The sequence below is a fragment of the Tripterygium wilfordii genome, chromosome 22 (assembly GCF_013401445.1).
Source record: "Tripterygium wilfordii isolate XIE 37 chromosome 22, ASM1340144v1, whole genome shotgun sequence".
In the NCBI taxonomy this organism is placed as follows: Eukaryota; Viridiplantae; Streptophyta; class Magnoliopsida; order Celastrales; family Celastraceae; genus Tripterygium; species Tripterygium wilfordii.
The window spans coordinates 9,442,579-9,503,526 of NC_052253.1; the positions used below are offsets into that span (position 1 = coordinate 9,442,579).

At 39.1% G+C, this 60,948-nt stretch overlaps 4 protein-coding genes, 1 long non-coding RNA gene and 1 other non-coding gene across 8 annotated transcripts; 1 reads left to right on the plus strand and 5 right to left on the minus strand.

Annotated features, from left to right (window-relative positions):
* Positions 1-8,765: 8,765 nt before the first annotated feature.
* Positions 8,766-9,634, minus strand: LOC119991502. The gene is made up of 2 exons (XM_038837848.1): positions 9,373-9,634; positions 8,766-9,007 (listed from the first exon to the last, which is right to left on the minus strand). Exons 1-2 carry the CDS (start codon positions 9,632-9,634, stop codon positions 8,766-8,768), a joined length of 504 nt encoding a protein of 167 aa, XP_038693776.1.
* An 8,421-nt stretch (positions 9,635-18,055) lies between these two features.
* Positions 18,056-19,613, minus strand: LOC119992236. The gene is made up of 4 exons (XR_005466330.1): positions 19,563-19,613; positions 19,374-19,448; positions 19,109-19,170; positions 18,056-18,275 (listed from the first exon to the last, which is right to left on the minus strand). It is a non-coding gene; the product is annotated as an uncharacterized LOC119992236 (long non-coding RNA).
* A 16,470-nt stretch (positions 19,614-36,083) lies between these two features.
* On the minus strand, positions 36,084-38,500 carry LOC119992213 (UDP-glycosyltransferase 87A2-like). The gene is made up of 3 exons (XM_038838887.1): positions 37,921-38,500; positions 36,893-37,819; positions 36,084-36,786 (listed from the first exon to the last, which is right to left on the minus strand). The coding sequence occupies exons 1-2, from the start codon at positions 38,423-38,425 to the stop codon at positions 36,918-36,920; spliced, it is 1,407 nt and encodes a 468-aa protein (XP_038694815.1). The 5' UTR covers positions 38,426-38,500; the 3' UTR covers positions 36,084-36,786; positions 36,893-36,917.
* Positions 38,501-40,773: 2,273 nt separating this feature from the next.
* On the minus strand, positions 40,774-43,841 carry LOC119991503 (glutathione S-transferase T2-like). Its single transcript, XM_038837849.1, has 3 exons — positions 43,744-43,841; positions 41,845-42,172; positions 40,774-41,512 (listed from the first exon to the last, which is right to left on the minus strand). The coding sequence occupies exons 1-3, from the start codon at positions 43,839-43,841 to the stop codon at positions 41,123-41,125; spliced, it is 816 nt and encodes a 271-aa protein (XP_038693777.1). The 3' UTR covers positions 40,774-41,122.
* A 1,534-nt stretch (positions 43,842-45,375) lies between these two features.
* Positions 45,376-50,647, minus strand: LOC119991234 (transcription initiation factor TFIID subunit 15b-like). 3 transcript variants are annotated; one of them, XR_005466195.1, is made up of 8 exons: positions 50,309-50,647; positions 50,012-50,147; positions 49,109-49,811; positions 48,678-48,828; positions 48,518-48,596; positions 46,602-46,807; positions 46,427-46,483; positions 45,376-45,825 (listed from the first exon to the last, which is right to left on the minus strand). XR_005466195.1 is itself a non-coding variant. In XM_038837523.1 (6 exons), exons 1-6 carry the CDS (start codon positions 50,523-50,525, stop codon positions 46,696-46,698), a joined length of 1,398 nt encoding a protein of 465 aa, XP_038693451.1. In that variant the 5' UTR covers positions 50,526-50,646; the 3' UTR covers positions 46,309-46,695. The 3 variants fall into 3 exon arrangements, 1 of the variants encoding a protein (XP_038693451.1); XR_005466194.1 differs by lacking the exon at positions 45,376-45,825 and having other exon boundaries at positions 46,309-46,483; XM_038837523.1 differs by lacking the exon at positions 45,376-45,825 and having other exon boundaries at positions 46,309-46,807; positions 50,309-50,646.
* Positions 50,648-59,677: 9,030 nt separating this feature from the next.
* LOC119992339 lies at positions 59,678-59,784 on the plus strand. The gene has a single exon (XR_005466344.1). It is a non-coding gene; the product is annotated as a small nucleolar RNA R71 (small nucleolar RNA).
* The last annotated feature ends 1,164 nt before the right edge of the window (positions 59,785-60,948 follow it).

Below are 60,948 nucleotides of genomic sequence, written 5' to 3' on the forward strand. Positions count from 1 at the left end.
CGTATAAAGACAACGCAATTTACCAATTCGATCTAAAATTATAAATTTGGACTAAATTCACAATTCTAAAAAATAATAGAATTTCCAAAATCAATTGAATTTCACTATTTTTTTTAAAAAATAAAATTTAGTAAAACATTGAAATTAGGCTTAAAAGGTGAGGAGGACTAGCAAACAATGGAATTGAGTCCTAGAAGAGACTAGTAATCATGATGAGGTCTTCACAATAACATCTCCAAATGTGTGAAATTAGGACTAAATTCAAATTTCAAAAAAATAATGATATTCCAAAAATTGTGAGATTAAGCCTAAAAACGTGAAATTTAAACTAAATTCACAATTTTTGAAAACACAATAGAATTACAAAAAATAATGGATATTGTAGGGGTAAAATCTACAATCATTGAATAGTCAACTTTTGATACGTGGAGGCTCGTCTGCACCTTCGAATCCTGTAAACAACATAACAAGAGCAACTGTGAAAACTCTTAGACCGGACTGGGGGTGCCAGTCTTAAAGGCTCTGACGATCAAGTTAGATTGGAGATGGGAGACCGGCGATGGCAAAGTGTTTGTGGTTGAGTATTTTTGTAAGGGGTAGGAAAGTTTATGTCTCTGGTTTGCAATGTCCGAATCGATCGCTTCTCCAAGGTAGGAGAAGGGTATTTTTATGAAAGTGAGGATAGGTCTCTGGAGTTGTGTCACCCACTTGTGTCATTTTTGGTAAAACCCAAGGGGTATATGCATGAAAGTAAAGTATATCGGACGTGTCAGAGTTGGTAGGCGAAAAGTGTGGTGATGGTGTTAGGACATATGATGGGACTATAACACATGTTGGTAAGAGTATGGAGAGTAATGTAGGCGACCATTAATGAACTGATTTTGTATGGTATAAGATCATACTTGGGGATACGTACCTGTCAAGTCCGAGGATGTTGGTGTGAACGGGATTAGATGATGCTCCCTTAGAGGTAAAGATTCCCTAGCTAGGTAGGAACTATGGTGTGGCGACGCCTTTATTGTGGTAACGCCAATGTTGTGGCGGTGCCAACATTAGCTAAGAGATATTCCCTGTCATGTAATGACATTATGAATACAGTAAAGTAGATATAAGAGGGGACGTTAGCCGTTGCTGTCAGATATAGTGTCAGGACCACTGTTTGATATTACGTGACTGTGTTGTCAACGGATAAAGCCTCGAACATCGTGAGTGGGCCTTTAGCATGGGCCCCAGTGTGCCGATTGGGCCTGTGAAGTTGGGTGTTCGTGGAGTGTGTATAGTCTATATAAAACGAGAGATTGTTAAGTAAATGTAGCCTGAAAAGGCCTGTATAGCTGAACACAACTTTGTTTTGCCTGAAGAGGCGTGTATAGCTGGGAACAACTTCTTTTTGTCGTAAGAGGCCCATATAGCTAAAAAGCTAGTGTGTTGCCTAAAAAGGAGTGTATAAGCATACGTAGCCTGAAAAGGTGTGTATAAGTATATGTAGCCTGAAAAGGCGTGTATAGCTGGGAACAACTTCTTTTTGCCTGAAGAGGCGTGTATAGCTGGGCACAGCTTTGTTTTGCCTGAAAAGGCGTGCATAGCAAGGAACAACTTCTTTGTCTTTGTCTGTTTACGTGATCCTTGTTGAGAACTTTGAAACAACATCAGCCTCATGAACAATAATATAACTGATAGTCAATAAATGAAATTATCATGATCAAAGGTATAAATGATGAGTGAGTAATTGAATGCTCGTAACAGAGAATGTAATCAAATCGGATAGTTCATTAAATGAAACTATGTAAGAACTAAGGTTCTTTGCGGTAGACATTGGAATTAATTGCGTCGCAGGATGTGTGTGTTTAAATAAAGAGGAAAGGAGAATTTTTAATGCCACGTGTGAAAAAGGAAATAGCAGGCATTAAATGGTCTGAAACATATTTTGAAATTTACAGCCATCGTTTCTTGGGGAGCACGTTTCGTGAATCGTGCGACGTGATGATTAGGGTCATTTCATGAGTCATGTGTCTCTTAAACCAGGGTTTGAGGTTTAGTTGGTACTTTGCTGTTTTAGCAAGAACCTGCGTGTTGAGACTCATAGAGAGCTTTCTGGATTTTGTAAGAGTGCTGTGAAGAGAGGAACGATTGTTTGCTTCTGATTTCTTGAAGGTAACTCTCGTTATTTTTCGTTTCGGATTTTTGTTTTTAGAACAGCTTGATAGAGTGACCATGATTCCGAGAATGAGGAAAGAACCAGAAGCGGTAGGGCCTTCACCGGTGAAGCGGGGGGTGCGAAGGAACCAAATGTTAACTTCTCATGGTCTGGCTCAGAGGCTCAGCGGGCCGATGGTGATGAAGTAGAGGCTGATGCTACCAATGAAGTTAATAGGAACGGGCATATTGAAGGGCCTCTATTGTTAAATAAGTTAAACCCCAAATCTACTCTAGCATTGAGCGACATGGGTTATCTGAGAGAGATGTATAGGATACACTAGTATATTAAAATCAGGCCCGGGGTTGATACAGAGGGGGTAGACCATGAGATTTTTGGATGGTCCCCATTTTATGTGTTTATGTTTACATTAGGGCTTAGGTTCCTGATTCTAGACTTGCTTGTAGATGCTTGTAGGGTATGGAAAGTGTCTCCAAGCCAATGGATGGCCAATAGCCTTAAAATTATGCTGAGCATACAGTGTCTGGCTCAAATGGAAGGTTTGGATTTCGGTATAGAGGAACTGGCAATGGTATACTATGCCAAAGTGAGCGGGCCTAGTAGGTATACCCTAGTTCGTCGGAGAGGAAAGGAGGATTTGATCTTGGACACAGTATCAAATGACCATAGTGGCAGTTGGAAAAGTAAATACTTCTTCGCCAAGGGCACCCTAGTGTATGGGCGTCACGGAGATCTAAATTTTGATTGACGGAAAGCCGACTTTAAGTTCTAACTTAGTGAATACACCAGTTTAATGTTATTGAATATTATATGGTTTTTTTTGGCAGTGTCATGGAATACGAAGAAGTCGTGGAAGAAGAGCACGACAGTTGCTGAGCGGGTGAACGCGTTCAAGCGTAGAAGATCTTGCAAGACCATCTTGTCATAATAAAACTTAGAGAGATTGATCTTGTGGAGATATATAAGTTCGTTCTTTGAAGTGCAACGAGTTAATAATATTTTTGTGAGTTTCTTTTTCGTTATAGCTCTCCTCTTCTTTCTGTTTCTTGTAAGTGATGAGATGTTCAACAACGTGCTTGCTGACATAGTTGAGGTGGATGCATTGTACGATGCTTTGTACAGGATGCTGAACTCCTAAAGAGTAGCCAAGGGATCTACAGTGGTAGGGGATTTGCTGCAGCGAAGCGTGCAGCCAAGGCTTCCAAGGCTGGTAGAGATGAAGAGAGCAGAAAGAGGAAAATGGCTTAGGACAACACAGAGCTTAGGACGAAGAAGAAAGAGGATCCTACTGGAAAAGAGAAGCAGAAAACCATAGAAGTCCATAAGAAGTCTATACATGAAGTAGCGGCACCAGAGGCTGGCGCTAGGACGGAAGCTCCCAAAAAAATTATGCATGATGCAATCTTAGCTATGCTCAGGGGTTGTCGAGGTGTTCCCTTGATGCCCTTTCAACGTCTGTTGCGATAGTCTTGGATGAGGAGACGGATGAAGATGTAGAGGACAATTCCTTTGATAAGACGGATCCCAAGCATCAGGGTGTCGAAGGATGCAAGGGTTGTCGTGCCCGAGCCTGAAAAGGTTATTGAGACTGGAGATCACGAGGATTTTGACCCCAGGGAGGCTGATTTTATTGAGACGGTGATGGACACCGGTGTTGCTCGAGAGGATGTCGTGGCCAGTGGTTCAAGGGATGAAATACCACCACATTTTGAGCAAGAGGAGAACGCTACCAAAGGAGGACACCGGTGTTGCTCTAGAGGATGTCCGGCCTAAGGTCAGACTGGATGTTTTGGGGAGGGAAATGGATGAGATTTCCTTGTGGGTCCCCAAGTCATTATCTGTGACTTCCACTCCTGTTTTTCTCCCAGTGGTGGGCATTATAAAATTTGTCTTTGTAGAGGATGCAAAGAAAGTGGATGCTATGCCATTGCCCAACCAATTCAACTACTCGGTGGTCCATTGCTTCACTGTAAGGGTCTTTATGTATTTTATTTACACATTTACGAAAGATTGTCTCAACGTTTATCGCTTATAGTCATGTTTTTTTATGGAACTGTAGACTTTGCAGGGAGTATTATGGTCTGGAGAGAACGCTATTGAAGACTTGCCCAAGGAGAGGGTCGAAAAAGAGAGGCTTGAGGGCATGGTAAAGTCCCTAAAAGAGAAGTTGGTCCAAGCTGACGCCTCTATGACTGAACTGAGAACCCAATTGAATGATGAGAAGAGGAAGAGTTCAGAGGTGTCAGCTTAGGTGGTTGACCTGGAGGGGAAACTCAAGGAGTCAGATGAGCAGATAGTACGCTCGACTGAGATGCTGAGTGCCCTGGAGAAAAGAATTAATGATGATGCTAATAGGGTCACTCAATTTGAATTGAGGATCTCAAAATTCTCAAGTGATGCGAAATTTTATCAAAACTGTTGGGAGGGCGCTACCAAACACTTAGAGGAGGCGGAAGGAAAGCTGAAGGGTATAGAGGTTGAAATGTTGGGTAAATCCTCCGAATTAGTGTCTGTATCAAAAGAGAGGGATGAGCTAAAAATTTCCCTGGCTGCTCAGCGCGAAAAGACTACAGAGAGGGTGGCGCTGGCAAAGAAAATAGAAGATGATTATATAATCAAGCTCTGGGCCATTGGTAGCGTTGGTGGAGCTAGGGAAAGGTTCAAACTATTGACCTAGTATAAGAATAAAGAGCACTATAAATGGGATATGGATTTGATGCTTAAGAAAGTTGCTCTAGTGCTGACCCATTACCAGCCAAATGAGAACTGGGTCATTGAAGATGAAGGAATCGAGAATAGAGAAAAAGTGGCGCCACCACAGTAAGGCACTAAGATCCTTTCTCCCGCGGAGTTGCCAGCACATGAAACAGATATCCAGAGTGTTACTGAAACTAGAGTGGATACGACAGTGGGAGATGAAGTTCCTGTTGAGATCCCAACTGATGTTGAAGCTGGCACATAGACGGCGGTGGGAGATGAAGCTCCTGTTAAGATTTCAGCTGATCAACAAGCTGTGGCGCGTACAATATTGGACAGAGATTTTTGGAACTTATAATTCTTAATATTTCTACCTTTGAATTATGATTTCATATTGTTTGGTTTTGTTAGAAAATTTTATTATCTAGATAGGATTTTGAGTTGACTGACTTCCAATATATCTACAGTATGAGCTCTAGAACATAAACTATGGTTTCTGTCCCCCAATTTAAGTTCATATTCTGTTACGTCCAGGGAATATGGACTTAAACTTTAAAGAGCGTATTATCGTGTTATGGCGCATACAGGATACGTCTGCACGTTCCTAAAGTATGCGAAGGATATTCCTACAATCGAAAGAGAGCGAATTGTGTAGCTCACTAGAGCTCTACAATCGACTGGGAGCGTACTGTCCTAGCTTCAAGAAATGGCTGAAAAGACGGCTATGGAAAAGGATCCCCAGAAACTGCAAGACTCCCTCCTAGACCTCTCTGTCCTAATCAAGGAGATCATGGACAAGATGAGTGACAGTTTGACCGTCTGGTCTTAGGAAAATTTTAAAGTTGATCCTTGTCCCGACAAACTTTTATTATCAATAAAAATTTTGAATTGTGGTTTATTTTGGTTTATCTTTTAGATTATTTTACGCTGCTCCTACTTACTATCTAACGGCTCAATCCGGGGAATATCACAACCTTCTTATAGTAAGCAAGAAAAACAATAATAATAATAAAAAAGGCTAACTTAAAAGTAACTCATCTGTGATGCGCCAAGCAGTTTTGGCACTTGAATGATCGAATGTTTGGGCGTTCCAACATTTTATCGTTCCCAACACCTAACCTGTTAAGTCATGCGCTCAGAGCAACAATGAGAGGTAGTCGATGGGATTCCCATCGACCCTCCGATGCTTAAGTCAATATATATTTCTTTCAGACAAAACTGCAGCAGAAGTACACTTGAATATTTAGAAAGCATATATAAAACTAAAGCATACAGAATATGTTAAAAAGCAAAGACAAAATAGGAAAGTTGAGGAATGATACAACTTTAGGTGGACGGTGTTCCATGGATGTAAATGACTTCCCCACTCTCCCTGCTTAGCTTGTAAGCGTCGTTACCCAGTACTTCAAAAATCAGATATGGTCCTTCTCAGTTTGGTCCCAATTTCCCTACATTCAGCTCTATGGCGTTCTCAAAAACATTACGAAGCACTCTATCCCCTTCTTTAAATGCTCTGGCACAAACATTTATGTTGAAGTATCTAGCTACTCAGTCATGGTACGCCACTATTCTTAAGAGCGCCCGGTCTCTGAGTTCATCAATTGTATCCAGCTAATCATTCTACTCCTGCAAGTTTAACTATTCACTTGCCCATGGGAACCTTGTAGAGGGGAAGCCAACTTCAACTGGTATAACTCTGGTCGAAGTTCGTGTAGTAGTCTTGTAGGACCACAATACCCCTGATAATTTGTCATCCCAAGCTCCCTTAACTTTCTCCAAGCGCTTCTCCAGAGTCTTCATCAGCGTCTTGTTTGATGCTTCGGCTTGCCCGTTGCACTATGGGTGCCTTGGCATCGCGAAGTTTACTTTTATTCCTCAGTTCTGACAAAACTTTTGGAACTTATAGGCTAGCAAACTGTGGCCCGTTATCAGGTACAATCTCCTTGGGTACCCCAAACATGCAGATAATGCTTTTCCAAACGAACTTGTTCACATCAGAGTCTTTGATTAGCGAATAAGCCTCCGCTTCTATCCATTTGGTGAAATAGTCAGTCATGGCCAAAAAGTATTGCTACTACCTCGACGCCTTAGGTAAGAGGCCAACTATGTCCACCCCTAGTTCATGAAAGACCAGGGTGATATGATTGGAGTGAGTTTCTTAGATGGCAGATGAGGGATTTGAGCAAATCTTTGACATTTGTCACATCGCTTCACATAATCAATTGAATCTTATCTCATCGTTGGCCAGTAGTATGCAGTTGTCAATGGACGATGCGTCAGGCTTCTACCTCTTGAGTGGTTGTCACATTCTCCCTCATGCAACTCTACAAGGACATATTAGGCTTGTTCTGGGGTAACACAACGCAATAGAGGGCCTGAAAAAGATTTCCTATATAGCTTTCCATCATGCACCACGTACTGCGCCGCTTTGGCTACCAGATGTCTTGATTCGTTTCTATGTTCAGGCAGGATTCCTTCAGTAATATATTGGATGAACGAGGTTATCCATGCATGTTCTGAACTAACTAAGAAGACTTCAATACTGCTCTGCCCTTCTAACTCTTCTTCTTTCCTGATCGAGGGCCACTTTAAGTAGACCAAAGGGATAGATTGTCCTTGAGCAGTCTGGATTGACGACCCAAGGTTGGCTAGTGCATCAGCATATGAATTTTCCGCACGTGGAATCTGAGTTATGGAAAACTCTCCAAATGTCAATTGTAATTCTTTTACCAACTTCAGATAACAGGTAATCGTAGGGTCTTTAGCTTGGTAAGAGTCTAGGGACTGGTTCACTACCAACTATGAATTCGAATGAACCTACAAGTTTGTCACTCCAAGCACTTTAGCAAGAGTCAGACCGATGACCAAAGCTTCGTACTCTGCCTAATTATTAGTTGTAAGGAAACCACATCTGACTGCTCTTTGGATAACACTTCCCTCTGGAGAAATCAATACAATTCCCAAACCACTGCCTCTAACGTTGCTGGAGCCGTCCACATACAGAGTCCAAACATTGAGCATTCACTCTGTCATGCTAAGTAATTCTTTATCTACTTCAGACTGCATCGTTGGAGCGAAATCCGTTACGAAATCTGCCAGAACCTGTGATTTTATTGTTGTTTTGGGCTGATAGGAGATGTCATACTCACTGAGCTCCACTGTCTATTTAATAATTCCTCCAGAGAGCTCAGGCTTGTGTAAGATGCTCCTAAAAGGGAAATTTGTCACGACCGCAACTGAATGGCATTGGAAGTAAGGCCTAAGCTTCCTAGCCGCCTCCACCAAAGCTAATGCCAACTTCTCAAGTAAGCTATAGCGGGTCTCGACATCTAATAAACTTTTGCTCACATAGTACATCGACTACTATTTTTTATCTTCCTCCCTAACTAAGACTACGCTAATCGTCACTACTGAAATGGCAAGATAGATAAACAATTGCTTCCCAGTCTTTGGTTTGGACAACAAATGAGGGGAAGTAAGATATGCCTTCCACTGTTGCATCCTCACATTCCGACATCCACTCGTAACTAACTGACTTCTTCAATATTGAGAAAAAGTGACGACATTTGTCTAATGATCTGAAAATAAAACGACTGAGTGCTTTTACCCTCCCATTAAGACTCTGAATATCTTTAATGCAACGTGGAGAGGTGATGTTGAGAATATAATGAATCTGATCTAGGTTCAACTCTATACCTCCTACATCACTATGTACCCCAAAAACTTCCCAGACGCCACCCTGAAAGAACACTTGGTGGGGGTTCGGCTTCATGTTATACTTAATCAATATATTAAAAGCTTGTTGGAGGTGTGTAAGATATTGTTCTGCTACTAAGGACTTCACCAGCATGTCGTCGATATAGACTTCCATGGTGTCCCCCAAATATTTGGAGAACATCTTATTGACCAATCACTCATAAGTGGATTCGACATTTTTCAAATGAAAGGGCATCACCTTATAGTAGTAAATCACTCTCTCCGTGATAAATGCCATCTTTTCTTGATCCTCTGGATGCATGAGGATTTGGTTGTACCCAGAAAAGGCGTCCATAAAGCTCAAAAGCCCATGTCCGGCTGTCAGGTCTACCATCATGTCTATGTGCGACAATGGGAATGGAAGTCGATGCATACTCTCCACTTTCCGTTCTTCTTCTTGACAACAATAACATTAGCTAGCCACTCGGGGTATTGCACTTATTTGACAGAGCCATTATCTATCAATTTCTGAACTTCCTAGTTTATTATTTTGTTCCACTCGGAGGCAAACTTCTTTCTCTTTTGCCTAATTGGTGGATGTTCAGGGTCGACTCTGAGTTGGTGCATCACAACCTCCGGGTCTATTCTTGTCATGTCCATGCGAAGCAATCATGATGTTGGGTCAAAAATTGAATAATTCTTTCTCACATCTCCGGAGATAGCTGCACGCCAATTTGCACTTTGTGGTCTGGAAAATTAAGGTGGATTTGTATCTTATCAAGCTTCTCCATCCTTGGTTCATCTGGTTCTAGATCAAGTACTTGGCTCTTTAACGCCACTCTTCGTTGGGTAGCGTAATACTTGATAATAAGTGGAGGGGACGACCCCAATGGAGTGTAACCAGGGGCGGCCCAAAATAATATTGTAAGCAGATGGTGAGTCTAAGACTGAGAACTTAGTCTGTTTGTTCACCCCATTAGCATAAACTGGCAAAGTAATTTCTCCAATCGTGTGGCTCACTTCGCCATTGAACCTGACAAGCACAGTAGCCCTAGGCACAATTAGAGCCTCGTCTAAATCCATTCACTTCGAGGAACATGACATTAGCCGAGCTACATTTATAAATCAAGATCTGCTTGATGTTGTATTTCGTAATCTGAAGCGTGAGCACTAATGCATCGTGATGCGGGTGCAGGAGTTTGGTGGTCTCATCATCAGTAAAGATTAGAACTCGATCGGTGAAGGTTCCCAAGTTCCATGCCATCTTGGCAGCTGGGTTCGTAGCATCTTTTTACTCCTTTTTAGTCACGGTGTGGGAGAGTCCACTTCCCATTCATGGTAGCTATTGGCTTCGGTGGTGGCGGACCTTCATCCTCCTTCTTGTTGTTCCACATAGTCTTGGCCTTTTCGGACAACAGATCTCTCAAGTGACCCTTCTTGAGCAAGTCATGGACTTCATATCGAAGACCCTTGTAATCCGGGGTCGTATGCTAATGTCTTGATGAAAATCACACCATTGGTTAGGATCTTTCTAACTGCCACTCTCTCGTTTCATGGGCCACTTCATATTACTTCCCATTTTTTTAGTACTGCAACAACCTCGACTTGGGTTATCCAGAGAGGGTACTCTGGGCAGTTCTTTTCATATTCTGACTTATCAAACTTGTGGGGATGCCATTTACCACTTGAATCACTGGCGTCAAACTGTTCCTTTTTTTACGCTTATCCTCGCACTTCTCTTCTTTGACTGAGGTAAGGGACATTCTCCTTGCATCCTCTTCCTGCCTGACGTAGACTGTTGCTTTCATGAGGGCTTCGTCATAATCTCTCATATCACATTTAGTGAGCTCTTCGTACAACTCTCCATTCGGAAGTAGATAGCTCTTGAGTGCTTATATGGCGATCTCTGGGTTACAACTCGGGATAGATACTTTCTCTGCATTGAATTGGTATAGGAAATCATGCAAGGATTCACCCACCCTCTGGGTAACCTGTAAAGATCATCTAAGCCCTTGTGTATCTTCCTACTGCTTAAGAACTGCACCATGAAAGTTTCCACTAGTCTCTCAAAGGAAGCAATACTGCCATTAGGCAGGTTGATATACCAATGTAAGGCTAGACCCGCAAAAGTCGACCCAAAACTTTTGCACATGCAAGTTTCGTGCAGACCATGGGGAATAGCTGTGGCATTCATTTTTAACTTGTAATGGGCCACATGATCCTCCGGATCATCGGTACCGTTGTAAAGCTTCATATTTGGAACATTAAACCTGTGCGGCAACTCTGTTTGGGAAATATCATCAACAAATGGCGACCCTACATACTCTTACACCATGCAGTTCCATCCAATAGGGCACAAATGGGCAATATAACTCCCGAGGTCAATCCTCACTTTCATATAAATGCTCTTCTCCTACCTTAGAGAGAGGAATTGATCCGAACATTGCAAGCTAGAAACCAAAACTCTTTGACCCCTCACTAAAGATACTCAGACCTAAACACTTAGACCATCACCGGTCTTCCACCCCTGATTTATACTAACGTGATCGTCAGAGCCTCTACGATCGGCACCCCCCAGTCTTTTCAAGAGCTTTCACGGTTGTTCTTGTTGTGACGTTTGTAGGATTCAAAGGTGCAAACGAACCCCTTGAAGATAAACATTGACTATTCAATGATTGTAGAATTTACCCCTATAATTTGGTGCACCAGATGGGGGTCATTTGCAGTCAATTGATCAGAAAACTTCACGACAGATATAGCCATGGCCAATACCGATGAAGCTACAATGAAACAATTAATGGATCTTATGTTGGCCAAGAAAGATGAGATGTCTAAAGGCAGTGAACTGACTAACGCACATTTGGAATCATTGACTAACGATAGTGCGGCTCTACGGGAAGAGGTGCAGTAGTTGAAAAGCCAGAACACTTCCCAACTCCAAGACCCAACTCAGGTCCAAATTCCACCTATCCAACCTTTCGACCAAACACCACCTCAAAATACTTTAAACTATCCACTTGATACTCATTTCGTTCCTAGATCTACCCTTGGCCAGTACAACGCCTCCACCTCAAAGAGTAAAGGGCTTGAGACAGTGGAAATACCTCCTAATGTCAATGGAGGTTTGCCTATCGATCTAACCAGTTCTCCTAGGTACGTACCTCCACTACCAACACGCTTTCCTACTCTTTTTGTGGGATCCGCTGTCAATGCAGAAATGGCCCATTAGATTGTTAAGATGGGAGTAAAGTTAGATAAACTTGCAAATGCTACTTCTCTTTCAAATAAGATTAATGTCAAATATTATGCTGGGTCGCCATTTTTTGACAGTATTTCCCAATCAGAGCTGCCCCATAGGTTTAGTATTTCGAACATGAAGCTATACAATGACACAGACGATCGTGAAAACCACGTGGCCCATTATAAGTTAAAAATGAATGCAATCGCTATTCCCTATGGGCTGTAGGAGACGAGCATATGTAAAGGTTTTGGGTCGACACTCACTAGCTTGGCCCTACGATGGTATATCAACTTGCCGAATGATAGCATCGCTTCCTTTGAGAAGCTGATTGAGACGTTTATGGTACAGTTCTAGAGTAGTCGAAAGATTCATAAGTGCTCGGATAACCTGTATAGGTTACCACAGAGGGTGGGGGAATCTCTAAGAGATTTCCTAGCTAGGTTCAATACAGAGAAGGTATTAATCCCACGTTACGACCCGAGAACCGCCATCCAAGCACTTAGGAGCTATTTGCTCCCTGATGCGGAGTTATATAAGGAGCTCACCAAGTTTGATGAAGCCCTCATAAAAGCAACAATGTATGTTAGATGGGAAGAGGATTCAAGAAGAAGACCCTATAATCCCTCCAAAGAAGAAAAGCGTGATGACGAACGCCAAAAGAAAGAACAATCTAGCGCCGGTGAGTCAAGTAATAATTGGCGCCCACTTCGAATACACCAAGTCGAGGCAGTATCAGTCTTGAAGAAAATGGGAAATAGCGTGAAGTGGCCACCCAAGAAGGAAACTGGCAAGTGAAGGATCCTAACAAATGGTGTGACTTCCACCAGGACACAGGGAATACTACTCAAGATTGTTTTGGTCTTAAGTACGAGGTGAATGACCTACTAAAAAAGGGTCATCTAAGAGACCTGCTGTCTGAAAAGGCCAAGGCAATTTGGGAGAAGAGGAAGATTGATGGCTGAAAGGCGCCACCACCAGAGCCCATTGATACTTACAACATGATTTTTGGAGGGTTAGAAATCAGTGGACTTTCACTATTCAAGTGATAGTCTTTACTGACGATGAAGCCACACAGCTTCTGCACCCACATCATGATGCTTTAATGCTTATGCTTTAAATTGTAAATTTTAATATGAAGCGGATCTTAGTTGATAACGGCAGCTCAGATAATGTTATGTTTTTGGAAACTTACAAGGGGATCGGGTTAGATGAGACTCTGATTCTCCAGGAGTCAATAACACTGTTCGGCTTCAATGGCGAGGTGAACCATTCATTGGGAGAAGTCACTTTGTCAGTTTTTACTAAAGGAATAAATAAGCAGACCTAATTTTCGATCTTGGACTCGCCACCTGCTTGTAATGCTATTTTGGGTCGCCCATGGTTGCACTCTATAAGGGTTGTTCCCTCCACTTATCATCAGGTACTATGCTATCCCACAGGGAATGACATCAAGAAAATCAAGGGAGATCAACATTCTTCTAGAAGCTGCTATAGAACTACCACAAAGGATAAAATTTTCGTAGCAGTTATAGAGCCAAGTGCCTAGACTGGAACCAGATGAGCCAGAGATGGAGAAGCTTGATGAGATACAAATCCACTATGACTTTCCAGACCACAAAGTGTTAATCGATGCGTAGCTGCCTATCGAAATGAGGGAAAAGATGATTCATTTCCTGGTTCGTCACTACGTTTGCTTTGCATGGACTTATGCAGATATGACGGGACTAAACCCCGAAGTTGTGATGCACCAGCTTAGGGTTGACCCTGAACATCCTCCAGTCAAGCAAAAGAGAAGGAACTTCACTCCCAAGCGGAACAGAATAAGCAATGAGGAAGTTCAGATGTTGATAGATAATGGCTCTATGAAGGAAGTGGAATATCCTGAATGGTTGGAAAATGTTGTTGTTGTCAAGAAGAAGAACGAGAAGTGGAGAGTATGCATCGACTTCACTGACCTAAACAAAGTCTGCCCTAAGGATTCATTCCCGCTATCGCATATAAACATGATGGTAGACGCGACAGCCAGACATGAGCTTTTGAGCTTTATGGATGCTTTTTTTGGATACAATCAAATCCTCATGCATCCGGAGGACCAAGAGAAGATAACATTTATTACAGAGAGAGTGGTTTATTGCTATAAAGTGATGTCGTTTGGTCTAAAGAATGCTGGAGCCACCTACCAGAGGTTGGTTAACAAAATGTTCTCCAAGTACTTGGGGGATACCATGGAGGTCTATATCGATGATATGTTGGTGAAGTCATTGGTAGTAGAACAACATCTGGAACACATCCAATAGGCATTTGTTCTCTTGATTAAATACAACATGAAGTTAAACCCTACCAAGTGTTTTTTCGGGGTGGCGTCAGGGAAGTTTGTGGGTTATATGGCCACATAAGGAGGTATTGAGGCCAACCCAGATTAGATCCGATCCATTCTCAACATCCCCTCTCCAACCTGTATTAAAGATATTCAGAGGCTCAATGAGAGGGTAGCAACACTTAGTCGTTTTATATCCAGATCATCTGATAAGTGCCGTCACTTTTTCTCCATTTTGAAAAAGTCGATCAATTACAAGTGGATGCCAGAGTGCGAAGATGCCCTAAACCAGTTAAAGGCATACCTTACTTCCCCTCCTCTGTTATCAAAGCCAAAGACAGGGGAGCAATTGTTCATCTATCTTGTTGTTTTAGGAGTGGCAGTCAGTGCAGTTTAGTTAGGGAGGAGGATAAAGTACAGCTGCCAATTTATTACGTAAGCAAAATTCTGTTAGATGTTGAAACTCGCTACAGCTTCCTCTAGAAATTGGCGTTAGCATTGGTGGTAGCTACTAGGAAGCTTCGACCTTACTTCCAATGTCATTCGATTACAGTTGTAATGAATTTCCCTCTGAGCATTTTGCGTAAGCCTGAGCTTTCTGAAAGAATTATCAAGTGGACAGTGGAGCTTAGTGAGTATGACATCTCATATCAGCCCCGAACAACAATAAAGTCTCAGGTACTAGTAGATTTTGTAGTTGATTTTACTCCAACAGAACTGGTCGAAGCAGATAGAGAAGTACTTTGCATGAAAGAGCGGGCTCCCGGTGCTTGGGAATTGTGGACAGCTCTAGCAACGTTAGAGGCAATGGTTTGGGAATTGTGTTGATTTCTCCAGAAGGAAGTATTATCCAGAGAGTGGTCGTATGTGGTCTCCACACTACCAACAACGAAGTAGAATACGAAGCTTTGGTCATCGGTTTGACACTTGCCAAAGAACTTGGAGTGACAAATTTGAAAGTTCATTCGGATTCACAGTTGATAGTGAACCAGTCCCTAGGCTCTTACCAAGCTAAAGACCCTACGATGACCTGTTATTTGGAGTTAGTGAAAGAATTACGGTTGGCATTTGGAGAGTTTTCCATAACTCAGATTCCACGTGTAGAAAATTTGTATGCTGACGCACTAGCCAACCTTGGGTCGTCAGTCCATACAACTTAAGGGCAATCTATCCCGTTGGGCTACTTAAGGTGGCCTTCGATCAGAACTGGAGAAGATCGTGAATAACAGAGCGACATCGAAATCTTCCCAATTAGTCCCGATCCGACATGGATGACTCCGTTCATCCAATATATCACTGAAAGTGTTCTGTCTGCAGACAAAAATGAGTCAAGACGTCTGGTGGCTAAGTCAGCATGTTACATGATATATGACAGATAGCTATATAGGAAATCTTATTCGGGTCCACTGTTGCGTTGTGTTAGCCCAGAACAAGCCCAGTATGTACTTGTAGAGTTGCACGAGGGAGAATGTGGCAATCACTCCGGTGGTAGAAGCTTGACACATCGCACATTGACAACCGGGTACTATTGGCCTACGATGAGATCAGATGCGATCGATTATGTGAAGCGGTGTGATAAATGCCAAAGATTTGCACAAATCCCTCATCAACCTTCTGAGAGACTCGCTCCAATTGCTGCACCTTGGCCTTTCATGAAATGGGGAATGGATATAATTGGCCCCTTACCTAAGGCGTAAGGGCAGCGACAGTATTTTTTGGCTATGACATACTACTTCACCAAGTGGATAGAAGTTGAGGCTTATTCTTTTATCAAAAATGTTGATGTGAAGAAGTTCGTCTAGAAAAACATTATATGCAGATTTGGGGTGCCCAAGGAGATTGTGACTAACAATGGGCCATAATTTGCTAGCCATAAATTCCAAGATTATGTGCCAATTGGGGAATAAGAGTAGACTTCATAACGCCAAGGCACCCACAGTGCAACAGACAAGCTGAAGTGTCCAATAAAACGTTGATCAAGACTCTAGAGAAGCGTCTGGAGAAGGCTAAAGAAGCTTGGGTTGATGAGTTACTAGGAGTACTATGGTCTTACAGGACTACTGCTCGAACTTCAACTGGAGAGACACCCTTCTCTCTCATTTACGGATCATAAGCAGTTATACCAATTGAAGCTGGCCTCCCCTCTGCAAGGAGCTAAATGAGCAGTTGAATTGGCAGGAGCTAAATGATTAGTTGGAGATAATTGACGAACTCAGAGACCGGGCGTTTAAAAGAATAGCGGCGTACCATGACAGAGTAGCTAGATACTTCAATAAGAATGTTCGTACCAGGGCATTTGAAGAAGGGGATAAAGTGCTCTGTAAGGTCTTTGAGAACACTAGAGAGCTTAATGCTGGGATGCTAGGTCCAAACTGGGAAGGATCATATTTGATTGACAAAGTTTTGGGTAATGGCGCCTACAAGCTGCGAAGGGAAAGTGATGAAGTCATCCTGCATCCCTGGAATGTCATACATTTAAAGTTGTACCATTCTTAAACTTTCACTTTTTGTCTTTACATTTTCATATCCTCTGTATGCTTTGGTTTATACATCTTTCATATTCGAAGTGTAATTCTGTTGTAATTATATGTTCCAATGATATATGAACTAACTTAAGCATCGGAGTGTCGATGGGAGTCCCATCGACTACTACCTCTCGTTGTTGTTTTGAGTGCAAGACTTAAACAGTTTAACTTCTCCAGCGACAAAGCATCCCGGCATCAGTGGTACGACTCTGAGAGCACCATTATTCCTGATGAGTTTTTCGAAGTTAATAATTTTATTTATTATTTTATTGAAGTTTTATCGTTCTTTGCTTATTATTTATTTTTGCTCATTATTATTTTATTGAAGTCCTATCGTTTTTTGGAGTTTAAATAACAAAAATATATAAATGCAAAAACGAATATAGGAGCAATATCAAAAAATTATAATTTTATTGATAATAAAAATTTATTACAAAATAAAAGAAATATTCAGGACCAAATATTTAAATTTTTGTTTATTTTTTCTAAAACCTCCTTGATCCGGACAGAGAGATCAAAGAGGGTGTCCTGCAGTTTCGCGTTTCAGCAAGCTCATGAAGCTAGGACAATGAACTCCCAATAGATTGCGGAGCTTTAGTAATTAAGCTCTGCAACCTTGTCTTCGTGATCCTCAAGGTCTTCATAGACTTCGCGTAATTCTTCCTTCAAATCATCAATTACTAATTTGGGTTTCTATAATCTGGTGGGAGGTGGAGATTCCAAGCCCCGTTGTCATCAGAGTCAAACGGAGAGCTGATGGAACTGCGGGAACTTGCCATGCTACAAAAAAGGAAAGAAGTCTTTTGGGGTTTATCTTTTTCTGCTTCCAGATCAGGCTTTATATAGAAAAATTTCGCCTTTACTCTTTCTCGAAAATCCAAAGTATTAACTCTGCTGGATTTAATTCTTTGTAGTTATCAAAAAGCCAGAGTTAAATCTAAACAAAACAAGTCTCTAAAATACAATTAATGTGTTCAAAGAACTCTAATACGTGTTGAAAACATAAATTACCAATTCAATTAACTTGGAGAATCGACAAAAGGTCTTTCGAAAGTAGAAATAAAAATTCAATTAACCATCATTAAAGATAGCGTTAATCTCTAGAAGCATGCAATGAACACATTTAAAGATGGGGGACAAAGGTTCATCCTGTCACGTCCCGATCCGCGGAGCATGAGAAAAAGGACAAATACACAAAAACCCTCACACCAAATACAATCACGTGCATCACACGTGTTACGTCCCAACCCAATATAAACTTTACCAAATATTTCGACAGCATCTCCCTATAAATTGAGGAAACCCACCTGTAATCAGATCACATACAAGAAAAAAAAAAAGCTTCTAATATCATCAACATCAACCAACCCGTAGGTCCACCATCAAACACATTCTCCATCATCATCATCAAACACACACTAGTCACTGCCCCCACTCCCGGCCAACAAAAAAACAACACCATACATCAATCCAACCATAACCATAGTACATCAATGTACTTAAACTACTAAAACGTACCAACATCACACCATACATATATATAAATCCACACACACGTGTCACACAACCACAAAAGTCCAGGCAACCTCCGTCACACGTCCTCCTGCTGATCCGCAGCCTGTGCACTAGATCCTGTCTCACCTGTAGGGAGGGAAAATAGATAGGGTGAGCAGAAGGCTCAGTAAGGATAAATACTAGAAGACAAGTAAAAAAATAATAAAGTTGGAGAAGAAACATCGTTTAATTAATGCAACAAAATACAATGCAAACTAATGCACCCGATCAACCCAACCGAACCTCCATATCCTCCACCAATGACACCAAAGCCGGCGAATCAGATTCTCGCCCTGCGACGATAAGCCGATGAGAATCCACCGCACTACCTCTCTCTCTAGCATCCAATCAATGCCACAATCGCATATTCATCAATCTCAAACCGCTAGAGAGAAGGTTGGCACGCATGTGGTCGCAACCACTCACCGCTGGCCCCACGGTGATATCTCAGCCTGCCACGCCTGGCCTAGCATCAAATAACTAGCCAGCGTGTAGTAATAAATACCGCTACGGGAATCCTATGGACTAGGACCATCGCAAGGCTCCTATCCATCATCCACGCACGTGCCCAAATAACATCCAACACCTAATGTGAGCCTGGGACCACCCTGGGAACCCACCATGCATCTATTGTAAATTCTTACAATTCGTGTCATTCGTGCAACACATATATATAAAATATTCATTCGTCGTGATGCATGAAGATTTACATAATGCCCGATTTATGACCAAGCATTCCAAGGTTATATATTCATCAAATTAAATCACCAATAAATTGACAATAATGCAAAGGAACAATGGTAAGCATGCAATGGCTTGTTTCCCCTCGGGAAGGATCAAGACGGAAACCAAAACTTACCATTCAAGCAATTCGGTGGCTTGAAAGTGATTTAAAAATAAAAAGAGTAAGAAATCCCTACCTCGAAGTAAACACGCAATCCTCACCAAGAAAGTAGCGTACACTTCACGCCAATTCACTAACCTATTCATTAAAATAAGCTCCATTAAATTCTCATATTCACCAATCCCTTCAAGTCTCACATTCCATACTACGCAATATCCCCAATTTCACTAAATTCATTTCCTACCTTAATTCTCTAAGGTTAAACAATTAAATTCATATCACAATATTATTTTCATCTTACCCCAACCTTAATTAAAGCAATTTGAGCCACTAACCCTTACCTTGAACTTTGTTAGTTCCACTAACTCAAGAATTTCAAGCTTTCTCTTGAATTGATTCAAGAACCACACTTGTACCTAATAATATAAGAAGATTAAAATCTAATATTGAGTTATTGAACAAAAGAAACTCTCAAAGAATCAAAACCCCAAAACCCATTTAACTCCTAACCCTAGAACCAAAAAATTTACCTTAAATCCTTCTCAAATGAAGTGTGGGTGTAGGTCTCAAGCTTGGGTCCCTTTACAGGCCGGAAAAGTGGCCGGACTGCCGCTGGAAAGGGCTGGTCGGAGGTGGTGGGGTGCAAAGGGTGGCTTTCACCTTTTTTTTTTCTTTTAAAACACAGACCTTCACCCACTTTAATCTTTTTTTTTTTTGACAATACTTTAACTTATTTATTTACGTATATATATCTTAAATCATTATATTTTATTCTTTTACTCATTTCACCCTAACTTTAACTCTAATATTCTTTAAACCCTCAGAATAATTCTTTTTACCCCACAATTTATTCTTTTTACAACTAAATCCAATTTATTTATTTTATTTTTATTATTCTATATTGTATTTTTTTTTAATTTATTTTGAGACGGGTATTACACATCCACTATTAATGCTTTAAATGCGATTAAAATTCATGAATAAACATTTATGATACATAAATAATTAACATGGAGGAGCCAAAACGTGCGACCGTAGTCTGTGGAATATAAAATTATACTTTATGATAGTAAATAAAACAATAATCCAAACTTATCATGCTCGTTGCAACCTTCCTTGTATCATTATATGAGCACAGTTGGTCAAGCTCGTACCTAGCAGTAGGCAACCAGCATAGGGAATTCCAAGATTGGGAACGAAGCCAAACCAATAGAGTCAATACAATGTTTCCTCCAACATCATATAAGCATAGTTGGACTGCCACATTCCCAGCAGTAGGTAATCAACATATATGCCAGGACTGGGAATGAAGCAAGGCCAACAACGCTAATGAGATTACTTATATACATTCAGCTCTGAGATCAGACCACTCTTGCATCGTTATACAGGCACAGTTGGTCAAGCCCATTGCCAGTAGTAGGCAACCAACATGGGGTATGCCAGGACTGACAATGTAGCTTGACCATCAGTGCCAATATTACGGTCTTCAATTTTTGAATTTCCTTGAAATCTTTGTAATTCATACAAGGATTACCCCATTTATATAGAGCAATCTTGTGTCACTATAGATATAAAAATCTTGTGGACCTATTAAGCTCTTAATTTCGTCCTAGTGTCCAAGAAGCCACATGGCACTATTTTCGTGTTCAAAGTGCCACCTGGCACTGTATCCCATCTTTCAAGGTGCCACTGTGTAGTTTCATAAGATTAACCCTGCAACACGCATTAGATCCTATCTCCAAAGTATGAGATAAACGTCTCATCCTTGCAGAACTGTGTAACTAAAATCTAAAACTCTTAAAAGTTTAAGTTAGTATTTTGGAACCGTGTCTTAGAATCCAAACTAAAACTAGGGGACAAGAATGGTATGTTTTAAGGAAATATGAAACGATATCCAAATTGTACGAATTTAGCTGCAAACAGTTCTAAAAATGCATAGAAAAATATGAAAATAAGAACGTATACAGCAATTAATTCATAACAAATTGAAGCTTGTTCGGTGCGAAAAGTAAATTATTCAAATTAAGTCGAGGGCTCGAGGATCATTTCTTTAGTCTCCACCACTGGTGCTTTAGTAGTTATAAGAAGGTCTTCCTGTACGCCTTCGCTTTCCCTGACTTTTTGAGAAGTTGGAGATTCAATCTCGATGACTAGTTGTTCAATAGGAGTCTCCCCTCCTAGTTATTCAATATGGTTTTCCTTTCCTCTATCATCAACAACGAGTGGAAGTCCACTATAAGAAATTGGCGGCTCGGTGGCATCCATAGGTAACTGCTCAGTTTAGGGAGTCACGATGCCCTCTGGAGGCGCCAACTCTTCACAACCCTCAGATCCTTCATTATCAATAACCCATTTTTTGTTAGGCTGATAGTGTTCCAATACGAATACAACCTTCTTGAGCAACAAATCCACGTCCCACTTGTGGTGCTCATTGTTTTTGTACTAGGTCAGCAGGTAAAACCTTTCCATGACCTATCCAACACCCCCATGGCCCCCATCTTGATTATGTAGTTATCTTGTATCTTTTTTGCCATCTCAACCTTCTGTAGTTATCCTGTGCCTTAATTATGTAGTTATCCTGTGCCGCCAAGAGTCCCTAAGTAGGTCCCTCTCCTTAGTGACGTCACCAAGCTTGGAAGACTGTTTGTGCATGTGGGATTTAATCATCTTCATTTTGTTCTCAGTCTCCTCCAATTGCTTGGTAACTCCTTCCCAACATTCTTTAAGATACCGTGCCTCTCTAGTCAAATGTGCAATCCTTGACTCGAACTAATTGGCTTTATAGGCATCATCGCTCACTTTCTTCTTCAGCACTCAACATTTCAGTTGAGTGCACTAGCTGCTCATCTGCCTCTTTTAACTTCCCTTCTAGATCTATGATCCGAGCAGACATCTCTGAGCTTTTGTTCTTTTCACTAACCAATTGGAGTCTAAGCATCTCAATTGAGGTGTCAGCACTGGAAAGCTTATCTTCTAGGGATTTCACCATGCCCTCTAGCCTTTCTTTTTCAGCCCTTTCTTTGGCTAAGTCCTCAATTGCATTCTCTTCGGACCTCAGCACTCCCTGCAAAGCCTGCAAGGACATGAGGAGTACAAGCACGATTATATATAGTAACAGTTGAGAAAATCTTTCGTAAAGACAATTACATTGAATAAGTAAAAACACTTATAGTGAAGCAATGGGCCACCGAATAGTTGAACTGACTAGGCAACGGCATAACATCCAGCTTCTTAGCATTCTCTGGAAAGACAAACTTCATAATGCCTACTAGGGGCAAAATTGGAGCAGATGTCACAGTCAATGATTTGGGGACCCACATGGAAATCTTTTCCATTTCACTCCGCTACACATCCCGTCTGACCTTGGGCCACACATCCTCGCCTCCTCCAATAGTATCATCCTCTTGGTCATTAAGTGGCGGCAGTTCAGTGCTTGAGCCACTAGCCACAACCTTCCTTTCAGTAACATCGGTCTCCATGACCGCCTCAACAAAATAAGTAATAATGGGTCAAATTCCCCACGATCCTCAGTTTCAACAGCCTCCTCAGGCTCAGGCACAACAACCCTGGCATCTTGCGACGCCCTAATGCCTGGGATACGTCTGGTTAAAGGAATGGTGTCAACTTCATCCTCCTCCGTCTCTTCACCTAGTACTATTGCAGCTGATACTAAAGGAGCAAATAGAAAAGAAGCTCTTCCACGGCCACTAGGCATAGAAGTTATAGCATCATGCAAAAACTTTTTGGGACCTCCCATCCCAGCACCAATCTCTGGAACCGCCGCATCATGCTTAGACTTCTTACGAACTTCTGTGGCCTTTTCTTTCCCTTTTCCAGCAAAATCCTCCTTTTTCTTTGATCTACACTCAGTGGAATCCTCTATCGTTTTCCTCTTTTTGGTCTCTTCAGCCTTCTTAGCTTTGGTAGCCTCAGCAGCGAGCTTGGTTGTAGCAAATCCTCCCCTTCTAGAGGTCCCCTGGCTACTCTTTAGTAGCTCAGCATCTCACACTAAGGCCTCATACATATCATCCATATCGGTAACATCAGCAAACACGTTTTTGAACATCTCATCACCTGCAAGGAATAAGAAAGTAAGATAAGTTGAATCATAGAAAATCATACAGAAGACACATGCAAGGAATGTAAATATATTTTGTTACATTTCAATGGACTTACTTGTATATCTCCACAACATTGATCTTTGCAAATTGTATTTTGTCAAGATGTTCTTGTAGGACCTCTTCCGCTTGCCCAAACTGTCAAACGCGTTCACTCGTTCAAGCACCTCCTTGCTTGTTTTCTACTTTTTCTTTGAGTTTCGTGATGCTGTAAAGAAAAAACGCATAAGATTCAGTAAAATTGACTTGTGAGTTCAGTAAGAAGAAAACTTACTATCGGCTTCATCCCAGTTCAAGTTTATATCTCCATGGAGCCCGTACATCAAGACGCCCCTTACAAAGATATACTTGTCCTTCCAAAATCAGATCTTCTCTGCCTCTCTGGCGCACCAAGGAGTACCTACCAGGCCTGCTCTCCTTAGCGTAGTATACTATAGCCAACTCATTAATACCAAACTCCAGACCTTCTATTTCAACCAAACATTGTACACTCAGCATAAGGTTGTTTGGTATCCACTGGCTTGGAGAGATATTCTATACTCTACATGCATCTGCAAGCAAGTTTAGAATTGGGAATCTGAGCCCTATCTTGAACATCACTATGTAAAATAGAGACCATCCCGGAACCTTATGGTATACCCCCTCCATATCGACCCCAGGTCTAATTTCAATGGACGAATGAATTTTGTACTCTCCTCTCAGGTAGTCCATGTCGCTTATTGCTAAAACCGATTTAGGGTTTAACCTCTTTGGTAGCAGAGGTCTTTTGATATGACCATTCCTTGATGAGATGTTGGCTTTTGCTTTGCTGTCATCGACCTCTGTTTCATCACCGTCAGGCCTTTGTCTCTCCCACCCAGACCACGAGAAGTTTATGCAAGGTTCTTTCTCGGCCTCCATCTCACTGGCGAAGGCCCTGTCACTTTCGGACCTCTCCTCATTCTTGGAATCTTGGTCACTCGATCGTGCCATTCTAAAAACGAGAATTTGATGTACAGGATAACAAAGGATTATCTCTGATTAAATCATCTCCGATGTTGCTATTTTCTCCACACGCAACGATTCTATTGAAACGAGGACAACTCTCTGTTGATCTCTAAGAATTGCGAACTCTTTCTCTCTACAATACCAAAGCATTTGGTAAACTTTACACTTCCGTGTTAAAAGGGCACGATTAATGAAACGACCCTAATCATCATGATGCACGATTTTTGAAACGTGCTCCCTAAGAAATGCTGGCTGTAATTTCAAAATTACACTGTGCACGTCAGGTGCATTAACTGCCTGTCGATTCATCTTGACACGTGGCATTGAAGATTTGTTTTCCTGATTTCTTTAAATATGCACTCAAACATATAAGTGGGACCCTACCATGAAATCAAACCTGATGATAGTTGCAAGACACTTTCACCTCCACATGATTACATTTACAAACTATCATCATTATCATAAGTATCACTTCCTTGTGCATACGTTTAATCATTTACTCATCAGTTATACTTTTGATTGTAATAGTCTTGCTCAATGAACTTTTGATTGTACTCCTGTTCATGAGAATAATGTGTTTCTAAGTTTTCGGTAGGGGTATACATGCCTCTTCAGGCAAAAGGAAGCTGAACCCAGCTGAATACACCTATTCGGGCTACACATATTTTACATGCCTTTTTAGGCTACATAAACTTAACTATCCCCTATTAATTGATTACACTATTGCTCATGAAACTAACTTTGTTTCGTAATTCTTAGTAGAGACATTGTACACTACAAATGCCTACTCAGGCTATACATAACTTCAAACAAACGAAGTTATGCACAGTCAACTTCAAACAAACGAAGTTGTACTTCTATACTAGCGCCATACTAATAGCTCCTATGCTAACGCCTACTCAGGCTATACAAAACTCCAAAAAAATGAAGTTGTGCACATTGCAGCTTCAAACAAACGAAGTTGTACCCAGCTAACTTCAAACAAACGAAGTTATGCCCTGCCAACTTCAAACAAATGAAGTTGTGTTTTGCCGACTTCAAACAAACGAAGTTGTGCCTTATTATACACGCCTCTCCAGGCTACATTTTATACACGCCTTTTCAGGCTACATATCCTGTGTACGCCTCTTCAGGCTATGTATGTTATACATGCCTCTTCAGGTTACATTTCCTTAACCACTTCTTGTTCTATACGGGAACACACTATGAACTATTCTCCAAGATGAAGTCGTCTTCATACTTAGAGAGTGGGGGGCAATTGTAGTTACCAAAAATCGTGTGGCCCAACAGGGCCATATAATGACTAACCCGAGCTGGACTACCCAAGTCCATGGACCTAACCAATACATTTAGGCCCACACTCAAGTCCACTCTATGGCCCACGTGCAACCTTCGAGGCACTGTCTAGTGACAGTATAGTCACACAAAGCGTGCCTGACACCATGTTTAACTCTAACAGCTAATATCTTCCTTTATACTTGCTTCACTGTATTCACAGTAACTTTCCCTTCGACAGGAATTATGTTTTGAAGTGTCTTTACCGTATTGGCGCCCGCACGATGGAGCCGCCATAGCAAAGGCATTGGTACACCCGAGCGCCAACTCATTGTATGATCATTCCCCAAAGGAGCATTATCCAATCATGTTCGTACCTACAATTCATGGACATGACAGGTATAGAACCCCAGGTATGACCTTCTACCATACAAACATCCATGCATTAATTGTTGTCCATAATACTATCCATACACCGACTGACACGTGTCACAATCACTTCATATGTCTTAACATCCTTATCTTACTTTTTGTCTACCAACCCTGACACCACCGAGATACTTGACTTTCATACTCTTACACCATGCAGTCCTATCCAATAGGGCACAAGTGGGCAACACAACTCCCGAGGGCAATCCTCACTTTCATATAAATACTATTCTCCTACCTTGGAGAAAGGGATCGATCCGAACATTGCAAGGTAGAAACCAAAACTCTTCGACCCCTCACTAACGATACTTAGACCTAAACACTTAGACCATCGTCGGTTTTCCACCTCCGATCTATACTAACTTAATCGTCGGAGCCTCCACGACCGGCACCCCCCAGTCCGATCTAAGAGCTTTCACGGTTGTTCTTGTTGTCACGTTTGTAGGATTCAAAGGTGCAAACGAGCCCCGCGAAGATAAACGTTGACTATTCAATGATTGTAGAATTTACCCCTACATGGAGGAAACATATTACTTGCATCTATAGTCTTCTTGATAATTGTCTTCTTGTCGAACTTGAGCATGCATTCATTTGGGCAAGGTCGATAGTTGTTTACAACTTTACAACCTTAGAAAAAAAAACCTATAGCATACTCATACAACTTTCAAAACATCCAAATCCAAACATATGTTAAGGTTAATTTAGCTTTAACTACAAATATTATAATTCTAATAATAGATTCCGTAATTAACTAAGATCAAGAGGGAGGGGAAAATCTAAAATTATATTTTGGATCGAGTTTGACATCTAATCCACACAAGTGAAAGAGTTGTGAATCGTTGAAGTGACAAATATAGAGTTGAAAGTGCTTCAAAGTTGGGAATTTAAAAATTATGAGAGTGGAAATGTAAATGAGTTAGTGGTGAAGTGACAAATATGGTATATATACAATTGAAAATTTTTGTTACCTATATACGGTTGAAATTTAAAGAGTGTAAATGCAAATAAGTAAATGATTGAAGCGTTTGTGAAGTCTAATAATATGCCATAACACAATTGACAGAAATATGGTCCAGCCATTAATCACAATAATCACTAAAATACATATATAAGAGATAAACTCTAATTTACATATTTACTTTTTATACATAATAAAAATCGAATACATCATTCTCACTACTCTCACATATTATGTAAATTACAACATAATGACTTCTAAACGAAACATATAATGATTACGCTGAATATATAATGCAAGTCGTTCTGTATATAGTGTAACCATTCATTTGCGCAATCATACATGTATCTAAACCACTGAATCGTAATAGAAAACATCAAGTGACCATCTGTCAAGTAACTAGACAAAGTGATTTCTATTTATGAATCTGATAGTGATAGTTACATGTTCAAGTGTTAGTGGAGGTATTGATCGCAGAGGCAAAAATGTCAAGCATTGTTCAGCACTAAGAAGGTGTAATATAACATTGTACTTTGAAGTAATCAAATGACCTATATTTGACATCGTCATCCAGTTCTGAAGAGGTGTTGGTCTATTTGATTCATAGAAGTCCAGTGTGAGTTCTAAATGAACCATGCCTGCTCATAACCACCAAATAGATCAACACTCAAAATTTCCTCAACTCATCAATCAAGTTTTGTCGGATGTTGATCCACGCATCCTCGCCAAAACCAAGCAACCCAACAATAGCCCAAAAACAACAATTTCCATAAGCTTTTACATCTTTTACGAACATTATGTAAGAATGAAAAATAGGTGGAAACTGACTATGATAGACATGTTGATGGTTAACCTTACTCAATCTTGAATTCGTATGTTTAGGGAGTTGTGGAGGATTGTATCAGATCATGTTCTTCTTCTCGTTGTATTTTATTTCTAATAATATCATTCTGCCAACAATAGAAATTCATTTTAGCATCTACAATTAATCAAAATTATTTTTGAAAAATAAAAATTGATATAATCGGGGAGGGTACTCCCGTTTCTATTTTGATCTTTATGTAGAGATATATTTATCTCACTAGAACCACTTGACAATCTTAGATTTTCAGCCTAGAGTTTCAGATGATTCATTAAATACTCAAACTACATGGTTTATTTGTCCAAAATATGGAGAGAACAGAATACATGGTAGTGTACGTGCTTGATAAGTGTGTCTCTTATTTATGCATTTTAGTGATAATTGAAATGTTCAGATTCAAAAAAAAATAGCTATATTATTATAAAAATACAAAAATGACATGACATATAGAGGACAAAAGTCACATGGTATGTAAAGGACAAAAGATCACTCACAGGCACAATTTCTGAGGCGATTTTTTTTAAATCACCAATAAACCGTATTTGGTAGTTTTTAAAAGTCTTTAATTATTGTGGGACCCATAGTTTTGCAAAAGATCATACATAGATGCGAGAGTACGCAAATATTCAACAACTCTCTTTCAAATACATAGACACGCCTTACATTTTATAGTTTTAGATACATAGATGTATGAACTTAATCTTGTTTGACTTGTAAAAGATCATGCATGAGTCCTTAATGGTTGTCTGTAATTGATCGACCTTCAGCATGCCTCCTAGGAATATCTCATGAACATGTCTTATCTCTTTTACCTCTTTGCTTCCCAAATACATAAACTTCTACAGAAGCTCGTCATATATCCTTTTTGACCAAACTTTCCTTTGTTTCCTCTCTCTCTCTGATATTATCAAAATAACCCCACTAATTATAAATGAACATATGGCACTCCTAAGCCAGCCAGGCAAACACAAGTAGACTTCTTTGGACCGATTGAGGTATCTTATTAGGTACCGATCGAGGTACATTGACTCTACCCGGTCGAGGTAGCTTTCCTTTATCCGACCGAGATGATTTTAACCCATCTGATCAGGGTAGGTTACCAATATCCCACCAAAGTAACTACAGCTTTAATAGGTTAGAGTCCCAATAGGATTCAAACTCTTGATAGAGTCTGATTCCCCATTGGAAAGGGTACGAATGGAATATACCCTCCGAAAAACCCTCATGAAAGCCAATGAGAGAAGAGTTCTACTCCTTCTACAACAAGAACACTTTAGCTCATATAAAAAGGGGGATCTCAAACACAAGGTAAACATTCCAACTCCTGCATTCAAGATTACTTACTGAGTAAGAGGCAAAGCTCAGAGCAACGAGCCATCCTCCCAAGTTAATTTCAATACTGACTTGAATATCAAAGAGGTCACCCTCGAGGCCCTACCATACCTCATGTTTGCTCCCTGTTCAAGACGAAATGAAGAGAATACTCGCCAGCTTGGAAGGAAGTCGTCTATTCCAGGTCGGTCTGATTTGGTTGATTCGTCTGATAGGTCAATCCTATTTACGACATCATCACTCCTTAAGTTCTGGACAAGTTGACACATATGCCATTTTCAAGCAAATTGGTCTGAAGTTCTTCCATTTTTGCTCTGGAAATTGAATAATGCTCTCCAAAGAGATATGTAGAATCGAACATTTGTGTTGATTGTCCAAACCTTGGAAGTCTTTAAGTTCTTTATAGGTATTACTTAAAGAGGATTTGTGTTTGAAACGTAAGGACTGGTAGTCCAATAGAGAAGATAGGGAAAGAGAATTTACATCTTAGAGCACAGTGTTGGTAAAGGCAAAAGTGCAAGACCTATCAAATGCCCAAGGCGTACGCGTAGGCGCGTTCCTCTTTAAAAATAATATACTTTGAAGATTCAAAGTCTTAGACAAAGATTGGTGTGAACAAAAAAGAAGAAGAAGAGTTGAAAGATTGAAGAAAAAACTTGTTCATTCATTCAAAAGTAAAATGTACATGGCCGTTGGCCAATATATGAACGACAGCACTAGCTGTACATAATAGAATTGTTCATAGCCTTACATAATACATGTGGCTACCATATGTACAGATGACAAAGCAATTTTAAAATTCAAAAAAAAAAAAGCAAATGAAAAGTGGGCGGCATAAAAACAGAAAAAGGAGAAAACCCTACTTATTTCAGACCACTTATTTCGATGTTGCAAACAAGGCATCATTTAAGAAGCAAAAAGGTGATTTTCAGAAATAGCGGTGCAAGATTTGCTGCTGTTGGCGTTCGTGGCCTATTACGGATGACTGATCGTCGATTCACAAGTAAGTTCTATCTACCCCTGTTTCTGTTTCATTGAAATCTTGAGATTATTAGGGTTTGATGGATGATTTCTGAATATTTTGTGAATGATTTCTTGATAATATGATTACATATTTTAAACCCTTTATTACACGTTTGGCTGAATAAATCGTGTGCAAATAAACTGAAATTGATGTTTCAAACCTCGCATGATTTTTGTATAAAAAGCCAAAAAATCATACCGTAATTGTCGTGTATCTATATGTATTATCATCTATCAGATTCTTAGTTTTCTCTCTAGCGAGCCGCAATTACATTTTGTTTATGCATGAAACACATAAAACTTCATTATTAGCGTTGAGTTTGAACACTATTGAATTTTCATGATTATTTGCACACTATTGCAGTGTAATTATACATTATGAATATTTATATACATGTTTCTTCTTTACAGGATGACAAAAGTTAGAGCACTGAAGAATAAAGAAAGAGGCAAATCATCCATGAAGGGGCCCCCTGTCCCTAAAGAAAGTGGCAAATCATCCAAGAAGGAAACCTCGTCAAACAAGGAGAAATGCAAAAAATCTTTGAGTCATTATAGATCAAATTTGTTGGGGATTCAATCCCTAATAAGTGGTATTGATTTTAAAAGGAAGCATAAGAACAGTCTTCAGAAGACACCATTTTGGTGTATGTACAAGAAAACAAGAACACGTGATATGCGATGTGGTTTCTACATATGACGAGAGCAAAGGTCGTTTTGTGCTAGGGAAAAAGATTCACCTAAATGACAATGACATAACCTTCATATTTGGAGTGGTTTCTAGACCAAGAACCATGAGGATTGGCAGGAAAAGAGAATCAATTGACGTACCATTTGCTAAGAGGAGATTTGGAAATGCAAAAAATTTGAAGTCGACAAATATAAAGACCGCACTACAACAAGCATTGGAAAGGGAGGGAGAAGATGATGCTGACGATGTAGCTCGATTGATGATGTTAAATACATGTCTATCATTATTTTTCTCAACTAGGGCTGATAATATCCCATGGGAATTCATCAAGTTTGTGAATGACTTGGATAATGTCAAAATATACAATTGGTCGAAAGCAATTTCTAACAGTTTGATGGATTCCATTAAAAAAATACAAGAAAAGTCCTGATAAAGTGACAGGATGCATGACCATGCTCTCGGTAAGAATAAATTCATTTTTAGTTGCGGATTCCTAATTTGGTTGATACGTGTTTATTGAAAATAATTATCTTTGCTTGACAATATTGGTTTTGTGAGCACACAAACGTTTTTAAACCAATTTATTCAACAATTTTCCCAAGGTTGCTTAAATGGGACCTAAAAGGATGGCCTAATGATTTTAAGACCAAATACATAAGGTGTCTTCATTCCAGTCAGGTTAGTTTTTTGTGTTCTTATCTTTATTACACTTTCTTTTTTTAATATTACACATTGTTGTGAATTGTTTATGTTAGTTAACGTGTTCACAAGACCAACTAGTTGTGAACAACATTGAACTATGGACCACTGTCATTAAAGTTATTAATCAATACATTTGATTTTGTCTTTATTACATGAGAATGTAATGGAATGACTAACTAGTTGTGAACAACATTGAACTATGGACCACTATCATTAAAGATGTTAATCAATACATTTGTTTTTGTCTTTATTACACGAGAATGTAATGGAATGACGTATCACCTGAAATTAAATACATTAAAAATTAATGTCTTCATTTATTAAACAATGTCCATGTCTCAAAGTTGCTTGATTAGGTTAGTTTTGGGTATTCTTGTCTTTATTACATTTTGTTTGAGTAATAGCACACATTATTGATTTGTTATTACCCATTGTTGTGAATTATATGTGTAAATTATCAAGCTCAGAAGACCAACTCGTTATGATATTAACAAATACATTTAATTTGATATTTATTACATAATAATGTAATTAATTACGTATTACCTGATACTAAATACACTACAAAATTTTGTCTTTAATTATTTAACAATGTCTATGTTCCAAAGGTGATTGATGGTATTCTGATCATAACTGAAAATGAGAGAGCTGCACTAGATAGGGAACGTCCAGATTTAGAATCGAAATTAGAGGATGATACTACGAGCATTAGTCCCAAACCGATCTTGGGTGCAATCCCTAATCCTGAATCTCAGAGCCCGATCCCAGATCCCAGGAGCGATCCCATGTTCGATCTCGAATCCCCACCTCAATCCCAGATCCTGAGCCCGATTCCAAATCCCTTCCTTTATCTCTGATCCCGACCTCAATCCTGGCTTCGATCATTGATCCCGAGCTCGATCCCGATCCCGAATCTTGAGCCTGATCCCAGATCTAGACCTCAATCCCATGTCTCGAACACGACCATACCAGATCTTGAAGTCCGACCTAGGCCTTACCTAGGGCCGACCGGCCTTGAAGCTCGACCCAGAGTTTAATATGTAAGGATATAGTTGTGCATAATTTATAATCATTGAAGTTATATTTGTCCAATGAACAAATATTTGATTTTGTAATCACAATACCAAATTTTAGATGATATTTGGATTACTTGTTTTTGTAAGGAACTTCATTACCAAGTAATTGGACTACACTATATTTTTAAATTAATGGATATCAAAGACTGTAATGTAATGTGAATACAATTATCATTACATTACATGAGTAACCAAACGGTTCTAAAGAAATTACTTTGAAAAGAAATAGAACTCATGAGCTGGAAAATACATTAGAGAATGGGCTTAACAAAATAACAGCCCAATACTTGAGAATAAGAAAGCCCAAGCCCCATAACATGTCTCTCCAAGAAGAAGACTAAATGGGACCCATATAAAAAACGAGCAGAAGGATGGAGATGATCGGGCCCTAAATATTTTATTAAGGTTAAAAAAAGGATAAATGCATTGATAGACCCAGGTAGACCACAAAAAAATAGTCCAGGCTTTAACTTTTCGAGGCTAAACTAGATATGCAGAAATTCATAATGTCCTCAAATGAAAAGGAAAGAACTCGTGAAACGGTATAATTAGATTTCAAAATGCCTTCTCAAGAACAACAAAAAAAAAAAAGCGATTTCGGGAATTTGGAAGACTCAATCGCCCACCACCAGTGCTTCTCGATTACAAATGAAAAGAAAGTTTACTTGAGAGTGGTATTAGAAGTAAAGGAGAGACGATGACCGACACCAAAGTGTGTGTATTTACCCCAAGTGTAGGGTATCGTCAAGTAATAAACCGGTGAGTCCAATATCGATCCACGAGAAAGCAATGCAAATTTGAAGGTGAATGATATGCAAGTGACTAACTAACACTACTAAACGCAATGAATATCAAAATAAAGACAAGTAATAAAAGTGGCCGAATGACTCGGTAGCATAAACAATTTTTGTAACCAAAACGAGTGAGAATTGAATTTAAAACAATTAATTAAAAGCCTAGTCTCTAATCGGTCCCGGTGGCTACTCGGTTCTCATACTCAAGGTATCATTACAAACACACACAACCATACACAATGTGTTGTGTGATACTATCAATCATGCATATGCAAAGAGAATTAGGATATAAGACTTCAATTTATATATGTACGTCATCGGGTCTCTTAATCTACGATGAACACAAAGGGATAAGCACCTAATATTATGGATTAATGTTCCCCCTTGGGGCTCGACTTGGCTAACACTCTAGTTTCACACTCAAAGATCAATTAACCATAACTCTCCCATGCACATTCCTAAATTAACCCAAAACTCCATCATCAATACACATAATTAATAGCTATGCAATGGAAAACTCAATTAATTAAGGAAATCATGCAATGGATTTAACAATTCTCAATCAAACACATTAGATGCAATCCCTAGACTAGACAATCCAATAATACAATCAAATATGTCATTGTCATGTATCCAATCACACAACTATCACGAAATTAAAAGAGAAAAATCGAAGCTATGATTCCTTGAGCATACCTTGAGTAATCGAAACCTTGCACCCATCGTTTGGGACTAGAAACTAGAAAGGGAACTTAGCCACTCATTATAATGAGAATAAATATCAATTTTATAGATAAAAACCAATGTTTACAAACAAGATCACAAGAACTACGTAAAACCCTAGAGAGAGAAAGAGAGAGAAAAACTATGGAGGCTAGATGTTGTCTATTCTATGAATGAGAAAGAAACCCCAATCTTAGGGTTTTCCCCTTTTTTTACAATAGAAAATACCTAACTACCCTTATAAAATCGTTCCCCATTGGTTACATACATGATTTACCCCACATGCCCAAATGCCCTTGAAATTTTGGTGCAGAAAATTGCAGATCCACGGCAGGTGTCCGGACGGCTCCTGAGGTGTTCGGACACTCGAGCATCATTAGGGGTCTTTCCTCTGTTGAGTTTTGTGAAGTAAGCGTCCGGACACCTCAGGAGGGTGTCCGGCCAGCAGGTGTCCGGACACTTCGAGATGGTGTCCGGACACTTCAAGTGTCCTTCAAGCTTATGAGCATCTGTCTTGATTTATGAAGGAAGTGTCCGGACAGGACATAAGGTGTCCGGACACTTGATGAATTCCAGCTTCCTCTTTCAGCTCCAAAAGTCCCCAATTCAATCATTTAAACCCGATTTCCTGTAAAACCAAAGGGAAAAATCTATAAGAGTATAATTACTTTATTTAAACACAAATACATTACTATAACCACTAAAACCCCCTAATTAGATGGTATTAGGACCTCAAAATAGAGGTCCGGTCAGACGACAAAGAGAAGAATAGAGGAGGCATTAGAGATATAGGGCCTAAAAGTCTTAGAACTTTTCGATTTTATTTTTACCCTTAAAATATTTCATAACCTTACCTCTTATTTTTGGGGCACGTGCGCCTAGCCGCCTTGCCCCTGGTCCTGGGCCCACGTCTAGGCAACGCCTGGCTGAAAGGTCGACGCTTCAGGCTAGGTGAGGGCTCCGTTTGGTAGAGCGGAAAGTTTGATTTTCAATGCTAACGGAAATGTTGTAGAAAAAAAGCTAAGCTTAAAGCTGTGAAATATGCTGTGAGGTGTTTGGTGAATTAAAAACTGACGCTAGCGGAAAAACGGTAGACTAAAAGTATTATTTTGAATTTAATAATCATTTTTTAATCATTTTTTTCATTGTGTTATTAAAGTTAATTTAATAAATATAATTTATTATTAAAATTAATTTAAGTATATTAGAATTTTTTTATATCATAACTGAAAATTTTAATTAGTCAAATAAATAAAATAATAATTTTTTATATGAAGCTTATTAATGTGTATTTTCTTTATTTTATAAATATTAAATTAATTTTTATAATATTAATTATAAATATTAAATTTATTGACAAAATATTTATAAAACTAAATAATATATTAAATATATATTATTAAAGTTATGGGACCCACATTAATTTATGTGTAAAAAAAGTCAAAAACACAATCATGACCATGAGTCCGACGTAAAAAAAAATAAAAAAAAATTAAGGAGACAACGGCTGTGAAAGAAGCTTCTTTCTGGCCGTTAATAGCCTTTTTGGCAGTGCGGAGCCGCTTTGCCAAACAGACTGCTCGGTGTGGCCTCTTGAAAACGCTGTTAGAGCATCAGTGGCATTGAGTTCAAGCTCACATATTGAACCGAGAAGCAAAAACTGCATTTTAGGAATCAATAAAAATGCTTCTACCACTCCCTGTAAAAGATGAGGATTTCTTTCCAAAGGTTCAAAAGATAATCTGCAAGGCGTATTTATGAAATTCCTGGTATGTGGTCCACAAGTTTGTTTTCCCTTTCCGATCGTAGGTAGTCCACAAGTTCGCTTTCCCTCTCCAGTTGATACAAAGTTAAACCTACACGAACGACTGTTAGTAACTGATTTTGGGTAGAATAGACCCGGACATGAGACTCTACTCTTATCAACTATTGAACGCGGATGACCAGAACGCGGATACCAGTCTTAAACGTAACATTCGTGATTCACAAACGCAGAACACTAGGATTTTCTCTGCTCTGAAAATTGGATTGGACTCAAACTAGCTACTTCAAGATAAAGCTAATTATATTAAATCTAGAAATTAATTGAAGGATACGAAAGATCTTACTAATTTAAAAACAGTGTATTAGAAATTAAACTTGCTAGTTTAGTCACCAAGAACAAAAGAAATAAATCTGCATCATAAAGGACTAGATGAATGAATGCTTTAACATTAGTATTAGAAGATCCACCATTGTTCATTGCCTGTTTAAATTTCTCCCGAAAGTCTCTGGCTCTCCTCCTCATTTTCTCCTTCTTTGCTGTACAAATCCATAAATTTCTTCACAATCCTCGAGACTACATCTCCTGTGACAAAGCTTTCTGCTCCAACACTGTCCTTTATTCCCCAACCAATCTACCAATCCTCCACTATCAGCTTACTGTTCATGCACTGATCTATAGACAACGGAAATGTAAGAAATGGAACAGCTGCAAAAAATGCCTTCTTTGACTGAAATCCACAGTGTGTCAAGAACCCTCCAATGGAAGAATGTGACAACACGCTCATTTGGTCACAGTCACACCATGGCACTACTAAGCCATTAGATCCTGAATTATCCACCACCTTTGTTTCAAGTTCATATATTGTAGTGAGGAGAAGAAACTGAGCCTTCGGAATCCATGAAAATGCTTCCAAGATTCGTGCCTATATGTTCTGGTCTTTTTGGTGATGGGAAGAGTAAGATCAACAAAACCGGTTGAGAAAATCCTGGGTATGTAGTCCACACGTTCATTGCCTTCCGCTACACAATGCAAAATGAGAAAGAAAATTGAGTCAAATGAACATAATACCCAGATACCAAAAAAACCAAATTAAAAGACATTGCATCATTCGATTACATATCTTACATCGATTAATGTAATGTACTCTCTTTCATCCAACAACGGTAGTGTTTGAGGTTAATGCTTGTGGCCTGTGCTCTCCTGAAATACCCTTGATAAATTCATCAAGGTTCGCAGAAGATGATCCACCTTCAGCAATAGCTCCTAGACAAGTCTCCCGAAGCTTTCTTGCTCGCCCTCTCATCTCTTTTCCTACTTCACTTTCCAAATCCATAAACTTTTGCACAAGCTCTGTCACATACTCCTTGCTCACCAAACTTTCTTTTCCCTCCTCTCTTTTGACCCACTTACCCACTCTCCATTCTTGGACAATTTGGTCACTATTTGAATCCTGGTCAAGAAACAAAGGGAAAGTAAGCATTGGAACGCCAGCAAAAACAGCTTCCAGAGTTGAATTCCATCCACAATGTGTCCAAAATCCACTGACGGAAGAATGACACAGAACCTTCAATTGCTCACACCAGGATAGCACTAAACCTGAATCACCACAGCTCTCTCTTAGCCGATCTGCCTCAGAACGAGCCACCCACAAGAATTGGACGCCACTGTTTTGCAGACCAACCAAAATTTCGTCGAATTGGGTACTTGAAACGGAAAGAAAACTTCCCAATGAGATGTACAAAACAGAGTCTGGTGGTTGAGAGTCTAGCCACTTTAGATAGTCAGGGTTGTTTTGACTGTTTTGAGATTGAAGGTCTAAGTAAGGTATAGCAGGACCGATAGGATAGACAGGAATTGAGAAGGTTGATTTCAGAGAGTTGATTATTGGGGACTCAAGCTCATGGAAGCAGGTGAGTAAAATATATTGTGCATTTGGGACCATTGAAATGCATTCAAGCAGAAGCTTCAACACTTTATGGTCGTTGGTAAGGAAAATTTGTTTTAGCTCTGACAAATGTTTTGGAGAAATTCCCAGAACATAGTTCACATTTGCTGCAGCCCAGAAGAAAATAATTTACATCACTACTTGATTGAACTGTCTAATTCATGCTGGCAAGTAAATAAACAAATTTTATGTACCGTTAGTCTGTTACCTAAAAGATCAAGCGGTGAGTGCCGGGTTCGGCTCTGTGTAAAGATGTCAAAATGATAAAGCATGGAGAAGAGTGACGCTGACATGGTCCAAACTGATGCCACCGGAATATTCCTGCGATTCCCGACGCCAATCACCCACCGGAGCTCAACATCGCCTAAGATCGCACTAACAGCCGGCGGATCAAGCAGATCCAGGAGCTCCTCAAACGGAGCTTCAATCCTTGTCATGACAGCTTCGTAAAAGCCAGAGAAGTCCGCCGCTTTAAGCCTCTCCGGGGGTATTACGTTGGGTACTGATGCGAGCCGGATGTTTGCTGGCTTGGGATCGGAGCCGATGTAGCCAAGCCACTCTTCCGTGACAACGAAGGTGATGAGAGTTGCTGGGTTTCTTGAAGCTAACAACTTACAGACGTTCATCATGGGGTTGATGTGTCCTCGGCCGGGGAACGGCATCGCCACCACGTGGCAAACACTGGTAATTGGACGCTCCTCCATATGATCCATGCTCTTGAACTTGCTGATAATCAGAACTTTTTTTTAGGATTAAAGCTATGGAGTAGTAGTAGTAGTAGGGGAGAGAGATTTGGTATCGCTTTTTTACAAACATTTACTTTTCCATCCTATTTTAATTATCTTCTATTTCTTTTTTGAAATGTCTCAAAATACATTATCAATTTCAATTAATTAAAACTAATTTTATTTATTTTTCTCATCTTATCTTTATTTACTCGTAAATTAAAAAGTTAGAGAAGCTCAACAGCAACTCAATAACTATACTCTATAAATAAGGGTATAAATGTTAAATTCAAAGGAAGTAATGCAATTTCTTAAACTGTGTGTAAAATTGAAGGGGACAATTAAAATGAGACGGAAGGAATATATTATTTGTTAGTATAAATGTTTGTATCCATCCAAACAATAATTCTTTGACATATAATCGGAGAGATTTCTGTATAGCATTTTATACTAATTTTGAAGTATTTCACTAGCATTTGTATATTACTTATCTCATTCATCCCCATTAATTTTACTTTATTTCACTTATACCCCCGAAATTAATAATAGTCAACGAAATTATTTTTTTAAATTAATTTGATTTATTTATTTTCATTAATTTTCTTTATTTTATATATTTAACTTTTATGTTTAGATACATTTATATGTCTAGCCTACAACTAAAATGTTTAATAGTCCTACGCATAATTTGTCACAATATGTTACACAACATAATTGTTACCAACAAAAATTCAACTAAACATCTACCCAGCATTCATGCAGCATATCTGCTATTAAAATTTTTCAACATTTCTGCTACCATCATTTCTGCTACCATCATTTCTGCTAGCATATCTGTTATTTTACAAATGTTTTACTAAACTAGGTTGTGGTCAATGGTCATGAACTCATGGGGGTTAGACCATCTAGAGTATACTCACTTAACAGGTTCTCCAAATGTGCAGTTTTTGCAGACTTTCCACAAATTTACAATTTCTCAAAAGTGCATCCATGAATGAGACACTCTAAACCACACTCTAAATCATTTAAATATTCATTTCTACAACCATTTTTTATTAGTTTAAACTTCATAAATTTTGCAACTAATATAACATAAAATATTACCATATTAAATAATAATCAATTGACATTAATATTACTCCCTCCGTCCCATTTTGGTGGTCCTTCTTTTGATTTTGGAATTTCCTAAAACTAGTCACTTTTCTTCATTAATTAACAATTTTATTGTTATATTTCAAAATTACCCTTGTTTTAAGGAGAGAAACAAAAGTATCGCCATAAATAAAGTCAAATTTTGGATAACATGGTTATTTTGTGTAATTGAATTACATTAAATGATATCCCCTTAAAAAGTTATATTTTCAAAAGTTGACAAACAAATTGGGACTGAGGGAGTAATAATTACAATAATAATTATTAATAATATTAAAAGTAAAATAATGTGTTAGTTGAAATGTGGCTATCAATGTGGTTTGTTGGGTTATGTGGCTATAAATATAGTTGTTGAATTATGTGGCTACGAATGTGGTTTTTGAGATACTTGGCTATGAATTGGTTGTTGAGTTGTGTGGATGTCATTTGAATCCTAACTGTGATTGAAGTACATTCACCATACTTTAACAAAGGTGTAATGCGGCTGAAAAATTGGGCTTATCATCTCTTCAAAAGATAACTGCACCACTTCGGATGCTTGCACATGGAGTATTAGCTAATTTCATGGATGAATATATAAGAATCGGGGAAACAACAACACTTGAAAGCTTACAAAATTTCGTGCAGTGCGTGATTGCTGTGTTTGGTGAGGAGTACCTACTATCTCCAACTGTCGATATCTTGCCAGACTACTTACAATCGATGAAGCCCGTGGCTTTCCTGGAATATTAGGGAGTATCGATTGTATTCATTGGAAGTGGAAGAACTGTTCAAGCGCTTAGAAAGATATGTACTATGGACATGTACATGAACCAACCACAATTTTGGAAGCTGTTGCATCCTACGACCTTTGGATTTGGCATGCATTCTTTGGAATGTCAAGGTCGCATAATGATATTATTGTCTTGAAACGATCTATTGTGTTCCAAGATCTGGCCATGGGGTGTGTTTTGGAAGTCAATTATTCTGTCAATGGTCACAACTACACAATGGACTGAAGTGTTAATGTACTTGCTGGTTGCTTAACAACTACACAATGGACTGAAGTGTTAATGTACTTGCTGGTTGCTTAACCAGTCTTCTTCATGAAGTTGCTGTGTACCTATTTGCTTTTAACCTATCAAATAAAATTAAGTCATTATGTATTTGTGTGTTTATATGTTTAAGCCATCATTCAAACAATAAAAAATAAAATTAACCAAAACTATTATAAGTTGGAATAATCCATAGACTACAAGTAAGTTTATACGTCCATCATTCAAACATCCCAATATAAACAAACATAGTAAGCCAATCACTGATGACGTCTAGCATGATCTCGATTTGTTGTGATTTCACGTGTTCACGTTGTATCTCATTCAACGTATTCAAATCGATCATCATTATCTGAAACTCTTTCTCTCTCTTTTGTAGCTCCAACTTCTCCACCTTTGTAATTACTCTCTGCTTTTCAACCTCGACTCTCTGGTTATCAGCTTCTGCTCTAACTTTTTCAATTCCAAGCTTTTCATTCTCGATCGATAAATAGTCTTGTCATTCCTTCTCAACTCTGAGCCTTTCAATTTTAGCCAATGTCATTCTATCTTCATGCTTTTTCTTCTTATCGATTATCAATTGACCTATGACATCTGTAAGGTTTTTGTGATCGGCCTTCACTTTCTTTCGTCGCTCTTTTTCAGCTTTTCTACCAGTTGGTCTCTCCATGTCAATAGAGATTGATCCCAAGATGTTATCATCATCCAAGTTGATTGGATCTTGTGTCTGTTTGGGGTTGGTACCAACATGCTTTCGTTTGGAGGAAGCTTGTCCAAATGAAGCTTGTCTCATATGCATGTTCCACTTTGGTTGATGCCTCAACAAATTCCAACAATGATCGAACTGAAAGTGTGTCTTTGTCATTTCATGATACATTTTTTTAGCCAACTGTACAAAACACAAACAGCAATATAAGTGGGTCATCTAATCCTTACATACCATGCAAAACCATGTACACTAATTATTGGAGTGGAGAACAAACACGAGCAATTTCTCAAACTAATCAGAAGCATTTTCACTAAAGAAAAATAATCAAGATTCAATGATCCAGCAAAGTAGCAAGGTCTGTGGAATGGATATTCTCAACATTGAAAGAACACAAAGCAACACATTGAACCTTATCTGAACAGAGTCGAAGGTTAAATTCATTTGCATGACATCAAAGCTTAATGATGATAAATATACATATGCAGCAATATAGCAAACATAAATACTTTTACCTTGTCAATCTTTATGGTTTCAGATGGTCGGAAAGCCTCTACTTGAGTAAGAAATCCGCAAAACTTGTTTACCACAACCTGGATGGATGACCATAGTTTATTCAACGATCGTTCCGTATGCACATTGTGATTTAGGCATCTTGTTGCATTGTATGTTGTTGCAATTATGCTCCCAAATGTCTTGGCCTTTTGATCGGTACCTTGAACTGCGTCTATGCTTATATTTAGCCAAGCGGAGACTAAATTTTTTTCCTCCTCAATTGAGAAGTTACCACCACGATTGAGAGTTCTTTGAGGTATTTGTTTCTCTTTTTTTGTGCTGTAACTTCTTCACATGAATCAAGAATTTGTACATTATCTTGAGTATTGTACAAGCGAGCATCGAGGAAGGGATCAAAATCTTCACGTAATTGGTTTTTCCATTCCTATAAAATAATTCCACACCTAGATCAAATCTCAAATCAACCCAATAAATAAAAGGCAACAAAATGAAACCCAGACCTAATCCACTATCTGTTTTAGCTGCAGGACTTTAAACTTTTTGTAATTTTTCTACACTATAGTGTACAATAATAGTTTAATATGTGTTGTGATTCATGTGTGGAGGACATGCTTCCCTTTTCTTTTTCCTCTTCTTGGTATGATTCAGTAAATAGAACTAAATTTCTAGTGAGCTTTACAAAACAAAATGGTTGAAACTAAATAGTATTTGCACTTTCACTGGAAAATTTAAAGGCAACAATTACACAATATAAATCAAAGAAAAGATACATGTAAATCAAACACTAAGAGATGAGGATGAGACAAGAAATTAGGGATAAAATAGCAAAATCTGGGGAAAAGAGAAGAAAAAACATGTTCCACTATCGACAATGAAAGGATGATAAATCCAATAAACAAAAATTACAGGCCAAGCAAGAGGAGTGTCAACATCGAAGGAGCAAGTCTATTTTCCACAAATAATCAAAAGCAAAATCTTTAACAAAAACTACAGAGAGAGTAAAAAAAATAGGACTAGGGTTTCGAGTTTGGATGAAAATTACCTAGAAATAACAAGAATCCTCAATCGTGTTCTCTCGCCGGAACTGGAGAAAAAGGAGTCGGCGACGTGAGGAACCAGAGTTGAAGTCGTTCAAGGCAAGAACCCGTGCATTTGTTAGAGGGAGAGAGACGTGAGAAGCGTTAATATATTTTTTTATTCCAAAATATTATATCAGTACTCTACAGTCATACCACTGATGTTTGGTATGATTGTAGCATACCAAATATATACAATATTAAACACAAATGTTGTTATGGGGTAGTATTTCACTAGAAAATAAACTTGTAGAGTGCAATAGGTGTTTACAGCTTCTGTTGTGGATGCCTTTAGGTGTCTGTGAGGTTTCTTGTTTTTTGGGCGTCATCTTTTTTTGTACATTGTGGTAATTTGTTTGCAATTGTGATTGGTGGTGTTGTTTTGAATCTTTTGATGTCCATTGTAGTAGTTTTTGGGTATGCCCCTTACATTTTTCGATGCATTACTTATTTACTAAAAAAGGTCGTATGAGAGAGAGCTTATAGATAATTATGCAATTATAAGAACAGTCTCAATTTTTCATGGGACTAAACTAATAAAGCCCTTTTAGCCTACAGCCTACAGCCCATGCCCAAACACCTTAACCCATATACCAACTCTGAATTCTCAAAACACATTGCCACTGCTAGTTGTCAAGGACTTGGTTACCCATTTGTGTAATTTATTCCTTCTATCATACTATGTTTCGATTGGTCTTACCAGATATGAATATATGTCAAATCATAATCCAAGTCATATGTGTCTAATCTAATTCATATGATCTCTAACCTAATTCATATGATCCCAAGTAATATGAAAAAAATTATTTTCTCATCACCTACTCATACTCTATCCAGAAATTCCTAGATCGCGGAACTGTTAGATCACATAGGACGACATCTCTCAGATCACCGAGAATGATAGATTTCTTATCGTACATTCACATGTCTCCATACATAAAACATGTAAACTGACCGTATGTGCATGGAACTCGTGGCTAGAGTAAGCGGCACTCCTACTACATATAGAGAGGTTGTTCAAGCACCAAAATATGACGGATTGAAGGATGTAATGGATAAAGAGATGCACTCTCTTCACAAGTATCAAAATTGAGATTTGGTGTCTCTTTTAAAAGCAAAAAAAAAATTGGTTGCAAGTGAGTCTGTGCAAATAAAGATGGATAGACCTAATGAGCATAATAGAGTGTGATTCAAATTGAGATTTGTTATAAATCTACACCCCCATACACATCAATAATATTGTCCGCTTTGGGTTGTCCAGTTTTCGTGGATACATTGTGGCCGCACAACTTTGTTTCATAGACCCAAGCAAGTGGGCTAAGCCTAACCCACTTAAGCCTATGAAAAGGCCTTGTTGTAATGTTAAGGGTGGGCTTGTCCTTCTAAATAAGGAATTAATCCCTACATCTTTTGATGTGGGATAACACTCCCCTGCACTTGTGGGTTGGGTTATGTCAGACCCAACAAGTGGAGTAGATGTCATATCCAACTAGACCGAATTGCCGAATTGCTCCAATACCATGTTGTAAATCCACACCCCTATATACATCAACAATATTATCCGTTTTGGGTTGTCCAGTTCCCATTGATACATCGGGTCCACACGACTTTGTTTCTCCTTAAGCCCAACCCACTTAAGCCTAGGAAAAGTCCTTGTTGTAGTGTTACGGGTGGGCTTGTCCTTCTAAAAGGTCGTTAAAAAAAAAGATTGCACGTGGGCTGACACTATAGTAGGTGGGCTTGCCCCAGAGCCCATTCCTTTGTGGAGTTAGGTTAACAGACAGTGGGTCATGTCCATTGTGGACGGGTTGGAAAAGAAAAAAAAAAAAAGCCGTTAAAAAAAAAAGATTAAAAAAAAGGACATTAAAAGTAACTAAGAAAGCCCTAAATCCACTGGACCTGGCAAGACTATGTGGCCCTGACTCACAAGGCTTAGGGCGATAAGTGGGTCGTATGCCGAAATGATACCGTCAGGACCATGCACGACGTCGTACATGTTCCTAGGGGGGAGGATTGATGAGAATCCCACATCGAAAGATGATGGATTTGGAATCTAACTTATAAAGGAAGACAAACCTCCTATTGTCAACCTGAGTTTTCAATAGAGAGTTTGACCCAAACTTATAACGCTAGACTTGGGCCCCCAATCCCGTGTGACGGGTATTCATCACTGTGTCCCTACTTTCTACCACTCTAAGCCTCTTCTATTTCACTTCTGAATTGCTCCATGCACGTGCATCAAGCCCGCTATGTTTCTACCACTCGGGGATTCCCCCTCTATTTCCCGTTCTGTGCACATGCATTTTGTCTGTCTTACTCGTCCATTTAACTTGGCAACTAGATGTTTCATACTTATCAGCGCAGTTATAGAACAAACAAATAACCAGACAACTTCTTGTCGCAACACTAACATTAAGATTAAATCACATTTTATCATTATTGTCGCTTTTTTCATTCATTAATCGATGCTATCTCTGCTAAGAAAAAGGTTTCTACAAACATGTATATACATTATTTTCATCCGTACCAACTAAGATAGGAAGAATGAGCCAAACCGCATTGTAGCACCTAATGGTGACGATGACAAACACCCAGCAGCCCCACAAAAGGGTGTCAACTAGCCGTTGAATAGGACTCCTCCCCAAAACCACCCACTACTATGACTTGCCATCGTGAGAATGTCGAGACGTTGGCAGACCCCAAGGGGAGTAGAAAACCAGCCTACCAGCCTACCAGCCTACCAGCCTGCCAACCCAAGAACAGTTCCCGTTTGCAGAAAAGCATATCAAACTGTTTGGTGCCCTTTGGCCGCATTCCATGTCGAAGCAGCGACAGACGTCATTTCTCGCATAGCACCGCCAGAAATTCAGTACGACACTGCATCCGACCTCATGGAAGCATTTCCTTGAAGACAAGGCATTTGCACAAGATAATATACTCGTGGTACAATAAATGAAGCCTAACAGAGCTCCATCCAGAAATTCATTAAAGTCAATACAGCACACTAAAACTTCATACTAGCTAATAACATAAAACAATAATACAAACACAAATTGCTTTCAAATAGAAGACTCAAAATAATTCTTACACCATGGACGGCAGGAAGACAACCAAATATAAAACTTACTAAAGTCATACTAATAACTGGGCTTCGTTTGTTTCCCCCAACTGTTAACAGCGGCAAATCATAGACCAAGGCTCTTAACATGACGAAACAAATTAACAAGTCACCATCACCCCTAAAGTTTCACTAGTCTCAAAAACAGTATTTTATATAGCAAGTCACTGACTCATCATTCCATAACATTGTTTCCAATCATTAAGATGATCAACTCACACAGAACAAAATATGAACGAATGAATTGAATTCACAATTTTAGCTGATCATGAACATGCAATTCAAAGAAGCATTTAAGATGTTAAACATGAAAGTGTATTAACAAAATAAAAGTAAACCATTATTCCAAACAAAGATCGAGCATGATTGTGAAAGATTAGCACTCACCTGAAATTATCAACCTACCTTAAGCAGCAAGCAATATAGGAGTTAATCCGCTCGTCTCTATAAAGACATTCACACAATTAAATCAACCTCATGCCTAGTAGTAAAACCCCCTCCAAGACGCAGCAGAAACAGGAGGAGAATAAGGGGTATTGTTCAAAATAAGTGAACAACCTACCTCTTAATCTCCAGTTCAGAAACAACTTGCCAATGGAATACAACAAAATCCCTTAGACCACAAATTCTTAGTACATTAAAATGCTTAGACATCCTCAGTATGGGCGAGAACGATTTCCCCCGTGTTGGTGTCTATCTGGCCCTGAACCACCTTCTCTGTAATTATTTCTGCGGTCTCCACCCCCATAGCCACCTCTACCACCACCTCTGTTTCACAATCAGGAAATGAATAAATAAATTCATCACAGATTTTTTCAAAAAAATAATTATAACAATAAAATTCAAGCCAATGGGCAGGGGTGGAGATAGCAGAGTTCCATGTTCGATGTTTATCAACCATTACATAGTAGTATGTTGTTGAAAGTATGATCAGAAATGCATAGAACACCTCTAAAGCACAACAAAGATAAAGTTTGGACGACCTTTATTCTTCTTAAAATGTTGACCACTCGCCTTATCCAAAATACTCAAGGTTTTTTTTGGGAAGGTGGGGGGGGGAGGGGGCCTAAAAGTGTTCTCACTACATTAGCTCAAATCAAGAGAAAGTCAAATGGAAAAAGAATTCCTCCACAAAAAAATGTGAGTAAAAACAGAAGAATCCCATATTGTATTCCAGCACCTGGAATACTTCCCACGACAAAGTAAAAGCTTGAACTATTAAGTTAGCTAACTCAAAAAGTCAAGAGAGCCATACAACTCACGTTTAACATGTTAAGAAATCATTTATTGCATCCAACCAAAGGTTATCAACTAACCAGGTGAATAGCCAAATGCACTAAAAATTGGAATAAACAAGTAGAGTCGGAACCAAAAACTCCATCCCAGACGTGCTTGGCTCTTGACAGTTGACTCTTGCCTCATCTCATCTAAGCAATCCCACGACAAAGTTTAAGCTTGAACTATTAAGTTAGTTAACTCAAAAAGTCCAAGAGAGCCATACAACTCATGTTTAACATGTTAAGAAATGAATGATTGCATCCCAACAAAAGGTTATCAATTAACCAGGTGATTAGCCAAATGCACTAAAAATTGGAATAAACAAGTACAGTCGGAACCAAAAAATCCATCCCGGACACTCTCGGCTCTTGCCTCATCTCATCTAAGCAAGCCCCGAGTAAATCTAACAACACTACTCCCAGCACAAAGTATAAATAGTCATGACAGAGGATATACTTTAGGTGTATCACACTCTCCATCCTGCATTCAACCAGCATTATGCTAACCAGGAATCCATAACTCAAAACACCACCTAAAAATCCCAGCACGGCCAATTAATTTAATTGCTTTCAACGACTCAAAATTGTGGATCGAATAGATGATACTCACTATGCGATGGAAACTAAGAGAAACAATTCTATCCTAAAGCGGCACAAGGACATCATTCAAATTTCAAATGGCAAATAGTCAGATGACCCAATTAATTGTTCGAACAATGCTCATCATCTATGTTTCAAGTAAGAAAGTAACAGCACAGACAATCAATATCTTATGGGACAAAAAAACTTTCTGAGGACCATAAAAATAAAGCCAACTCATAAGCAACCTTAGGAGGTGCTCACAGCATAAAAAAAAACAACAAACATGACCAGAAACATCAATAGAAAAAGACTAAAACGAGAAGCAAAATGAAACTTCAACATGGTTACATGATTGATTCCTAAAGTTTCTAGCAAGTTATCCAGGCACAACGAATAATCAATATCGCTACTGCATTCCCTTTCAAGCAGTAAGCACATATTAACATTTAACAAGGTGGTAAATGTAACATCACAAGAATTAAACTAGATTAGAATAATGCATGCTAAAACTACCACGACAACAAAGTTAAGCAAACCATGTCGTGAGATAACAGAGCACATGGTAAAACACCAACATATCAACATATTTTTACTTAGAAAGGATAGGCGGTCAAGGTACCCATTGTATGACGGTGGAGCCTTGGGAGCTGTTTTTTCTGCCATTGCAACACTGATTTTATAGCCTCTCATATCGTAATCTGGACAAAATATCACAGTTACACTAGCGATTTTTTTTTATGAAATTAGGATTATAGAACAGAAGGAAAACAAACTAGTACCGTTGAAAAACCCTCCAGCAGAATGAGCAGCAGATGGATCTTCATAAGACAAACATGCATCTCCCTTATTGTTTCCCTTCTCATCTGTGTATATTTTTATGTTCCAGGGCCACTGATCTTTATAACCTCGCTTCTGCTTAATTCTTCCAACCTAAACAGGAATTGTACCATTAGAATTTCAACCGAAAAACTCAGAAATTCCTCGTTTATTATATCAATGAAAAAAAGTCTTTCCTTCGAAATTCCTTGATTACAAAATAGATTTTTCTATTTTTGAATGCAACTTGATTTTAAATAGATTATTGCACCAGAGAAGTAAATAAATGGTGTAAATTAAAATGTTACTAAGTCCCTCAGGTACAATACTTGCTATTCAAATCAGTCAAGTACAATTTAGACATGAAGTTCGAAAAATAAGATCCGAATATTACTTGTCCAATGCCGGAAAAGAGATCTCTAAGTTCTTCTATGGTCACATCTGGAGGCAGATTTGATATATATATTCTGGAGTTGTCACAAGAATCCCCACAATTCCCATCACACTGCTTGATTTTGACAGAAGCATCAGCAGGAGCGCCATGACCACCACCCTGATGCCTAGGACCGCCAGCAGAATATCCACCAGGAGCACCCCTACTGCCACTTCTAGGTTCCGCCATGGCATCACCGCCATAACCGCCAACAGGGCCACCGTAGGAAGGAGGGTATGATGTTGGACCACCAGTATAGCTAGAGGGTGGAGGAACGGCATCCGTTCCATACTTTGTGTCACCCCCATATGAGTTTGGAGGGGGCGGATAGTTTCCACCAGCACCACTATAAGGAGGTGCAAGTGGAGGAGCTTGATCATAGACACCATCCCCCATTTCTTGATTACCACCATACGAACCCCCTCTACTGCTGCCACCAGTCCTCCCATCATAATCTCCACCTCTTCCTCCATTGTAATTGCTGCTTCTAGCCCCATCATAATTTCCACCTCTACCCCCTCGATTACTTCCATATCCACCTCCACTTCCTCCTTTATTATACCCACCACCCCCACTGTTACCACCACGATCATTGCCACCCGCAGGAGAGGGAGCACCACATTTGTTACACTCAACTCTTCTGGCAAAGTTCAAATTACCACAGCTACATACACATATACCAGTTTCAATTACAAATAAAATAAAGGAACATAAGTGAAGCAGAAAAATATCCCATCCAAATAAATTTGCAATTCTTAGTACTAACCGACTCCACACAATTAAGCGGGACAAAATAACGAACTAAAGGAGAAAAAAAATAAACCTAAATAAATTAAGTCAGTAGATCAGAGAGAATTAGCCTACCTTGGATTAGGGCAAACCCAGTCACCATCCCTGCCACTTCCTCCTCTACCACCACCTCTGCTTCCGCCACCGCTGCCGCCGCCACGGCCGCCGCGATCCGCTCCGTGATATCCTCCTCCACCACCACCACCTCCTCCTGCATCCATAAAAAGTGAGAACCCAGAAACATCGAAAGACGGGACAAGAACACTCCGCATAAAGAGAGTAAAGAGACGAGTAAAACGAATCTAAAACAATATACCAAATATAAATCAGATCAATCACAGGAACAAAAACGAAGAAATAATGGAAAAGTACCTCGATATTGTGAATTTCCTCCGTAGCCGCCGCCGCCGCTTCCTCCTCTACCGCCCCCTCCATAACCACTACCTCCTCGGCCTCCATGACTCCCACTACTACGACCACCGTCGCCTCCATAACCTCCGTATCCTCCTCCTCCTCCACCACCATATCCACCATCTCCGTAAGAGGGAGGAGCAGATTCGCCGCCGTCTTGACCGTACATCCCAGACATGATCTTCGCAAGAGAGAGCAAGTGGATTAGGGCACACTGAACCGGTGTATAGTGTTTGGCTTTGGATTTATATTTATTGACCGACTCGGAGATATTTTTCTCTTTTCTCTCTTCTCTCTTCTCTTGCCGGCTTTTAGAGCCAAACAACTACTTGCGGGGATATATTCTTCTACATCTGTTACCCATTATGTGTATCTTGATCGAACGGCCCAATATTGCTTGCGAGAAGAGTGTCGAACATTAGAGAATCAAAATGGCATAGATCGCTTTGTTGATGAACAACATTCGATGATCTGGACGTTTTTGTCGCCTTACTGCTTTAAAGTTTAAACCGTAATTTTTAAATCCGATTCGTGTACCGACCCATAAAAACTGAAGATTCAATGATTTCGAGGTTCAACCATTACAACGGAGATTGAACCGCATAGTTTTAATAAATAATAAAATAATACATAGTTATTTATAGTTTAATAGTTATATAGTATATAAGTATATAGCAAGTTATACTTTGTTTATAGGGATAAAATGCATACTTGCAGGTTGTTTTCCAAACACAATTCCGAAGTCTGGACTCTGGACTCTGTACAAATAAGTAAATAGAGAAGCACGAAGTACATGAGAACAGCCCTACTAGAGATATTACAATAAATCAGACATTATTTATTAGAGAAACTCCCTTATCTTAAACTATGCTATTCACATCTTTGGTAAAATACTAAAACATGTACACAGGTATAACATCAGGTTCATCATCTTTTATTCTAACTCTAAGTTAAAACGCAAAACATATTCCAATCTTCTTTTTTTTTTTATATAGAAAGAACATACTCCAATCTTAATGGTTTAACACTATAACATCGTCAAATAAAATCGATAGAGTTTGAATTGCACATATGAAGAATGGTTTGACATTATAACTATCACGTATCAAGATTCAACTATCACTATCAGTTTCAAGATTCAAGACAGACGATGAAACTGAACAAACTTAACCTAAAGGTCCTAAAGTCTGTACAGAGACTCGAAAAGCAAGAGATAGAGCTGACCCGGATCGTCCGTTGCCTTGCTGCCTTGGAGTTGGTGGTGGTCAGTGGTTGCCGTTGTGACTCGATCGATGAGGACTGGAGAGAGAGATCGAGATTCAATAGAGAAAGGTTAGGGATGAGATCTAGAGAAGCACACTAGTAGAGAGAGATTTTAGGGCTCGCTTAGGGCAATTTTGGGGAAATTGACTTGAAGACAGTTGACTTGAAGGTAAATTTATATATTTGGGCTTATAAATTATTAATGGAAAGAAATTATTTTACGGTTTTAAGGTAATTTTCTCTCAAGCGGTTTTTCACCTAAACCGCTGGGTCACGGTTTTTGTGGGTCAATGAGTTAGTTCGCGGTTTCTCACGGTTTAATACGTAAACGGTCTTTTTCATGAAAAAAAAACCGCGGTGGCCCCCGGTTCACGGGTTTCATGGTCGAACTGGTGGGTCGGTCTAGGTTTAAAAACTATGGTTTAAACTATAGTCTTTATTTTCTAAAAAATATAAAAAATATAAATTCTTTGGTTATTTCATTTGTCAACACAGAATCCAGCCAAAAGATAACTTTTTTTTTCAAATCAAAATACCAAAAAACATTTCTTGTAAATAAACGGTCTTTCCTAACCTTGTATTTTTGTCCTTAATTAGCATTTGAGGAATAGAAATCATGATTTTGTACCATCTTGGTTTGTAGGATGAGTTCTTCTATGATTTCCAGAGTCAATGTTCACTATGGGAGTTTCCTCGTTAACAATAATCATAGATATGTATGCGGTAAAGTGAGAACTCTTATGAGTGCTAGATTAGAGTCTTGAACAAAATTATATTGTGCAGATTATCTACAAGATGGGCTTGATATTGACTTGCAATATGTGGACTTGAAATTTCTGAGGAATGGTCAACCTCTTTTCTTGTGGTTTGGTTGACCTAAAAAACGACATTGGTTACTATGATATGGCAATCATAGGAGCTGCTCATGGGTATGTGAATTTGTATGTTATTCACCCTGTTACTGAATTGAGTAATGACAATGACTCCAAAGAGAAAGAATCTCCTGAGAATGATTTACATGAGAATGAATACATTGAGATTGATTCCTCTTATGACGAAGAATCCTTTGACAAATAATATATCTCCCTAGCAAGAGGAAGGGAAAGTTTGTTTAGGTAAGGATAATGTATTTTTATGCCTTTGCTACTGTTGTACATTGTATAAACTTTCTTGTGCCTTTTCTACTATTGTACATTGTATAATGTAAGAGCTTCTATGTTGTTGGGATATAGATTTTTGAATCCATTAAGAGTGGTGGCTGTTGGGTCTAAATTTAACCTTACTAGCAAGTGTACTAGTCGGCGACTACAGCACAATGATAAGCAAGGGTCGAATCCACAGGGACGGTGTTATGTCTAATCCAAATGTATACTTGTATGTATGTATGGACAATGCAAACAAAAGTAAAGTTCAACTCAAGATTGTTTGGTTTGGTAATTAAACTAAGACAAGCAAATAGTAAATTGTTTTTGATATTTTCTTGGAATAAGGATGCAAATTACACTAATGCAAATGAGATGAATGGGATGAACACCAAGGCTTTGGAATCCCCCTTGGGAAATGACTTGCAATGACACAAATTCACACACATATTTGCTAAGTCGGTTTTAGCGCACTTAAGCCAAATCTCCCTAAAATCGATTACTAGCCATCTTATTGGTCTAGGTCGGATATTCCTAAATACATTCTAGCCATCTTATTGGTCTAAACATGCATAGGAATTCATGGAGTTCTATGGAGATTAGAATTCATACAAATTGTCACCTAATTAAAGGGAGACACATTCATAATCAAGTGTTTCAAGAAGCATAATCTACTTGACATATTATTGTCTAAGCAAATTCTCCAAACAATTTCATCCAAAAACCTAAAGTGTTGGCCAAACACGACAAGCATGAAAAAATTGCAATCAAACATAGAAACACAAGATTTATACCCAAATCAACTCATATATATGTAAATCAAGTCATAAACAAAGTCATCAAACCCAAGGCTTCAACCTAGCCTTGGCAAAAGAGGTTTAGTTACACATAATGAGAGAAAAACACAAGAGGAGAGATGAGAAAATCATGAATAAACCCAATTAGTTGAGTAAATCCAAGTTGAGCTGAAGAATCTCTCCTCCTAGCTCCAAGAGTCGCCTTCCCCCTCTGGTTTCGCTCTCCAGAAAATCAGTTTTCGGTCCAAAAGTCCCCTTCCGCTCGGGAAAATCGCGAATTAAAACAAACCCAAAATCTGTCTTTTGCGCCTAGGCGTGTTGAATTCACGCCTAGGCGTACCACGCCTAGGCGCAATCCTAGGCGTGGTATATATTTTCAATCATCTTCACATCAAATGCTCTCTGGACTGGGCGTGCATAAATGATTCTGGGCGTGCACAATGGTGCGCCTAGGCGCACGCCTAGGCGCGTTACGCCTAGTCCCACAATTCAAATGACCATAACTTCTCCATATGACCTCTGATTTGCCTGATTTTAGCTTCTACGGAAAGCTTGATATGTCTAGTTTCCAATGCCTTTTATTTCACGCGATTCCAATAACATGACAGAAAGTTATGACTATTTGAACACACGAAGGTTGGTGGACATTTCCTTCAATTCAGCCCATTTTCCGTCGCTTTTTCATCCAAACCGCAATCAACCTATCAAAATACAAATCAACACATAAATACACTCATTATTTATCAAAAGAAAGCTTAAGAGGGGGATATTTCTACCAAAAACAATAGGTATTATCATACCTATCAAACACCCCACACTTAAACCTTACTTGTCCTCAAGTAAAACTAAACAAAGTACATCTACCAACTAACATCCTAACTCACTAACGCAGGAATCGCGATTGCATTTAGCATATGCAACAAGCCGTTAAACCCCTACGTGTCCCTAGTGGAGGAGTTTTGTCTCCAGAGGGCTTACAAGAATGACACCCACAAACGTTTCAAGATAACTCAAATCAAACATATTGGAGGGAAATCACTAGAATCGAAACAATATACATCAATGTCATCCAATCAAAAAAAATGTGGAGACCCCACACTTCATACAAACATATACTCAGTGAAGATTATCCGTACTCAATTACTTCGTCTACATTAAGTGCGTGCAAAGAAGAAATGTATAAATATTTGGCTTCCAAGAGTTCATAGGCGCCAAACATAGTCACATTCCAAGAATTCCAAGAACAGTCAAGTAGTAATACCAAGGCACTTTTATTTATATACATACTTCTCTTCTTCTTCTTCTTCTTCTTCTTCTTCTTCTTCTTTTTTTTATTTTTTTTTATTTTTTTTCTTACTAGGCCCGTGCAATGCTCACTCCTTTAAGCTTTCTAGTCAACCCATGTAACGAGTTCTCAACCAATGACTCCCAACCAGTTGGTTTAGGGCATTATGTGATAAAGCACGCCTCGGATCAATCACTCGAGTTGAAAAGGCTTCGAAGTTAAGCTAGCCTAGTATGTTCATCATGATTGTCTTACCTTTTTACGCGAAACTCGAGTTGGTTAGACAAGAGCCCCGGTCACTCGGCAAGATCACAAGAGCGGAACATGCTTTTAATCATCATCAAATTTTTTTTCTTTTTTTTTATTTTTTTAACATGCATGTAATTAACTAGTGCCAAGAATATCACTAACATAGTGTTCTAGATCATCTTAGAGAAAGTCCACATTCAACATCTATTCACCCAAGTCATACCCCACAAGCATACATTCTTGTGCAAGTGAATTCAAGTGATTATCCAATAGAGTATACGTCAAGCATATAGAAGGATATGATGGGTTCCACAAACCAAGATCAGCTGCATTTCAGTATAACACTCAATTCAACAGAAAACTCCCATAAATATGCAAGATTCAAGCACTGAACAATTTTTTTTTTTCAAAAATTTTTTTTTCTTCAAAATTCAACTATTACAAAAATCATGTAAAATTTCGCACAAGAAAATCCATACGCAGTCCACCACCCCACACTTTAAAGAATGCATTGTCCTCAATGCAAAACATAACAATGTAATAATGCACTAAAAAGAGGTCAAGCTGAAACAATACAACCTGGGGGTTGGAGTCATGCATCGAGTGGACTGGGGTACTGGCCTGGCCATAATTCTTCAATGTCTTCATGCACCCTCTTTTGCATATGAACCCTTTTTTTTTTATATAAACACACACGCCTAGGCGTGTATAAGGTGCTCCTAGGCGTGCACAATAAGTGCCTAGGCGTGGTCTGGCTATAAACATAATGCCCAGAAATTTGAACTTTCTTCATTGGGTTGCCTCCCAAGTAGCGCTAAGTTTAATGTCTTCAGCCAGACGTAGTTGTACCTACAAAATCAACCAAGTATGCATCAACACTTAACAATTAAGCAAACTCTCACCCCAAACTTTAAGAACATGCATGGTCGTCAATGCAAATAAATAAAGGGAGGGAGAAAGCTTAAACACAACACTTGTTTTAGATAAGGAGAGAGACAACCTGATTTGGAGAAATCACCACAAGCCTCAACACCTTCACAACAATTCTTGGGAAACAAATCAAGGAGGATGGTGCATAGGATACTTTCCATTCAGAATCCCCGAAACATTTGGCCCACAGAATTCAAGTTGGCGAGCCACAAATTTCCACCCTTTTTCTATCTTAGAATTCGTTATCGTGAAAGTACCATGGATAGACAATTTCAATGTCTCAAAAGGAGCACTCGCTTTACCTCTCAACATTGTTTTGGACCGTGCCTTTTTCAACTTCCTTGCTCTTGTCCGCACTCCTTTCAAAGTTGGAGATAGCTTGCTAGTAACAAGGGAAGTAGCCACGAGCTCGTTGGATATTGGCGATGATGGGGTCCTTTTGCTTTCAATGCTATCACCAACCACATATTCCACAACCTCATCACTTGAAGCCGTTTTTGTCAATAAATTCACTCTCTCATAGCCTACCATATCAACATGAAGGCATTCTCTAATGACATCCGGACTCTTCATAGCCTTAAAGATTTTGAACTCAATGGTCTTGTCAAAGACTGTCATTGTGAGCATGCCCCTTTTCACATCTATAATGGTCTTTGTGGTAGCCTTAAAACCGCGGCCTAGAATGAGTGGTACATCTCTTGTCGGATTAGGTTCACCCTCCATATCAAGCACCAGAAAATCCACCGGAATAACAAACTCACTGACCGGACCTCTATTTTGAGGTCCTAATACCACCTAATTAGGGAGTTCTAGTATCTTAAGTAATGTAATTGTGTTTAAATAAGTTAGTTTTACTCTTATGATTGTCTTTCATTGGTTTTGCAGAAAATATGATTAAACCGACAAAATTAGAAGCTCTCGGGATTGAAGAAAAGTTCATAGAGATGAAGAATTGTCCGGACACCTTCATTGGATGTTCGGATAATTGAATCAAAGGGCAAAAAGGTGAAAGAATCATGAAGCTACAGCTAAAAATGAAAATCAGCACAAACTGTCCAAACAGATTTCAACCGTCTGGACAGTTGGAACCAGAGGGTTTAATTGTCCACACAGATTTCAACCGTCCGGACAGTCGCCCGATTTCTGCATTCCGAGAATGATTAATTGAGCTGGGTTTTTGGGTATCTCTCAAATGTAACCAATGAGAGAAAGCTTTGTAAGGGTAAATAGGTCATTATACTTGTAAAAGAGGAGAAAACCCTAAGATTGGGGGACTCTCTCAATTCATTCATCTCCTCCAATTTCTTGCCTCCATTGTTTTTCTCTCTATTTCTCTCTCAAAGTTTTTCTTGGTTTCTTGTGATTTCGTGTGTAGACATTGATTTTCATCTATAAAATTGATGTTTATGTCCATTATGATGAGTGGCTAAGTTCTCTTTCTAGTTTCTAGTCCCAAACGGTGGGTGCTCGGTTTCAATTACTCAAGGTATGTTCATTGAATTGTAGCTTTGATTTTGCTCTTTTAATTTCGTGGTTGTGTGATTGGATCTATGGAGATGACATATTTGATTGTATTTTTGGATTGTCTAGTCTAGGGATTGCATCTAATGTGTTTGATTGAGAATTGTTAAACCCATTGCATGATTTCCTTAATTAATTGAGTTTTTCATTGCATAACTATTAATTATGTGTATTGATGATGGGGTTTTGGGTTAAATTAGGAATGTGCATGGGAGAGTTATGGTTAATTGATCTTTGAGTGTGAAACTAGGGTGTTAGCCAAGCCAAGCCCCAAGGGGGAATATTAATTCATAATATTAGGTGCTTATCCCTTTGCGTTCATCATAGATTAAGAGACCCGATGACCTACATGTATGAATTGAAGTCTTATAACCCAATTCTCTTTGCATATGCATGATTGATAGTATCACACAATGCATTGTGTATGGTTGTGTGTGTTTGCAATGATACGTTGAGTATGAGAACCGAGTAACCACCGGGACGGATTAGAGACTAGGTTTTTAATTAATTGTTTTAAATCCAATTTGTGCTTACTTTGATTACAAAATTGCTCATGCTACCGAGTCATTCGGCCCATTTCTTTTACTTGCTTTTATTTGATATTCATTGTGTTTATTAGTGTTAGCTAGTCATTTGCATATCATTCACTTCAAATTTGCATTGCTTCCTCGTGGATCGATACCGGACTCACCGGTTTATTACTTGACGATACCCTACACTTGGGGTAAGTACACACACACACTTTGGCATCGGTCACTCACCCACCTTTACTAAAACATCTTCAACTAACCCAAAAGGATGCACTAAAGAGCGATCAGCTAGTTGGAGAGTGACTGAAGTTGGTTTCAACTCACCTATCTTCAAAGTAGTGTAAACAGAATAAGGCATGATATTTACACTTGCACCAAGATCCATCAAGGCCTTTTCAATTTCTTTCTCTCCAATAATACAAGGAATGGTAAAGCTACCCGGATCTTTTAATTTGGGCGGGAGCTTCTTTTGTAAAATAGCACTCGTTTCTTCGGAGAGAAATACTTCTTCATGATCACTTATCTTCCTTTTGTTAGTGCACAACTCCTTCAAAAATTTTGCATATGCGGGAATAGACTTAATTGCCTCAATGAGTGGAATATTAATCTCTACTTTCTTCAAAACTTCAAAAATATCCCGATTATACTTGCTTTTCTTAGCCGGGGCAAGACGAGATGGAAAAGGCACTTTTGGAACATACTCTTCTACTTCCGGCTTTTCCTTCTCAACATGAGGTATTTTGAAAGCACTTGGCTCCACCACTATAGGCTCATCATGATTCTCACCTTCAAGCTTTTTATACTCAATCTTGTTATCCACATTTTTCCCACTTCGCAAAACAGTAATAGCATTAGCATCCTCATACTGCTTAGGATTTACCTCAGGTTGACTCGGCAGCTTTCCTGGCTGTCTTTCACTCAAGGCATGAGCAAGTTGTCCTACTTGCATTTCAAGCTCTGCAATAGATTGAGTATTACTGGAAACAGTTTGTTGCAACTGAGTCATTGACTTGCTCATCTCTGCTTGGGAATGTTGCATTGTGACTTGTGATTGAGCAAGTTGGGAAATAAGGTCCTCCATAGTAGACTTCCTTGCATCTTGAGAAGGTGGTTCTTGTCGTGGAGCTTGCCAAGGTCTGGGCCCTTGATTGAAATTCTGGGGTGAAGCATAGGAGAAATTGGGGTGATTCTTCCATCCTGGGTTATATGTGTGAGAAAAGGGGTCATTCTGCTGTCTATGAAAAGGTTGAACTGCATTAACTTCCGCTTCAGGAAATGTCCCACTTCTAGAACATACATGAGTAGGATGATCGATGCCTCCACAAATGCCACAAGGCTCCAGATTTCTACTCAGCAAAGTCACTACCGCATCCAATTTCCTAGCCACGGATGCCATCTCTGTATTTGAAGCACTAGCCTCATAAACCATGTGTCTAGGAGCATCAAGATCACGATTATCCCATTGTGAGGAATTTGCCACCACAGTTTCAATAATTTCATTGGCCTCAGTCGGTTCCTTAGCCATAATATTTCCTCCAGCAGCTGCATCTAACCTATGGCGGCATTCATCAGCCAGATGTTGGTAAAAGTATGATATAATCTGTCATGGCAAGAATTGATGATGTGGGCAACCAATCAATAAAGTTTTATATCGCTCCCAAGCCTTAAAAAGTGGTTCTCCCTTGTTCTGCCTGAAATGGAAAATCTGATCCCTAAGCCTCTGTGTCCTTGACTGAGTATAGAACTTCTGAATAAACTTAGCAGAAAGTTGATCCCAAGAAGTGATAGAATTTGGTGGCAAAGTCTTGAACCAGATCTTAGCACTTTCCTTAAGAGAAAAAGGAAATAGCTTCAACCGTATGAACTCTTCAGATATGCCTTGAATTTTTTGAGTGCCACAAATCTCCAAAAAATTATCAATGTGATCACTAGCATCTTGATTTTCCGCTCCTGAGAATGATGGGAGCATGTTAATCACATGACATTTAAGCTCATAAGATAGATTTGGCGGAAAGGTTGGTAGTACGATGCAAGATTGTCTAGTAGAGAATTGTGGCATAGAGTAGTCCATGATGGTAACAGGAGCATTTGCATTGTTGGCATTGTTGCCAACTTCTTCACGATTTTCAGCCATGCTCGCTTGTTCAGAATGTTCTCCCAAAATTTTGTCACTAGACGAACTAGAGCTGGATGTAGGAGAGATAGACTGAGTAGAAGATTGCTCCTCAAGAAGGTCCTTGTCCCTCTTGTTCCTTCGTGTACGTTCCAAGTCTAGATCAACAGGAAGAATTTCAGTATCTTGAGAACGCCTTCCTTGCATGAACTACAAACAAGAAAGAATAGTATAAGGATCACTAATTGTCAAGTAAGTAAAAACTAAACTAAGTATGTAAGTATCTATGTAGATAAACAAGAATGGATCAAATATAAGCAACTGTCCCCAGCAACGGCGCCATAAACTTGTTGGGTCTAAATTTAACCTTACTAGCAAGTGTACTAGTCGGCGACTACAGCACAATGATAAGCAAGGGTCGAATCCACAGGGACGGTGTTATGTCTAATCCAAATGTATACTTGTATGTATGTATGGACAATGCAAACAAAAGTAAAGTTCAACTCAAGATTGTTTGGTTTGGTAATTAAACTAAGACAAGCAAATAGTAAAGTGTTTTTGGTAGTTTCTTGGAATAAGGATGCAAATTACACTAATGCAAATGAGATGAATGAGATGAACACCAAGGCTTTGGAATCCCCCTTGGGAAATGACTTGCAATGACACAAATTCACACACATATTTGCTAATTCGGGCATAACGAATCCGTACCTAAGTCGGTTTTAGCGCACTTAAGCCAAATCTCCCTAAAATCGATTACTAGCCATCTTA

What these genes read in the sequence shown, in the direction of transcription:
- LOC119991502 (XM_038837848.1), bottom strand. Translation starts at nt 9,634, where the DNA reads ATGGATTTAGACGAGGCTCTAATTGTGCCTAGGGCTACTGTGCTTGTC. An exon ending in GAGTGGCGTTAAAGAGCCAA is followed by an intron (nt 9,008 to 9,372) that starts GTACTTGATCTA and finishes ATTGTTGTCAAG; the next exon opens with AAGAAGAACGGAAAGTGGAG.
- LOC119992213 (XM_038838887.1), bottom strand. Translation starts at nt 38,425, where the DNA reads ATGGATCATATGGAGGAGCGTCCAATTACCAGTGTTTGCCACGTGGTG. An exon ending in CTCACCGCTTGATCTTTTAG is followed by an intron (nt 37,820 to 37,920) that starts GTAACAGACTAA and finishes TCTGGGCTGCAG; the next exon opens with CAAATGTGAACTATGTTCTG.
- LOC119991503 (XM_038837849.1), bottom strand. Translation starts at nt 43,841, where the DNA reads ATGTACGATAAGAAATCTATCATTCTCGGTGATCTGAGAGATGTCGTC. An exon ending in AATTTCTGGATAGAGTATGA is followed by an intron (nt 42,173 to 43,743) that starts GTAGGTGATGAG and finishes ATTCATGTGAAG; the next exon opens with AAGTTACAGCACAAAAAAAG. An exon ending in AAACCATAAAGATTGACAAG is followed by an intron (nt 41,513 to 41,844) that starts GTAAAAGTATTT and finishes TGTTTTGTACAG; the next exon opens with TTGGCTAAAAAAATGTATCA.
- LOC119991234 (XM_038837523.1), bottom strand. Translation starts at nt 50,525, where the DNA reads ATGTCTGGGATGTACGGTCAAGACGGCGGCGAATCTGCTCCTCCCTCT. An exon ending in TGGGTTTGCCCTAATCCAAG is followed by an intron (nt 49,812 to 50,011) that starts GTAGGCTAATTC and finishes ATGTGTATGTAG; the next exon opens with CTGTGGTAATTTGAACTTTG. An exon ending in TGCTGGAGGGTTTTTCAACG is followed by an intron (nt 48,597 to 48,677) that starts GTACTAGTTTGT and finishes TATTTTGTCCAG; the next exon opens with ATTACGATATGAGAGGCTAT.